Source organism: Phoenix dactylifera, unplaced genomic scaffold (assembly GCF_009389715.1).
Source record: "Phoenix dactylifera cultivar Barhee BC4 unplaced genomic scaffold, palm_55x_up_171113_PBpolish2nd_filt_p 000356F, whole genome shotgun sequence".
Classification (NCBI taxonomy): domain Eukaryota; kingdom Viridiplantae; phylum Streptophyta; class Magnoliopsida; order Arecales; family Arecaceae; genus Phoenix; species Phoenix dactylifera.
The window spans coordinates 165,027-237,115 of record NW_024067814.1 but is presented as its reverse complement, the minus strand read 5'-3'; the positions used below and the strand labels follow the sequence as shown (position 1 = coordinate 237,115).

At 40.0% G+C, this 72,089-nt stretch overlaps 1 protein-coding gene across 4 annotated transcripts; it reads right to left on the bottom strand.

Annotated features, from left to right (window-relative positions):
- Positions 1–16,479: 16,479 nt before the first annotated feature.
- LOC103697526 lies at positions 16,480–62,863 on the bottom strand. Of its 4 annotated transcripts, XM_039118474.1 has the most exons (7): positions 62,636–62,842; positions 62,437–62,493; positions 44,963–45,088; positions 17,459–17,534; positions 17,241–17,333; positions 17,033–17,146; positions 16,480–16,886 (listed from the first exon to the last, which is right to left on the bottom strand). In XM_039118474.1, exons 1-7 carry the CDS (start codon positions 62,743–62,745, stop codon positions 16,833–16,835), a joined length of 630 nt encoding a protein of 209 aa, XP_038974402.1. In that variant the 5' UTR covers positions 62,746–62,842; the 3' UTR covers positions 16,480–16,832. The 4 variants fall into 4 exon arrangements, with proteins under 4 accessions (XP_038974402.1, XP_038974403.1, XP_038974404.1 ...); XM_039118475.1 differs by lacking the exon at positions 62,437–62,493 and having other exon boundaries at positions 62,636–62,843; XM_039118476.1 differs by lacking the exon at positions 44,963–45,088 and having other exon boundaries at positions 62,636–62,841.
- Positions 62,864–72,089: the final 9,226 nt, after the last annotated feature.

The following is a 72,089-nucleotide window of genomic DNA, read 5'->3' as shown; positions in this document are numbered from 1 at the left end:
GTCTGAACTTAATAGGATACACAGATTCAGACTTTGCTGGTTGTAAACTTGATAGAAAAAGCACCAGCGGGTCATGTCAATTCCTAGGAGAAAACTTAATTTCATGGTTTAGCAAGAAACAAAACTCGGTTGCATTATCTACTACTGAAGCTGAATATGTAGCTGCCGGGAGTTGTTGTGCTCAAATCATGTGGATTAAACAACAACTTGAAGACTATGGCATTAAGCAAGACAAAATTCCCATTAATTGTGATAATACAAGTGCAATTAATCTAACCAAAAATCCAATTCAGCATTCAATAACTAAACATATTGAGATAAGACATCACTTCATAAGAGATCATGTTCTGAATGGTGATGTGACACTTCAATTTGTTTGCACTAATGATCAATTAGCTGATATCTTCACAAAACCTTTGAGTGAAGAGAGATTTAGTGTGCTTAGGAGAGGATTAGGAGTGATTGATCCATCCTAGTGATGTTCTCCACTAGTCCATTGATTTTGATGATTAGGTGGTGTTGAATTTAGAGTCTCTCATCGATGATTATCAAGTCAGATCATAAACTTAGTGCTTATCCCTTGTTTGGCATGAAAATAGCATGATTTTTAAGTGCGTGCCAGAGTTCGAGTCGACTCGGATACGTTTTAGAGTCGGCTCATAAGGAGGAGTCGACTCGCACATAGACGGGAGTCGACTCGAGGTCGATGACAGCATTAGGGGAGTCGACTCGCGCATATTTTGGAGTCGACTCGAGGTCGAGTCGACTCGCGACTCAGTGGAGTCGACTCGAGGTCGGGATCCGGGTTTTTTAACCCTAATCCAAGCATTTAATCAACACTTCTATTCACCGCCGCCACTATTCATAAATCCTAGAGCCGTCTCCTACGTCGTCTCCGACCGTCCTTAGGGCTTTTCCGTCGACCCTCTTCCGTCCCTTAGGGTTCATTCCTCTTCTCTAGGTCTAGAATGCCTCGGAAAACCGTTGTCCCAAGCCGGAAGAGGCCCCAACCCGCGACCGGTGCCGAGCGACGGTCCAAGGCTCGGAACGATCCCGTGAGGCCACAACCTCCGGCTCGTTCCCCGCCGAGGCCCGTTCCCTCGCGTCCGTGCGCCGGGAAGGCGGTCTCCACCGGGAGATATGTCAACTTTGACTATATCTCCCGGAAGGGCTTCACTATAGGAGAGAGGTTGCGGGCCCAGGGTTTAGAGTTCTTTTGTTCCTTAGATCTCCCCACATACCCTGGTCTAGTTAGGAAGTTTTATGGTACTGTGCATAGGGGCAATGGGGGTATAGAGGGAACCGTAGCAGGTGTTCCATTATTTATTTCAGAGGATTTCATAGCTCAAATCCTCCATCTTCCCCAAGTAGGGGTATCTCCTACACACCCCGAGGATAGGACTGAGGCCCTTACGGCCATTTTAAGGAGTCCACCCCAGTCCCCATTAGATGAGGTGTCCGCCAGCTCACTGTCAGTTGAGATGCGGCTCCTCCTGAGCATCATCTCTAGGACCCTTTTTCCTAAGACCGGCCGATTTGATTTTGTGTCTGAAAGGGACCTAGCCCTCATGTACCACATTCTCCAGGACACCCCTATCAACTTCCCCAAGATGATCTATAGATACCTATGTGAGCCACTAGATAGACCTAGGCTCACCCTTCCTTATGGGATGCTGTACACCCTGATCTTTAGGGAGTCCGAGATCCCTATTCCTGAGGGAAAACCCTCTCGCGCATTGCGATGGACAGATCGCATGGGTGAGGAAACCCTACACAGGATGGGGTTTCATAAGGTAGAGGGAACATGGGTTAGGAAACCATCTTCCTCCACACCTACTACCAGACATTCCCCCAGTCCTGACCCAGATTCAGATTATCCTACCTTTCCCTCCACCTCAGCTCCCACCACCTCAGCCGGACCCTCCTCCTCAGCTCCACCCACTCAGCAGATGGAGGTTCGAATTTCTCCTGAGCAGCTCCGGGAGTTGCGGCAGGAGATTGTCAGAGATCTTCGGGACGATCTTCTGAGGGAGCTCAGAGATCCACCCACTGCCCCCTCTTCTGCGTTGGTTCCCTCCCTATCAGCCGTGACCGAGATGACGGCTCATCTGAGAGAGGAGATCTTCAACGTCAGGAGCCTGATCCAAGCCCAGTTCTCCAACATGAGCGATGTCACAAGCAACACACGGAAGATGCGAGATGACATCCGACATGATATGAGCACTACTAGTCAGGGGGCCGAGCGCTTGGCGAATGTCCTGATCGCCAAGCTGGACACACTTCAGGAGACTCTGACCGAGCTCTCCACGACACACAGCAGGGCCACCTCGGCCATTATCACATAGTTAGGGCACGTCACCGATGCGGTCACCGTACTCATGGAACATCAGTCCAGACTGCCCAAGGGAGCCGCATCCTCCTCGAGGAAGCCCTAGCTTATTTTGTTTACTTTGACATGTATTTACTGCTTTACTTATTGTATTCACAAATGTACTTACATATACATCAATACAATGAGTAGACAAATTTCTTCAAAATTGTGCAAATTGATCTCCGCTTGCTTGTGTGTTCTGCTTACTTCCTTTTTGATGCAATGACAAAAAGGGGAAGAAATATATTTAATAGATATGTAAAAGGAAAAAGGAATCAATGAAAATCAATAAAAAGAAAAACTTTTAAAACACACAATAATTTGTTCTAAGTGGATTTGATACCTCGAGGCTCATTATCTCTCTGTTGGGGCTGCTAATGGAGTAATCTCCAGAATCTATTCGGGGGATATTCGGAGATTAGTTGAATCCTACTCAATTACAAATTAACAGATTTTCCCTCTAAAAACCAAAAATTTAAGTTCAAAAGCTTCAATGCATTAAAAGAAAATTCAGAGAATCAAAACAAAGTTGAATGCATATGTTGAGGGGGAGAATCTGAATTTTTAAGAGAGCAAAATCATTAAAGATATATAAGCCAAACAATTGATTGCATGACATGAAGGCTTATATAATTTCAAATGAAAGGGGGAGCTTTAACTCCAAAATTTATTGTATCACACCTTTCAAGTTTGGATAAATTAAATAACCAGACACTTGAATTCATTTATAGATTTTATTTCCGTGTTTGTTGTGCAATTCACTTTACATATACTCAATGTTTTGTCATCATCAAAAAGGGGAAGATTGTGGAGTGATTGATTAAAACCCTATTTGATTTTGATGAGCTCAAAGCATTTGAGTATATCTTATGATTACTAATGAATTCAATCTAGTGTTTCAGTGAAAATCTTATAAATTTATGGTTAAGTGCATCTGGTTTTGGTTCAAGATATTTTGGATAAGTTGAGAAGTCAAGATGAACCAAAGTCTGAGACTCGAGTCGACTCTGGGATATTACGAGTCGACTCCAAGCGTATCAGAAGCACTGGCACAGGCTCGAGTCGACTCCGGAACATTACGAGTCGACTCCGACTGAGAACAGACAGACAAGCAGAAACATACAACTCAAAACCTGTCAGCGAGTCGACTCCTGAAGAGCGCGAGTCATCTCCGATGCTAGCCGAGTCGACTTTAGAGCAGTATGAGTCGACTCCAGGGAGTTACAGACAAAAAGTCAGAGAGCAGTTTTCGGACCCTGAGAGCCGAGTCGACTCCTGAGGAACGCGAGTCGACTCCGATGGTTGGCAGGTCGACTCCAAAGAAAGCGAGAGTCGACTCTCAGTGTTATACAAGGCAAAAGTCAGAGACCAACTTTCGGGCACTGAGAGGCGAGTCGACTCCCGCAAAGCCCGAGTCGACTCCGAGACAGCACGACCCCAAAAAGACAGAAGACAGTATTGTTGTCTCTGAGACGCGAGTCGACTCTAAGATAGTTCGAGTCGACTCCAAGGCAGCGCTACTCCAAAAAGACAGAAGACTGCTTTTCGGATACTGAGAGCCGAGTCGACTCCGGAACAGTTCGAGTCGACTCCAAGACTGCACGAGCCAAAAGACAGAAGATCGGGAGTTCGGCCTCTGAGTGCCGAGTCGACTCCAAGAATTCACGAGTCGACTCGAGTGAGCCAAGTTGAAGAATACATCTATGGATTCCTTGGGATGAGCCGACTCCAAAAGTGCAAGGTCAGCTCCAGATTTTGGCGAGTCGACTCCGGGTTAAGTCGAGTCGACTCCCAGTCGAGAAGCTCACTTTAATTCAAATCCGGAACAGTTGCCGAGCCGACTCCAGAAAAGCATGAGTCGACTCCTGCTACAGCCGAGTCGACTCCAGATCGCGCGAGTCGACTCCGACCCCAACGGACACATTGTCAGGATGTGCAGAATGTGCAGAACGGCTAGTAAAGTGTGTCTAACGGCTAGTTTCCATGGGGAATGGCTTAAATAGCCACAGACGACTGTAGCAAAGCAGAGAAGTAACATTCCACTAAAAGAAAACAAGAATCCTTCATCTGCAAACTGATTTCAACGAAAAAGAAGGAAGAGGCCCATTAACTCCAGTCAACCAACTCTTCCCAGCATTAAAGAAGTCTCCTCCTGCCTTCAAGTCTTCCAGACATTCAAGAGGAGACCCAAAGTTCAAGAAGCCCTTCTCTACTTCATCTCAAACATGTTTGAGGGCTCTTAACTTTTCTCTTATATATATCGCTGTATATCTGCTTTTTAGAAGCTCTATTTTTTTGTTTGTCTTTGTTCTTTCCATTTGGTTCTTACTTGATTCAATCAGGGGATTGAATCAAGGGTATATAGGTTTGTTGGTGAGCCTAGGTTGAAACCAACGGTGTAAGGGTTCGATTGTGATCCCGGAAAAACAATCGGACGGTTCTAGTCGGTGAGCCTGGAAAAACCGACCGAGTTCGTTGTGACCTCGTAAAACAACAAGTTGGGTTGTGAGCTTGTAAAACAACCGGCTGTAATCCGAGGGGTTATAGTGAATTCCCAAGTGAGGCTTGGGGAGTGGACGTAGGAGCAAGGGTTAGCTCCGAACCACTATAAAATCATTGTGTTTGTGATTGCATTTGTCTCTCTCACTTTCATTTCGTTAACTGCACATAGCATCTAATTAATCAACTTGCAAAAAGGATTAATTAGTATCTCACAAACCATTTAATTGTAAATATTATTTTAAAACCCAATTCATCCCCCCTCTTGGGTTGTCTACCTGGGCAACAACATGGCTCAAGAAAATCAACTAAATACAATTCATCATGATCAAGCCAATGCTTTGACTACCCTAAGGAGTGGACGTGTAGTAGACAATATGATTGGGGAGGGAAACAATAAGGAAGGTAAAGAGGAGGAGAGAAATGTATCACATGAAAATCCAAAACCTTCTTCTTCCTCAGTTAGTCCACCTTCGGCCAAAACTCACATCCCAAAGGCTCCATTTCCTGAAGCTCTTAATTCACCCTCTCCCTTTGGCAAAAAGGAAACTTCACTAGAGGAGATAATGGAGGTTTTCAAACAAGTCAAAATCAACCTCCCGCTTCTTGATGCTATTAGACAAGTTCCCTCCTATGCCAAATTTCTCAAAGACCTTTGTACCCAAAAGCGAAAATCTAGGACACATGTGCCTAAAAAGGTCTTCCTAACTGAGCAAGTGAGTTCTATTCTCCAACACAACACTCCACCAAAATTCAAAGATCCTGGTGCTCCCACCATCTCCTGTGTCTTAGGAAATAATTTCATTGATCGAGCACTCTTAGATCTAGGGACAAGTGTCAATCTTTTACCTTACTCAGTTTATGAGAAACTTGGGTTAGGTGAGTTAAAACCAACCTCGGTATTCCTTCAGTTGGCTGATCGATCTGTAAAAATACCACGAGGAATAATTGAAGATGTTCTTATCAAGGTAGACAAATTCTATTTTCTAGTAGATTTTATCGTCCTTGATATGGAACATGAGCCTAATCCTAAGAAACAAATCCCCGTGATCCTTGGGCGCCCCTTTTTAGCTACAGCCAATGCGAGTATAAATTGTAGAACTGGGGTGATGAATATATCCTTTGGAAATATGAAGGTCAAGTTAAATATATTTCGTGCCTCTGATCAACCTGCAAAGGAAGTTGAGTGCTTCCTAATAGACAAAATGGACGATCTTGTAGAAGAAACCCTTTCCTATATTTTGGCAGATAACCCTCTGAAAACATACTTGGCCCATTTTGACTTTGATATAGACAAGGCCATAGAAGCAGTCAACTTCCTGCTTAACAATCAGTCTTCCACAAATTTTCTTCCTTGGAGAACCCCGCATGAACCCGGTATGATTTGATAAGGATGCACTGCGTCTGGCTGAAGACGTTAAACTTAGCGCTTGTTGGGAGGCAACCCAATTCTCGTAGGTTATTTTTGCATATTTTTTTGTCGCATTTTTTTTTTATTTTCTTAACAGGATCCCTCATATTACTGATGCAACTACGGTAAAATGCTTCTATCCTCCATATGCATCATATTTTCGTCCAAAATAAAAAATATATAAAACAATAAAAATAATAATATAATATTTAAAAAAAAATATTGAGGACAATGTCTGATCTAGGTTGGGGGGTATAGGATTCGAATTTTTGAAGGATTTTTTTGCATTTTCACATTTTTAAGTGAATTTCAAAAAAAAAAAACCTAATTTCTATGCCTTAGTGCTGAAATGATAATCACACAAAGTATATAAAATCTAAAAAGCCCAATGATTAGTCAGAAATAAGTCAATTTGAGTTCTTTTCATTAAAAATTCTTTTAGTAAGTTGTAAGATTATTTTTACTTTGGAATTTCACAACACACATGGCCTGCACTTCTAAGGGTTAGGTTCAACATTATGTTGTTAAGTCTGGTAGCAACCTTGAGTCCTGATGAATCATACTTATCTAATTCACTTTTATCTCAAAAAAATATATATATATATAAAAATAAAAATAAAATAAAAAAATAGTAAAAAAAAGAAAGAGTGAATTTAGTCAGGTACATCGAAAAGGGCTACCTATTGTTAAAGGTCAGCGGGCTTGTGATGATGAACCCGAGCATAGGTCCGTAGGGGAGTCTTGATGCCCAACACCTTATGCCATCTGGTGTGGGAGTGTTGACTGAATGCTCGTTACACGGAGGAATCATTACAAGAGTAAAAGTGCATAAAAAAAAATAAAGAAAGAGAAAATAATATTGACCTTGAAAAAGACGATAGTGTGAAAGCCGTCGTTGTAAAAATTCGGGTCAACTGGAATATTACAGATAAAGCCCATGAGGTATTAAAGTAAACATCCACAACTCTCGGAATCCTGCAAGATAGGATGATTTTGAATCAGTGATTAGGTTTTATCTGACCAATTCTTGGAAACTACCAGCTTTAGCAGTATTTTGGAGAATCTAAAGTCTTAGCTTGTGTATGGTCCAGATTTCACCGAGCACCCAAGTATAAAAAGTCTTACAACTCCCTAACGGAAACTTAATGACCTCAACTCTAATTGCATCTTGACCTAGGATTTGGGCTGACTTACTAATTAAAACTTTGTGTGCTTTTGAAATTATTGGCACTTATGCATTTGAAATTAGATTTTATAAAATAATAAAATAAATTCTTTCGACAGCAGTTTGTGGGTATCTGAGCCGGAAATCCTCACGAGACAAAACTCATCCACTAGGGCCACCTAGGGGTTTAAAGCCTTATTGCATACGGTAAATGCAATCGCGATTCCTGCGAAAGTGAGTTAGCTTTTATTTTGCTCGAGGACTAGCAAAATGTAGGTTGGGGGGTGTGATAAGTGCTAAATAATGCATAAATTAATATCTTATTCATAGCATTTATCATTATTTTAATTCACATATTTTGTAAATTCAACTAAAAATTTGTGTTACCTTCATCATTAGAAATAATTCAAGTTTGATTATTTTTATTGATTGAATCTAATGTACGCAGGTCAAGTCAAATTCATTAATTTCTGAACCCAAATCGCACGCACTCTGCAAATTAGATCCTCTCAGATTTCGATTCAGTCATTTATCCCGATTCCCCTGCATCACATCTTAGCCATTCGCATTCAATCTGTTCATGCATTCACCCATTAAAACAAGTTCTTTTTTTTCACGTGTGCATGAAACATCCCAGCCAACCTCCCGTGCCTTCCTAGCCGTAAGCACAGCCAAGATCTTTCTCATTGCACACCATCCACGTAAGTGTCCTTCCCAGCCCCCCTGCATTCAGGACATACATCTAGAATCAAATATGGACCGAATCTTCCCATCGTTAACTCCATCGATCACAAGCTTATCCCATGCAACCGTGGAACAGCAACATCGGCTTCTTCTGTGTGCTCTCCAAGTTCCAGAACAGCAAGTAGATTTTCTCCAAGGATCCGAATCAGATCTCCAACATTTTCGGATCACTTCACCGAGCTAATCCAACGGCTTCCTGTTCCAACGACTAGATCAGTTCAATCCATGCATCCTTATCTTTGAGGAGGAGAAAGAGATGGCTGCCTATATAAAGGAAGGATTTCTGATGAGAGGGGGCATTCCTCCTTCTTCCCTATCGAAGGATCAGCAAGCGGGGGCTTTGATTCCACAGTTCTTCTCAAGGTGACTTCCCACGGGAAGAAGAGGAAACAGGGGAGGGAGTGAGCCGAATCCCATGAGAGAATAAAAAATGAGAGAAAAGAATAGAGAGAGTGGGATGGAAGGAAAAGATTTTTATATGAAGATGGAAGCCTGCTGCTGTGCTGCTGCTGCCGTCTACTACTCCATGGAAGGCTGATCTCCTCACTAGGGCTGGATGCAGCCCTAACAAAGGGCCAAGGGTTTTATATTTTTGATTTCTATTCTTGGAGTTGTATAAACCTTATTTTGCTTCTAATGAATATTTTATTTCATCTCATATTTAATTTCTGTGATTTTAAATGTGAAGTTTATACAACTGTTCTTCATGATCACTAGGTAAATATAAGATAGTCCATGCTTAAGGAAGATGTGGTGTGCTACCGCATTAGACTAGGGTAGACATTTCATGCCAACTGAAGATGGATTATGCCTAAATTATTTTTGTGAATTTCTATTCGAATGCTTATTAGGCTTGTAGCCAATTTGCATGTTAATCCAAGAACGAAATAAATTATAAATAATCCTTGTTCCGATGTTAGTAGTGAATTCCTTGCCCTAGGTTTCCTCAAACTGATATCATTTTAATTGCATTTTCTTTATTAAATTTCTTAGTTTAATTTTCTTCACAAAACTCTTTCTTTTAAATATTTTTATTTTAAAGAAAAACAACTGTACCCCAATCCCTGTGGATCGATACCCGTAATCACTATCCTACCAGATACGTGCTATTGCGTGGTCTTTAAAGTTGACTGTCAGGCTCATGTCTGGAATATACTTTCTTAACATGAAAACATGAAAAATATTGTGAACTCCAGACAGTGAAGGTGGGAGTGCCAATTTGTATGCGACAGCTCCAACTCTTTCCAAAATTTCAAAGGGGCTCACATAGCGCGGACTGAGTTTCCTTATCGAAAATAATGGATACGGGTATACATTTATTACTGAAATATCTTCCAATCTTTGATCTGTCTAGTGTCAACTACTGTGGCGATATATGCCATACTCCCTTTTCATGAGTAGCCGCTTAATTTGCATAGCAGAGACAACTCGAGGAGAAGTATAAGCACCACTACCTATGAAGCTAAATTCAATGTCTCCAGGGATATAAAATTTTACCCGCTTTTTATCGCAGTTAATGGTAACAAAGTGTGACGCTAACCAGTCCATACCAAGAATTATGTCAAAATCATGCATATCTATATCTATCAAATCAGCAGGCAAGTCTCTACCTACTATCTGAACTGGACAAGTCTTGCTGACCTGATTACCAATCATCCCACTCCCGGCAGGGGTGGTAACATGCAAATCGTACTCTAACGGTACATAAGGTAGGTTATGTTTTCGCACAAATGTAGATGACACAAGAAATATGTAGCACCAGAATCAAACAATATGTAAGCATAAACAGAAGCAACCGATAGTGTTCCTGACACCACAGTGTTGGATGCCTGAGCATCCTGCTGAGTCAGGGCGTAAATACGACCCTGTGTGCATGGTCTCCCCTTGTCTGCTGCTCAGAAGAAGGCTGAGCCAACTGAACTGGAGCAGGAGAAGCTTGTACTTGTTGGGTCCCTATAGCTTGGGGCCTCTGATCTGATTGTGACACTTGCCGACTGCGAGGGCACTCTGCTATTTTATGACCCTGTTGGCCACATCTGAAACATGCGCCAGATAATCGTCTATAGAGTTCTGTCTTATGGGCACCTCCACATGCTTCACATTTGGACTGGTCTTGTTGAATAGTCTCTTCATAAGATCTCTGCTTTTCTGATTGCCCAGACCTATTACGAGATTTTGCTGTCCTACTAGAATTCTGTCCACTATGAGTATCATCATCTCTGCTCCTCTTCTTTTGTATTCTATCTTTTGATTCTTGTGTTTTCTTCCAGACAATTTCCATATTCTTGGCCCTATCTACTAGGTTATCATAGTTTGTTGAGTGCACCGCGGCCAAACCCCGACGTAAGTGAGGCTTCAATCCTTCTTCAAATCTCCTCATCTGGGACTCTGCATTTATGATGAGGGTGGGAGCAAACCGAGCTAACCTATCAAACTCTGCCTCATACTCGTCCACGGTCATAGTTCCTTAAGATAGATTTAGAAATTCCCTCTCTAGCTCCCTAAGGCGACTTGAAGGGAAATATTTAGAGTAGAAGGCTGTGCGAAACCTCTGCCAGGTTACTGGCTCATGTTCGTGTGCTAATGTGCGCTCCACTAATTTCCACCAATGATGGGCTCGGTCCTGAAGCATATAAATGGCAAATCTGACCTTCTCTTCATCAGTGCACTCCATTGCCCTGAAGGCTTTTTCCATTTCATCTATCCAATTTTAGCCTCCTGAGGACTAGTAGTGCCCTTAAAAGCCGAAGGAGCCATTCTTTTGAATTCTGCTATACTCCTTCTTTGCTTAGGAGGAGCAACATCCTGCTGGACTGGTTGCTGAGGTTGTTGCCTTTGTTGGCGTACTAGCCCGACGACCTCCTCGATCAGTTCGAGCACCCGAGTTTGATTTCCGGCGACAGTTTCTAGAGTCATCATTGATTGACCCTGGGGCCCTGAGCTTTGCAATGCCTCGTCTGCTTGGTTCGTAGGGACTCTTCCTCGAGAGCCCCCAACCATCTGATTCAGGCTACGAACACGGCGAGGCGGCATTCTGATTCAGTGAAAATATATAAATGTCATAAAATCATCCAAACAGAATAATACGAAATAGTTAGCAAAAACAAATAAACATTATCCCCTTCTTTAGTTCTTACCCATCTCTCAACCTTTCCGACGAATCCTAGGAATCCTAAAACTTAGGCTTAAATATGATTGTTTCTCTTATGATCTCTAGTGATCTTAAACCTAAGCTCTGATACTACCAAATCTGTCACGCCCCCAGCCCAAGGCGCGGCAGATGCCGCACGCCCGCACGACGGGCCGCACAGGCGTGCAAGGCATCAGATCATATCAAAGCAAATACAGATGTTTAAGGATGACATAAATTTTTAAATTTATTCAAAAATAGTCTTACAAAATTTCAGAATAACATATACCAACATAATTCAAATGTCCAAGCTAATCTAACTAAAGACCAATAACTGAAAGAATCGTCGAAAAATCTAACGCACTCTCCAATCCCGTGCGATCAAGCCTCTGGATCTGAAAAACAGAGAAAATAAGATAATGAGCTATACTAGCCCCGTAAGTAACAAAATACCCCAAAGTGGGGTCAGAGCATATCAGATGATAAATCAAAACACAAAATAATGACCGAAAATTCAAATCACAAGTAAGCATATTTTTCTTTCGAAACTTATTATCATTTTTACAAAAACTCTGATACCAGAATTCCAACATAAACAGGCTATGGCCACGTAACCCAGTGGCATGGGTTGCACAAGGTGCCAAATCCACTATTTTTATCCACCGATGGCAGCCGATGTTGCACAAAAGTGTCAAATCCACTATATTTATCCACCGATGGCAGCCGGTGTTGCACAAAAGTGCCAAATCCACTATATTTATCCACCGATGGCAGTCGGTGTCTAAATCCACTATTATAATCATCGGTGGCGCGGTGTCGAAACTGGTTCCTCACAGATTACAAGTCGATAGGTCCAACGTATAATCTCCATTGGCGGGGCCAGAACAGAATAGAACAGATCATAGCCATGTTGAGAATGCATATATATATAAACAGATTACATAAATTGCCCAGTCATAGTTTACGGATTTCAGAGCATAATTTTCAAATGAAATTTAACATGCCAGACCCATTTTACTAAATACAAAACATATTTCAAAATTTAATCCACTAATAATTATTTTACCAAATAATTTAGAAAAATGCACTTTGAAGCTTTAAGTTACTTACCTCTTTTCGCTTAACTCCTACTTCAGATAGACGGATCAGATTCACCTATTTAAATTTAATTAATTTCTTGTTAATTTTTAGAGCTAAACAAAATCCAGAAATAATACTACTGGGCACGGCCCAACAGGGCCCAGAGTTGGTCCATAATGAACATGGCCCGATAGGGCCCACATCGGACACGGCCCAATGGGCCCGCATAGACCCGGCCCAATAGGGCCCCCCAAGGTTGGCCTCTAATTGGTTCATTTATGAAATAAAAATTCATTTCAGGGACCAATATCTAATTACATAGCACCATTTCGTAATAAAAATCGAGAAAAAGGACCAAATAAATATAGATGAGGACCTTTATGTAACAAATCTTTCTTATAGAGATCAAATACAAATTGCAGAAGGCTCTTTTATGAAATAATATACTGTGCAGGGCTTCACTGCAAAATTCTATTTATTGGCCAAATGGGTTCGGGTTTCGGATTTCGGGTCTGAATTGGGTTTCGGGTCTGAACTGAGTTTCGGATTTCGGATTTCGGATTCGGGTTACGGGTTTCGGATTTTTGGATTTCGGATTTGGACTGGGCCCAAGGTAGGCCCACAAGGGTACGGCCCAAATAGGGCCCAACTAAGGTGAACCGGGCCCAAGTGGGGCCCACGGTGAGCAGGGCCCAATGGGCCCATCGTACTGCTCACGGCCCACCGTGGACCTTCTTCCTCACCGAACTCCCCCCATGGGCAGGGGAGGTGGGAACCGGGGGAAGGGAGAGGGCCGACTGGGTGGCCGGAGGCCATCCCTTGGGCGACGGTCAGTGTTAAGTGCACATATGTGCACATTTTAGCACTATTTTGAATCTAATTTTCTAAAGTTCTCCTGCATATAACTCTTAAAAAGATGTATTTCTTTATTTTGGTTTTCTTATTGTAATTGAAGGTCCTTCCGACCCAAGCCTACCTAAAATCCGGGTTATTCCCTATCTTTCCACTGCATCATCACGATTCGTCCCTATTGTTATGGATAGAAGTTCATCTAAACCAATTGCGATCAGGCATATTTCAGCTATGGATCCCTTCTCTTTGCACCACTCTCACTTCATCACAAAAGAAAAGACCTTTTTAACCTCAAATCTAATGAATAATAACTGAAATTACTATTCATTCCTGAAGTTACTATTCATTACTGAAATTACTGTTCATATGAACAGTGTTCCGTGAAGAAACTGTTCATATGAACAGTGTTACGAGAAAATACCATTCATATGAACAGTGTTCCATGAAAACAATGTTTTTCTTCTTCCTCCCGCGCTCCCAGAATTTTTCCAACGTCCCAACCGTCCGCATCTCCTCCCTTTCCGAGTGATCTCCACGTCCTTGGCCCCACGATGCAACTGGATCTCTTCCGTGATCAACATTCCCAGCGATCCCGCAGCGCTCTTCAGCCTCCCGCGTCCATCCCGTGATGCATTTTAGCCCTTCAGCATCCCGTGGCCTAAAGAAGGAAATCTACGTCCTCCTCCGTGTTGCACCAGCAGCAAATCCTCCCCATCTCCTCTTCTTCCGGTCACAGCAGCGGATTAGCAGGGGATTTTCAGCATCCTCCACAATCGGCCGTTCACCATCCAGGCCACGTGCGCATCCTCTCTTCTTCCGCTCGACCCAATGCATTCACAGCAGCAAATCCTCCCGCGTTCCCAGCCATTAGCACCCCATTCCTCTTCTCCAATGCATCCCAAGTGTCCGTTCCAGCACCCTGCGCATCCAGCCATCCGTCTGCATCCTAGCTCCTTCCGGATCGGCGTCCGTCCGCACTCCCAGCGATTTTCTAAATCCCTGCACTGCGCCCCATCCATTGCATTTCCAGCCGATCGGCTCTTCCGCATCCATCTCCAGCGCGCTCTCAGGGGATCTATCAGGGGGAGAGTTGGGTATAAGAAGAGAGGCCCTCGGTAGGGAGGGGGAAGCTCCCATTTGAAAAAAAAGAAAACAAAGCTATGCTTTGTTTTGAAAGAAGGAAACAAAAGAAAATGAAGAGAGAGAGAGAGAGAGTTCCACCGTGAGAAAAAAAATGCAATTGTTTTCTTCTTTCCCTTTTTTTAATTTTATTTGTAGAAGAAAAGAAGCATTAGGCTTCCGATCTCCATTTTTACTTTTGTAATCATTTTTTTATGCAATTTATCAATTTTCCTTTATGCAGTCCGTGTTATAGGTTTTGTTTAATTTCTGCTTTTTATGCAATCCAACAATTTTCTTTTATGCAATCCGTGTCTAAGTTTTAATTTAATAGTTTGCAATTTATTTTATGCATTCTGGAATTCTTATTTTAATTGCAAAAACTCTCTTTCTTTTCTTTGTTTATTTTTTAGAAAAATAGCTCTGCTTGGTTAGTGATTAATCGAATATCCTCAATGATTTTTTTTTTAAAAAAATAAACCTTAATGGAGTTTCTATTCTCTATTTGTGTACTCCAATCGCCTTCCTATGGATCGACCTCTTACAACCACTATTCATCGAATAGAGGATGGTAAGAGTAAATATAAAAATATTTCTTTGTTGGTTAAGACTTTGACAACGACATCCTTTTTAAGTCATCCTTAGGTCTACAAGAAAGCCGACGAACAAATTTTGGTCAGCCGGCTGCAGTGGCGGCCGGCGGTTGCGGCGGTGACTGACGGGGAGGAAGAGACTGAGAGTGGTCTCGGTTTGGGGCCAAAACAAAGGGAGAAAAGCCATGCTTGATTCGACTAGATCGAAGAACCAAAAGGGCAGAGGGCTTACCGACGAGTGGCGGAGAGGCAGATCCTTGCTACGGTTGCTCGATTCGGTGGACAAGCGGCGGCGGTAGCAGTGCTCGGAACCAAGAGGATGGATCTCGGAACAGGGAAAGACCGCGACAAGAATCCGAACAGCGCTCGGTCGGAAAGACACGCTGGTCACTTGAGAGGTAAGAACAGAGGAAGGAGAGGGAGGAGAGGGAGGAGAGGAAGAAGAGGGAGCTCGGCGGTGATCTGGAGGAGGGGAAAGGGCTTTATAGCCCTAGGGCAATGGCTCTCTGCCGCGTGAATTATGGCGGTCGAGCGAAATCCGTGGCCGGATTGGCCGCGGATTAGCTGGAGGGGGGTGCCGCGAGATGCCTGCGACGCCCTCTCCCCGATTGCCCCCGGAGGAGTCGGAGAGGATTGCGTTTGCGATCCTCTATTCCGGCTCTTCCCAAAAAGAACGGGGCTGAAGTCAGTTGGGGCTGCCGACTTCAGCCCGTATCTCATACCCTCCCCGATTCAATGGATTCTGAACTTCTACATCCACAAAATCTCCAGTTATCAAAGAAGTGAATCATGCAGAGATAGTTGACATCTGAGCTCCCCTAGCTCCGCATCTGTTAACCCCCTGCTCCTCTTGGGAATGCAGCTTAGCAATGGCATAGTCGGCCTCCTCCACCTTCCTAAAGATGTTCCCTACCTCCTCCTGATCCCACCACCGCTTAGTTATCTCCAACTTGTGGGACACCTTGTACATAGCTTCTCCCTGCATTGGCACCCTCGAAGCCTCCCGAATAATTTCCTATGATATGGGGTATGATAGCCAGAACTTCTCGAATCTAAATCGACAATGATAAGGAGATGGGGAAGAGGTACTCACCATTATTGGGCAATTATCCGACGCGATACGAGAGATGGTTCACCTGGTGGTCCAGAAAGCTTTAAATATTTGCCGACACGATAAGAGGTACTCATTTTCTTGAATGTTTTGTAAAATATTTGCCGGAAGATGTAGAAATTATCATTACAAATGCATCAGTTATTCAGCGTGAGCTTATGGATCTTAGGAAGGACCGGTTTCATATCATTCTGTCACCATGCACAACAAATGAGGTTGGCGAGTTACAGGAGGTCGGTACTGTGAATTCTGTACCGTTTCTATGGTTTCCAACTATCCCTTTATGACCTTTCATGGGATCCCTTGGAACAATGGGTTTTGTCTGAGGAGATACGTTGTTTATGAAACAAGTTTAATTTGCCACTTTGATGTTAAAGAGTAGGTGGCTGTTTGCATATGACACCTAGAGAGTTACGGAGACATTTTTAAAGAGTGATGTCACTGAGAGTTGAGGATTTAGATGCTGAATAATCTTTTGCTGCAAAAGGACGAGGAGGAAAATTAACAATGTTATGAGAAATTGGGAAATTATCTGATTCCTGCAGCACACTAATCTCCAGATTAGCATTTCTGCAGCAAAGTTCAGAACAGACGGCTCTTACATGTAACAACTGGGAAACATAAATAATGAAGGCAATGTCACAAAAATTAGACAGGATTGTTTGAGTGGCGAAGTCTCTGCTCAAATGTGGAAGAAGATGATGAATTCATGTTGTGAAAACTTGGAGCTTGATGTTTCCAATTTAACATGTATTTCTCAGAAGTCAGTCTCTGATGCCCATCCTTTTTTCTCGAGTTCCGATCGCAATGCCTGGCTTGGTCAGCATGGAACATTTCACAATTAAATTCATGATATACGAAGGAGTCACATGAAAAGGGTATTAGGCTAACTGGCCTGGAGAGACCATTTCAACAAATAAATTTGCAAAACATTAGATGGTGTATCATAGAGTGCACCTTTATTCTCTTTCTATTGATATCAAAATCAAAGTTCCCCAAACGAGATGCAGATCGATATTCCACGACAGTTCTACTGCCTGGTGGGAACCAGAACTCGACATCATCTACGAACTACACGAAAGAATTCATGGTTAGATTCTACATTAAACAGCTTTCGAAAGAGTTTGTGTGAGTGTTAATTAGACAATGAGAGTGGAACATGCACCCCCATTATAGGGCTCTCATACTCGACCCGAACGTAGTCTTCTTTTTTCTCCACTACATGGGCACTGAAGTTATCAGGCTTGATTGATTCAACCTTGTAAACACAAACGAAGCAGCTGAATAAGAGGTTAAATGGATCCTTGGAAGCATTTTAATGTTCCCAGTCAAAGTAGATGCATATATGCACACTTATTTTCAAGTCTATGGAAGAGTTCCTACCACTTGAAGAAGCTCGGCCATTGCTTCATCTCTGCTTGTTGTCTTCTTCTTGCGTCCATCTTGAGGGTTGTAGTTCCTGGGAGATAAGTAGTATTTCAAGATGTAAATTTTTTAAAATGACCAACTCTTCCATTGTTTTACGCCTTATGTCGCTGTGGACCCATTAGAATATTAAACTCACTATCCCACCTAGGAAGTTCTAATTCCTCCGTTGTACCTATCTTTCACTGTATCATTTGGGATTCAACCAACCCCACTTACATACCTTCATCTTTTCCTATCTCTTTCTTGCCCATAAATTAGACTCAAGTTTGATGGCTCCACTATAATTTAGCAAAGAATTCTATCATTTAGCTGCCACGAAGATATATGGTCCAGCGATTAAATAATTCTGTTTAATGAATACTGTAAACATCTCCGGTTCCCCCTCCACTTTAAGATTTGTAAATGCTACATTTCCTGCTCACCTATATCAATGGAAGAGGCTATTATTGGCAGGGAATGGAAGGTACTAATAGGCTCCAATGTGGAGCCAATTAATCATAGCAATCAAGTGGACCTCCTTTGCTTGGATCTTAGTGACAAGTTGGTCGAGCAGCTTGCTCGATATAGTTCCATGACTCAGTCCAATGCGTGAACTCCAAGCATTAAAACAATCCAAAAGAAGCATTAGACTCAATATAGACCATTTTGGCCACCACGAGTAGGGCTGAACAGGATGTAGGAGCACCAATCTCCTAGAGGATTAAAATGGATCAAAATTCCATCATTTGGGCTTCGAAACAGACTGGTCAAACAAAAAAAAAAATTTCTCGAAAGATTTTGATTAGATATGCCTTCCAATTTAAGAAGAATTAGGTAGAGCAATAGAAGATAAAGTTGATGCAAGAGCTAAGATCTCCTTATTAGAGAATTTTAGCTTTTTTATATTTATTTTTACTAAGTATGTCTATTTATGGAAAGCTAGTCTATTTGAACTAGAAGAAGAATCTGACCCAAATTGTGCTAGGGTGGACCTCACCATTATATATAGAGGCTGTGTATCTTTCTTTTTTAATCGAAAGATAAAAATCAATAAAAAAAGGACCTAAACCCTATTTTTGCTAATTCTTTCATTTATTCTCTAAATTTCTTTTAAGAGATTTGAGTTGAGCGAGTTCAAGAAAATCTTTTTTTTCTTCGATCGGATCAAGTTAGCATTGAAGAAACCCGATAACTGGCTAGACTAGTTAGAAATATATTTTACTATATATAGATACACTAGTGTCCATGTTGCCCAGAGATGGTCACCCAAGAGGGGGGTGAATTGGGTGTTTTAAAACTTTTTGTCTAATTAAAAATAAAACACACAAATGTATGAACTAGAGTAAAGATAGAGGTATGAGAACAGTCAATCGCAAACACAAGGTTTTATAGTGGTTCGGAGCTTCCACTGCTCCTACATCCACTCCCCAAAGCACCTTTGGGAATTTTCACTATAATCCAAGATTACAGTCCGGTAGTTTTGTGAGTGCACTACCCAACTCGTTGTTTTACTCCGGGCTAACAACGAACCCTACAATCCCCCAATTTCACCTAGGCTTGGGATGCCTTTCCCTTGTTCCAAGTCCCTTGAGTGGAACAAGCACAATAATGAAAAGTTTTACAAGGATTTAAAAGCTCTTAATGAAGCGAATATAGAAATGAGAAATATTAAAACCCGGAAGAACCCTTTTGGCCGTTGGAAGCTTGGGGAATGATGGTTCTTCCGATGTGGATCGCGTTGGCTTGAATGTGAGCTTTGAATGCCAAGTGGGAGTGAGTGGTTGAGCACGAATCAGTTGGAAAAACTTGAATGCACTTGATTTCTCCTCTTGAAAGCTCTAACTCCCTTGAACCTCTTTTTCTTTCTTCTCTCTTGAATGATCTTGTGTTGGGTTGGTGAGAAGATATAGGAAGGCACTCAAGAGCTCCCTTTTATAGACCAAAAAGCAAATATAGCCGTTAGACACAAAGATATGGAAGTTTGAAATTCAAACAAACCTGAAAAAGTGTGTCAGTCGCGTCCCAGGCGCTCCGGAGACGTCTCCGCTTCAACGCGAGACGTCTCAGCTGTATAAACTTTCTTTTGACGTTGTTTGGGGTCGACTCTGTGCTTTACGGGGACGACTCCGCAGAAGGTCTCTTTGACTTCTTGTTTTTCTGTTTTTCTGAGAGAGTCGGCTCGGCACTTTACGGGGACGTCTCGGGATGTTTACGCTTTTTGCATGGGGACGACTCCGCTGCCTCGGGGACGACTCTGCTGGTTTATCTCTGAAAAATATGTCCTCTGGAATTCTCTGAGAGAGTCGACTCCGCACTCTCTGGGGACGACTCGGAAAGTCTGCTTTTTACTTGCGGGGACGACTCCGCTTCCTGTGGAGACGACTCGCGCGCATCCCTTGAAATCGGCCTTTCTGCCGCCTCTGAGAGAGTCGACTCCGCAGTGTCGGGAGTCGACTCCGACCCTGCGAGACGCCTCGCCAGGTGCCCGGGACGTCTCCAGACGTGCCAATTCTTCCTGTCTGTGCCAGAGACGTCTCTGAGACGACCCGGAGATGTCTCGGCTGTCCCTGATCTGTTTTCTTCAACTCAAAAATTCTTCAATAAATTCTTGAAAAATATGTGTTGACCCCCTAATGGATTTTGATGAATACAAAACACTAGAGTAAAATTCCATTATATCTTAACAATTCGATTGAGGAATTCATGTGTTTTACTTAGAAAATTGTTAAGAAATGTCTAGGCAAGTTCCCACAATTTTTATGAATTTATTGAAGAATATTTTGAGCTAAAGAAAAAGTTCAGGGACAGCCGAGACGTCTCCTGATAGTTTCAGAGACGTCTCTGGCACAAACAGGAAGAACTGGCACACTTGGAGTCGTCCCCGGCACCTGCCGAGTCGTCCCCGCGTTAGCGGAGTCGACTCTCTCAGAAGCGGAGTCGACTCTCTCAGTGGCGGCAGAAAGACGTTTCTCAAGGGATATGCGCGAGACGTCCCCGCTGTACGCGGAGTCGTCCCCGCAAGCAAAAAGGAGACTCCCCGAGACGTCCCCAAGATGGCGGAGACGGCTCTCTCAGGGTTTTCCAGAGAATGGTTTTTGCGGTGATAAGGAAGCGGAGTCGACTCTGAGATAGCGGAGTCGTCCCCACTCAAAAAGCACAGACAAGGCGAGACGTCCCCGTAAAGTGCCGAGTCGACCCCAGATAAAGTAAAAAGTAAAATCCTGTAGGTGAGACGTCTCTCGCTGTAGCGGAGACGTCCCCGGAGCGCCTGGGACGCGACTGACAGCTTTTCAGGTTTGATTTGAATTTCAAATCTTCTCTACTTTATCTCTAACGGCTATATTTGCTTTTTGGGCTATAAAAGGGAGGTCTTAAGTGCTTCTCAACAACTCTTAACCAACCCAAAGCAAAATCATTCAAGAGAGAAGTTTGAAAGAAAAGCTCAAGGGAGTGAGTGCATCCAAGGAAGGAAATCAAGTACTTTCAAGTCTCCCAAGTGATTTCAAGCTCAACCACTCTCGCGCGCTCGGGAATCAAAGCTCACACTCAACCCTACGCGGTCTACCTTGGAAGAATCAACATCTCCCACGCTTCCAACGGCAAAAAGATTCTTCCGGGTTTCATTGTTCATAAGTGCTATATTTGCTTTCTAGAGCTTTTATATTCTTTTGTACACTCTTTTATCGTGGTGCTTGTTCAAGTCAAGGGACTTGGAACAAGGGAAAGGCGTCCCAAGCCTAAGAGAAATTGGGGGTTTAGGGTTTGTTGTGAGCCCGGTGTAAAACAACGAGTTGGGTAGTGAACTCGCAAAACTACCGTACTGTAATCTTGGATTATAGTGGAAATACCCAAAGGCGCTTTGGGGAGTGGATGTAGGAGCAGTGAAGGCTCCGAACCACTATAAAACCGTGTGCTTGTGGTTGTCTTCTCTTATCCCTTTATCCTTGCTTTAGTTTATATATTTGTGTGTTTTAATCTTAAATTAGTCAAAAAGTTTTTTAAAACACCCAATTCACCCCCCTCTTGGGTGACCATCTTTGGGCAACAAGTGGTATCAGAGCAGGTGCTCTTATATTTCTTGAAAGACCTAACCGTCTTAGCCAAAGATCTAGATGGGAACACCCTTTAACAATGTTCCTGCCGAGGGGCAAGCAACCAATAGACCTCCACTCTTCAATGGGACAAATTATACCTATTGGAAGACTAGAATGAAAATCTTCATTCAAGCACAAGACTATGCCTTGTGGAGGGTTATAGTCAAGGGACCACAAGAACCATCACACATAGTTAATGGCATTCGAGTTCCCAAACCTGAAGAGGATTGGGATGAGAATGATGATAGGATGGCTCAACTCAATTCTAGAGCCATGAACTCATTATTTTGTTCTTTAGATGCAAATGAGTTTAATAGAGTCTCCACATGTAGTTCCGCTAAGGAAATATGGAATAAGCTTGAAGTTACCCACGAGGGTACAAATCAAGTCAAGGAGTCCAAAGTGAACATTCTAGTTCACAAATATGAGTTGTTTAAGATGGAACCCAATGAAACCATCACATGCATGTTTACACGCTTTACGGATATAATTAATGGTTTAAAAAGCTTGGGTAAATCCTACACTAACCCGGAACTTGTGAGTAAAATTCTCAGGTCTTTGCCAAAAGCATGGGAAGCAAAGGTCACGGCGATCGTAGAAGCCAAAGACCTCAACACCTTGGGGCTAGAGCAACTCTTGGGCTCATTGATGACGCATGAGCTCACGATGAAGCAACATAAAGAAGAGTTGCCGAAGAAAAAGACAATCGCACTCAAGGCTACCTCAAGTGTGTGTGAAGAAGAGAGCAGTGGGAGTGAAGAAGAAAGCCAAGATGAGGACTTGGGGTTGATAGTTAGGAAGTTTAAGAAATTCATGAGAAGGAAGAAACCCTTCCCAAGAAAGAAATTTGGAGGTAGAAATGATTGGGAAAAAGAAAAGGAAAAAGAAAGAGATCCAATCATATGCTATGATTGCAAGAGACCGGGACACATTCGTTCCGAATGCCCTCAACAAAACAAGTATTTTGGAAAGAAGAAGAAGAAGGCATTGAAGGCAACATGGGATGATAGTGACACATCATCCTCCGAGGAAGAGAAGGAAGAGACCGCCAATTTATGCTTCATGGCGTTCGAGGACGACGAGGTATGTCAAAACCCAACCATAAATTTTACTTTAGAAGAATTGTATGAAGCTTTTCAAGAACTTATGGGTGATTATAGTATGTTAGGAGCAAAAAATAAAGAATTAAAAGCCTCCAATCAAAAACTAAAGGAAGACATTGAAAACCTATTAATTGAAAAGGAGAGCGTTAAAAATATTAATACTACTAACCTAGAAATTAAGAATTCAAAACTTAGTATTGAAAATGAAAAGGGAAAAACAGTAATTAAGGAATTAAATCTAAAATTAAAATCCCTATTCGATATTAATACCTCACTTGCACAAAATGTTGAATCTCTTAAAAAAGATAAGGAAGAACTAGTCAAAGAAAATTTGAATCTTAAGAATGAGGTACATAAGTACAAACCAATTGTTGAAAAATTCACACAAAGTTCTGAAAAATTAAATCTCATTCTTTCAAATCAAAGAGCCGTTTTTAATAAAGCCGGATTAGGTTATAAAACTAATAAACAACAAAAGTATCTAAAGAATTTCTTTGTAAAAGCGAAAGATGTAAAAACTGAAAAACCTACATGCTTTCATTGTGGAAAGACTGGACATAAAGTCTACTCTTGTATTCAAAGAAAAATCCAAACTAACAAGAGTACATTTGTGAAAGCCAAAAACATAACTAAAGTATGGGTGCCTAAGGGAACCAACCACACTAACCACGAAGGACCCAAGAAAACTTGGGTACCTAAGAGCTTCACATGATCATTTTGCAGGTATGCCTTGCAGCCGAAAATAAAAAGAGAATGTGGTATCTTGATAGCGGTTGCTCAAGGCATATGACCGGTGACAAGAGTCTCTTCGTCACCTTGGAATCAAAAGAAGGAGGAGTAGTCACATTTGGAGACAATGCTAAAGGCCGAATCATTGGTGTCGGTAAAATCTCCATATCATCCTCCTCATTTATTGATAATGTATTGTTAGTTAATGGACTGAAACATAATTTATTAAGTATAAGTCAATTTTGTGACAAGGGCTTTAAAGTATCATTTGAATCGTCACTATGCATAATTAGTAGTCCAATTGATAATGAGATCATACTCACAGGACATAGGCATGGAAATGTTTACATGGTAGATCTTGATGATCTCACCATGAAGGATGGCCAATGTCTTGTAGCCATGAATCCTAAAGTCAATGAGACTAGTTGGTTATGGCATCGTAGGTTAGGGCATGCTAGCATGGATTTAATTTCTAAATTGATTACAAAGGATCTAGTCAAAGGACTACCGAAAATAGACTTTGAAAAGAATAAAATTTGTGCGGCATGTCAATTAGGAAAACAAACAAGAAGTTCTTTTAAGTCTAAGAACATAGTCTCAACGTCAAAACCCTTAGAACTAATTCACATGGATTTGTTTGGACCCACTAGAACTGCTAGTCTAGGGGGTAAGAAATTTGGTCTTGTCATTGTTGATGATTTTTCACGTTTTACATGGGTTTCATTCCTTGCACACAAAGATGAGTCCTTTCCCGCTTTTATCAAGTTTCATAATAAAGTTTCAAATGAACTCAATCTTAAGCTAAAAGCAATTAGGAGTGATCATGGTACCGAGTTTGAAAATCAACACTTTGAAAAGTTTTGTGACGAAAATGGTATCAATCACAATTTCTCGGCACCTAGGACACCCCAACAAAATGGGGTGGTAGAAAGGAAGAATCGCACACTCGCAGATATGGCTCGTACCATGTTGTGCGAATCGGATCTACCAAAGTACTTTTGGGCTGAAGCAATAAGTACCTCATGTTATATCTTAAATCGTGCTTTAGTTAGATCTATCTTAAAGAAAACACCATATGAATTGATAAAAGGCAAAAAACCAAATATAAGTTATTTTCATGTTTTTGGTTGTCGATGTTTTATTTTGAACAATGGAAAGGACAATCTCAGTAAATTTAGTGCCAAATCAGATGAGGGGATCTTCTTAGGTTATTCCTCATCTAGTAGAGCATACAGGGTCTTCAACAAGAGAACTCTCGTTGTTGAAGAATCCATTCATGTTGTTTTTGATGAAACTAATGGAGATTCTTCTAGAAAAGAAGAAGATGTTGATGCAGGTATACTTGAAGACCGAATCAAGGAATTCTCCATACAAGACAAACAACATGAGGATGAGGTTAAGGAAGATACAAATCAGCAAGATGAAGAAGATCAACCTCCATCAAACAATCAAGATCTTCCTAAAGAATGGAGGTATGCACATGGTCATCCAAAGGATCTAATCCTTGGTGATCCTTCACAAGGTATAAGAACTAGATCTTCTCTAAGAAACACTAGTAATTATCTTGCTTTCGTTTCACAAATAGAGCCTAAATCACTAGAAGAAGCTGAAAAAGATGATAATTGGATGAACGCTATGCAAGAGGAATTAAACCAATTTGAAAGAAATGAAGTTTGGACTCTAATGAAAAGACCCCCAAATGTTTCAATTATAGGCACCAAGTGGGTGTATAGAAATAAACTAGATGAAGATGGAATAGTAATAAGAAACAAAGCTAGGCTAGTGGCCAAAGGATATAATCAGGAGGAAGGAATAGATTTTGATGAAACTTTTGCTCCTGTTGCTAGATTAGAAGCTATTAGATTACTTTTGGCATATGCATGCTTCATGGACTTTAAACTCTATCAAATGGATGTAAAAAGTGCATTTCTAAATGGTTATATAATGGAGGAAGTTTATGTAGGACAACCTCCAGGTTTTGAAAATCACTTACATCCAGATTATGTGTATAAATTGCATAAAGCATTGTATGGACTTAAGCAAGCTCCTAGGGCATGGTATGAAAGATTAAGTAATTTCCTAATTGAAAACAAATTTAAGAGAGGAAATGTAGACAAAACCCTCTTTATTAAAAGAAAAGGAAATGACTTATTGCTTGTACAAATTTATGTGGATGATATAATTTTTGGTGCTACTAATGATAGTCTTTGTCAAGAGTTTGCCAAGCTTATGCAGGGAGAATTTGAAATGAGCATGATGGGTGAGCTCAACTTCTTCCTTGGGCTGCAAATAAAACAATCAGAGGAAGGCATATTCATCAGTCAGTCCAAGTATATCAAAGAAATGTTGGAGAAATTCAAGATGAAGGATGCAAAAGAAATCAGCACACCCATGGGCTCAAGTTGCAAGCTTGATAAGGATGAAAAAGGTAAAAGTATAGACTGCAAATTGTACAGAGGTATGATAGGCTCTTTACTTTACCTTACTGCTAGTAGACCAGATATATTATTCAGTGTTTGTATGTGTGCTAGATACCAAGCATGTCCTAAGGAATCACACTTGCAAGCTGTTAAAAGAATATTTAGATATCTAGTAGGGACATCTAATGTAGGCTTATGGTACTCTAAACAGTCTGACATAAACTTAATTGCTTATTCCGATGCTGATTTTGCCGGGTGCAAACTCGACAGAAAAAGCACAAGTGGGACATGTCAATTCTTGGGTGCCAATTTGGTTTCTTGGTTTAGCAAAAAACAAAATTCAGTTGCCTTGTCCACAGCTGAAGCTGAGTACATTGCAGCTGGAAGCTGTTGTGCCCAAGTTCTTTGGATTAAGCAACAGCTTGAAGACTTCGGTATTAAAATGGACAATATACCAATTAAGTGTGACAATACAAGTGCAATCAACTTAACAAAAAATCCTGTTCAACACTCTAAGTCAAAGCATATAGAGATTAGGCATCATTTTATTAGGGATCATGTGATGAAAAATGATGTGATGATTGAATATGTATGTACTGAAAATCAATTAGCTGATATCTTTACAAAGCCCCTTTGTAAAGATAGATTCAATTTCTTAAGGAATGCGTTGAGCTTGTATGATCCTAGCAAATGAAGTGAACTTGTATTGCTTTACTTTGCTACTCGAACTAGTAACCCACCTCAAGGCAAACATATGTGAAAACATGAATTCATCTAAACTAAATGACGAACTGTTTGACTTTCCGGAGGATGGTTACCCTCCCTTGGACTCTTCATAGAGATATTTTCAGAGCCTATAACATGGGTATTCGAAATTTGGTCAAACATTCCTCATTTCAATCTTAATAATCTAAAAGTCATTATCAAATCATTATAGGATGTATTATTAAGGGGGAGGATCACAAACAAATTCACTCTGTGTCTATCAAAAGAAATCACGATTGATTAGGGTGATTAAACAAAAATCTGGAACTGCAGTCTGAAATTCTTTGTGCCGGAGACGTCTCTGGCAAGTCGCAGAGACGTCCCCCCAGGGGGAGACGTCTCGCCTTAGTGGCGGAGACGTCTCGGGGACCGAATGAGGGCTTTTTAAATAGGTCGAAATCGCTCGAGCCGACTCGAGCTTTCTCCCTCATTCCCGACCAAAACGGAAAGCCCTAGCCTCCACTTGCTCTCCACTTCAAAACCTAGCTTCCATTTGCCCTAAATCGCAAACCCTAGCATCCATGGCACCAAAGAAAGCTAGGACAACCCGTGGGAGGCGACCTAGAGTAGCGGGCGACGGCGAGGAACGGCGGGAAGAACCCTCCGCGCCTTCTCCTCCGGTTGCTCCGCCGACCACGACGATTTCCTGTGCAAATCGCACAGTCACGACTGGCAGGCACATCGATTTTTCCTTTCTAGATCATGAGGGGTTCTCTATTGGAGAGAGACTCCGAGCCCAAGGGTGGGAGCACCTTTGCACCCTCAAAATCTCGACCTACCCCGGCCTTGTTAGAGAAATGTTTAGTGATATGGCCTTAGGGGACTTAGGGTACACTGCATATGTCCGAGGGACATTGGTAGAAATTAATGAGGATGTCCTATCCACTGTCCTACAAATTCCTAAGGACGGTGAGGCACCGACCTCACATCCCCAAAGGGAAATAGCCCTAAACTTGATTCTAGGAAGAGAGGACTGCGGCCCTCTTGATGTTGTCTACTCCCAGGACCTAAATGCAGAAATGAGACTTCTTTTAAGCATTGTCAATCGGGTCCTATTCCCCAAAACCGGTCGCTTCGATTTTGTTTCGGAGCGTGATTTAGTCATAATGCACCATATCCTACTAGGGATCCCCCTAAACCTCCCTAGACTCATGCTAAATTACATTGCCCAATGTCATAGGTATTCTAGGTTTAGTATACCCTATGGCATGATCTTTACCTTAATATTTAAACACTTCAAGGTTCCCATTCCACCAAATGAACCTGCAAAGGCCCTAAGAAACACCGATTATTACAATGAGGGCTCAATGAGAAGAATGGAATTTCACAAGATAGATGGGTCGTGGGTCAAGGTTCCAAAAAGAAAAGCACAAACCATAGAGCCTGAAATCCCACATCATGAGCCTGACCATCACTCTCCTCCACCTAGCCACATGGACATCCCTGATATTCCCTCCAGCTCAGCTGGACCTTCCACATCCATGCCACAACCTCCTCCAGTCAGTGGGACCTTTAGCCATCCTTCCTATCAGAGGAGCAGATGCACACTTTAGCATCTGTTATTTGTCAGCAGATGAGGGAGGAGATGAGATCCATGATGACTGCAGAGCTGGCCCCCATCAGACAAGAGCTGAAGGAAATTAGAGCTCAAATTGAAGCCACAGAGCAGCAAATAGTTGGGGTAGGTGCCACCCAAACATTCAGATCGATAGAGCTCAAAGACAGCTTGAAGGCCATTTCCGAGAGTCTCAAAGAGTTGACAAAGCCAGATGGCAATGTGGGCACCCTAGTTGCCCAACTTAGAGGCAGAATTGAGATGGCAACCTTAGAGTTTGAAGCACTTGTGGCAGGTTTCCACAAGTCACAGGGAGATCACTTTAAGACTCTCATGGATTCTATCAATGGCTTCATAGATGCAGCCTGTAAGGCTTATGCACAAAGTACAATGCCCCATGAGCAACGACGCCGATGATGGATATCCTATAGGATCTTCTTTTTGTAAATCCTAGGCCATTGTGAAACACTTTTGTACTAGAAATCAATACTTGTTATGACTCTTCCTTTTGTACTTGAAATCAATACTCTTATGTACTAACTTCAAAGACTTACAATGACATATGAATGAATACAATTTCTTTTTAAAATCTTGTGTACATTGCCAATTCTGTGTATGTGTTTGATTGTGTGATACAAAGAAACAGGGGGAGCACATCTTGTGATAACTATGTTAAACTAAACGATGAGTATGAAATGAATTCCACAAACAAAGGGGGAGTAATATGAATGACTGAACTCATTGGACAGGGGGAGCACACCTTGAGTATCATTTGTCCCCTTCATTGTTGATGACAAAAAGGGGGAGTAGAATATTGTAAGGGGGAATAGAATATTGAAATATGAATATTGAAAGATATGGATATTGAAAGGGGGGTATAGAATGAATATTGAATATGGTTATTGAAGAATATTAATTTTAAGATAATTGCCCTTCTGGAAAAGAAAGGGGGAGTCAAAAAGAATCTAGTTTTTAAATTATCTTCAGCATCAATATATCATTCTAACTTGATTCAAATTCAGTTCATATGATAAAATCATTTAAGAACTATAAAGATCAATCCTATGCACAAGGAAATTTAAGTGATGCACATCGTATCTAGTTCAAATCAAAACATTATACTTGTATATCTGATCAATACTGTGTATATGTTTAAATTTCAAATTTTGCATATACTCAGTGTTTTGTCATCATCAAAAAGGGGGAGATTGTTGACCCCCTAATGGATTTTGATGAATACAAAACACTAGAGTAAAATTCCATTATATCTTAACAATTCGATTGAGGAATTCATGTGTTTTACTTAGAAAATTGTTAAGAAATGTCTAGGCAAGTTCCCACAATTTTTATGAATTTATTGAAGAATATTTTGAGCTAAAGAAAAAGTTCAGGGACAGCCGAGACGTCTCCTGATAGTTTCAGAGACGTCTCTGGCACAAACAGGAAGAACTGGCACACTTGGAGTCGTCCCCGGCACCTGCCGAGTCGTCCCCGCGTTAGCGGAGTCGACTCTCTCAGAAGCGGAGTCGACTCTCTCAGTGGCGGCAGAAAGACGTTTCTCAAGGGATATGCGCGAGACGTCCCCGCTGTACGCGGAGTCGTCCCCGCAAGCAAAAAGGAGACTCCCCGAGACGTCCCCAAGATGGCGGAGACGGCTCTCTCAGGGTTTTCCAGAGAATGGTTTTTGCGGTGATAAGGAAGCGGAGTCGACTCTGAGATAGCGGAGTCGTCCCCACTCAAAAAGCACAGACAAGGCGAGACGTCCCCGTAAAGTGCCGAGTCGACCCCAGATAAAGTAAAAAGTAAAATCCTGTAGGTGAGACGTCTCTCGCTGTAGCGGAGACGTCCCCGGAGCGCCTGGGACGCGACTGACAGCTTTTCAGGTTTGATTTGAATTTCAAATCTTCTCTACTTTATCTCTAACGGCTATATTTGCTTTTTGGGCTATAAAAGGGAGGTCTTAAGTGCTTCTCAACAACTCTTAACCAACCCAAAGCAAAATCATTCAAGAGAGAAGTTTGAAAGAAAAGCTCAAGGGAGTGAGTGCATCCAAGGAAGGAAATCAAGTACTTTCAAGTCTCCCAAGTGATTTCAAGCTCAACCACTCTCGCGCGCTCGGGAATCAAAGCTCACACTCAACCCTACGCGGTCTACCTTGGAAGAATCAACATCTCCCACGCTTCCAACGGCAAAAAGATTCTTCCGGGTTTCATTGTTCATAAGTGCTATATTTGCTTTCTAGAGCTTTTATATTCTTTTGTACACTCTTTTATCGTGGTGCTTGTTCAAGTCAAGGGACTTGGAACAAGGGAAAGGCGTCCCAAGCCTAAGAGAAATTGGGGGTTTAGGGTTTGTTGTGAGCCCGGTGTAAAACAACGAGTTGGGTAGTGAACTCGCAAAACTACCGTACTGTAATCTTGGATTATAGTGGAAATACCCAAAGGCGCTTTGGGGAGTGGATGTAGGAGCAGTGAAGGCTCCGAACCACTATAAAACCGTGTGCTTGTGGTTGTCTTCTCTTATCCCTTTATCCTTGCTTTAGTTTATATATTTGTGTGTTTTAATCTTAAATTAGTCAAAAAGTTTTTTAAAACACCCAATTCACCCCCCTCTTGGGTGACCATCTTTGGGCAACAATATGGAAACTTGCCTAGACATTTCTTAACAATATTCTTAGTTAATCACCTGAAATCCTCAAGTAAATTGTTAAGATAAATTAAACTCTAGTGTTTTGTATTCATCAAAATCCATTAGGGGGTCAACAATCTCCCCCTTTTTGATGATGACAAAACACTGAGTATATGCAAAATTCGAAATTTAAACATATACACAGTATTTGATCAGATGTACAAGTATTGTGTTTTGGTTAGAGCTAGATACAGTGTGCATAATTCAAAATAGTCAATTTTCAGTTTTTTTTCCCTTATGCATAAGTATTGGTCTTAGTAGCTCTTGAGCAATTTTGGTATATCAACTGAATTTGAATCAAGTTAAAATGTAAATTAATAAAGTATTGATGCTAAAGACAATTGAAGGCTAAGTACTTTTTGACTCCCCCTTTCTTTTCCAGAAGGGCAATTATCTTACAGCCAATATTCTTCAATTTTGTCTTTTCTAATTCAACTTTTAAGTATGAGTGTAAATTTTGCATTCCATATTTAGGTTCTACTCCATATACTTCATATACTCCATATATAGGTTCTATATATCTACTCCCCCTTTTTGTCATCAACAATGAAGGGGACAAATTATTCTTAGGTACTTAAAACACAATTTCTAGTGGAATTCAGCATGGTACCATGATTCACTTAAGGATATTCAAGTTATGCTCCCGCTGTCCAAGTTAGGTCTATTAATGAATGCAGCATTCATTTCACTCCCCCTTTGTTTTGGAATTCATTTCAGACCTTTTTTTTTGTTTAAAATAGTTATTACAAGATGTGCTCCCCCTGTTTTATATGCATTGATAAGTTGTGTCAAGTTTGAACACTTAAGGTATGTTATGAGATTTTTATGGCGCATCACAGAATCACATACACAAAGTTTCAAAGGAATTGTATGACATTCATATATCATTGCAATCATTTGAAGTCATTACAAAGTTAAGAGAGGAAATCATTACAAGTATTGATTCCTAATACAAAAGAAGTTTCAAAATGAGCCTAGGGTTTTACAAAACAGATGAACCCTAGATTTTTTACAAAATGTCCCTCATCGGCGACGTTGTTCAATAGCCCTAGCAGCTGCCTCTATAAATGCATTTATTGAGTCCAGTAGAGTTTTGAACTGATCTCCTTGAGATTGATGGAAGGCTGCTACTAGTGCTTCAAACTCGAGACTTGCCCTTTCAATTTTTCCTTTAAGTTGGACAGCCACGGTGCCCAAATTGCCTCCAGGGCTCGTCAACTCTTGAAGACCATCTGATATGATCTTCAATTTCTCCTGTAGCTCAATTGATCGTATAGTTTGGAGGGTACCCACATGAACCAACTCTGATGCTGTAGCTTCTACCTGAGTTTTGATCTCCTTCAATTCTTGTAGAAGCCCTTCATGTGAGGTACGAAGAGGAGCCAACTCAGCAGTGATCAACGATCTCATCTCCTCTCTCATCTGCTGGCATATCACAGATGCTAGAGTGTGCATCTGTTCATCTGACAGGGAGAAGGATCCACTGACTGGAGGAAGAGGAGGCATGGATGTGGAAGATCCAGCTGAGCTGGAGGGTACATCAGGAAAGCCCATATGGCTGTGGAGGAGAGTGGTGGTCTGGCTCCTGATGTGGGATCTCAGGCTCTAGGATTTGAGATTTTCTTTTTGGGACCTTAACCCATGATCCATCTACCTTGTGAAACTCTATTCTATGCATTGTACTTTCATTGCAGTAGTCGGTGTTTCTTAAGGGTTTTGCAGGCTCATTTTCAGGAATGGAAACTTTGAAGTGTTTGAATAGTAAAGTGAAAATCATCCCATATGGTATGCTAAACCTAGAATACCTATGACATATAGAGATGTAGTTTAACATAAGTCTAGGGAGGTTTAGGGGGATCCCTAGTAAGATGTGGTGCATGATAACTAAATCTCGCTCCGAAACGAAATCGAAGCGGCCGGTTTTTGGGAATAGGACCTGGTTAACAATGCTCAAGAGTAATCTCATCTCGGCATTGAGGTCTTGGGAGTTAACCACATCAAGAGGGCCGCAGTCCTCTCGTCCTAAAACTAAGTTTAGGGCAATTTCCCTTTGAGGGTGTGAGGTCGGAGCCTCACCATATTTAGGAATTTGTAATACACTAGATAGAACATCCTCATTAATCTCTATCAATGTCCCTCGGACATATCCAGTGTACCCCGAGTCCCCTAAGGCCATGTTGCTAAACATTTCCCTAACTAGGCCGGGATAGGTTGATGTATTTAGGGTACAAAGGTATTCCCAACCTTGGGCTCGGAGTCTCTCTCCAATAGAGAACCCCTCATTTGCTAGAAACTGAAAGTCGATGTACCTACCAGTGGTTACTGTGCGATTTGCACAGGAAAGGGTCGTGGTTGGCGGAGCAACCGGAGGAGATGGCGCGGAAGGCTCTTCCCTCCGTTCCTCGCCGTCGGTCGCTACCCTAGGACGCCTCCCACCCGTTCTCCTAGCTCTCTTAGGTGCCATGAATCGAAAACCCTAGGGAAATGGGGAGATTTTGGTTCGGTTTGAGGTGGAGAGCAAACGGAGGCTAGGGTTTTTTGTTTTTGTCGGGGACAAAAGAAGATAGCTCGGGTCGGCTCGAGCTGTTTCACCTATTTTAAAAACTCTCGTTCGGTCCCCGAGACGTCTCCACGACTAGCACGAGACGTCTCGCCGGGGGGACGTCTCTGTGATTTGCTAGAGACGTCTCCGGCACTGAAAATTTTCTGAATGATTTCTATCTTTTCCCAATTTATTTTATTTAACCACACTAATCAACATGATTTCTTTTGGTGAATATAGAGTGAGTTTGTTTGTGATCCTGCCCTTTAATAATACACCCTATAAAAGTTTGATAATAATTTTTGAATTATTAATATTGAAATGAGGAATGTTTGACCAAATTTCGAATACCTATGAAATAGGCTCTGAAAATATCTCTATGAAGAGTCCAAGAGAGGGTAACCATCCTCCAGAAAGTCAAACAATTCGTCATTTAACTTAGATAGATTTATGCTTTCACTTAATAGATGCTAGGTTTGCTATTTCTGACCTTGTGGTGGATTACTAGCTTGAGTAGCAAAGCATTGCATTACAAGTTCAATTTATTTGCTAGGATCAAATAAGCACAAAGCATTCCTTAAGAAGTTGAACCTATCTTTACAAAGGGGCTTTGTAAAGATATCGGCCAATTGATTTTCAGTACATACATACTCAATCATCACATCATTTTTCAGCACATGATCTCTTATAAAGTGATGCCTAATTTCTATGTGTTTTGATTTAGAGTGTTGGACAGGATTCTTTGTTAAATTAATTGCACTTGTATTATCACATCTAACTGGTATGTTGTCCATTTTGATACCGAAGTCTTCGAGTTGTTGCTTAATCCAAAGCACTTGGGCACAACAGCTCCCAGCTGCAATGTATTTAGCCTCAGCTGTGGATAAGGCCACTGAATTCTGTTTCTTGCTAAACTAAGAAACTAAATTAGCACCCAAGAATTGACATGTGCCACTTGTGCTTTTTCTGTCGAGTTTGCACCCGGCAAAGTCAGCATCGGAATAAGCAATTAAATTTATGTCAGATTGCTTAGAATACCATAAGCCTACATTAGATGTCCCTACTAGATATCTGAAAATTCTTTTAACAGCTTGCAAGTGTGATTCCTTAGGACATGCTTGGTATCTAGCACACATGCAAACACTGAATAATATATCTGGCCTACTAGCAGTAAGGTAAAGTAAAGAGCCTATCATACCTCTGTACAATTTGCAGTCTATACTTTTACCTTTTTCATATTTGTCAAGCTTGCAACTTGAGCCCATGGGTGTGTTGATTTCCTTTGCATCCTTTATCTTGAATTTTTCCAACATTTTCTTGATATATTTGGACTGACTGATGAAGATGCCTTCCTCTGATTGTTTTATTTGTAGCCCAAGGAAGAAGTTGAGCTCACCCATCATGCTCATTTCAAATTCTCTCTGCATAAGCTTGGCAAACTCTTGACAAAGACTATCATTAGTAGCACCAAAAATTATATCATCCACATAAATTTGCACAAGCAATAAGTCATTCCCTTTTCTTTTAATGAAGAGGATTTTGTCTACATTTCCTCTCTTAAATTTATTTTCAATTAGAAAATTACTTAATCTTTCATACCATGCCCTAGGGGCTTGCTTAAGTTCATACAATGCTTTATGCAATTTATAAACGTAATCTGGATGTAAGTGGTTTTCAAAACCTGGAGGTTGTCCTACATAAACTTCCTCCATTATATAACCATTTAAAAAGGCACTTTTTACATCCATTTGATAGAGTTTAAAATCCATGAAGTATGCATATGCCAAAAGTAGTCTAATAGCTTCTAACCTAGCAACAGGAGCAAAAGTTTCATCAAAATCTATTACTTCCTCCTGATTATAGCCTTTGGCAACTAGTCTAGCTTTGTTTCTTATAACTATTCCATCTTCATCTAGTTTATTTCTATATACCCACTTGGTGCCTATAATTGAAACATTAGGGGGTCTTTTCATTAGAGTCCAAACTTGATTTCTTTCAAATTGATTTAATTCCTCTTGCATAGCATTTATCCAATTTTCATCCTTTTCGGCTTCCTCTAGTGATTTAGGCTCTATTTATGAAACGAAAGCAAGATAATTACTAGTATTTCTTAGAGAGGATCTTGTCCTTACCCCTTGTGAAGGATCACCAAGGATTAGATCCCTTGGGTGACCATGTGCATACCTCCATTCCTTAGGAAGATCTTGATTTCTTGCTTGGGGTTGATCTTCTTCATCTTGCTGAATTGTATCTTCTTTGACTTCATCTTCAAGTTGTTTGTCTTGTATGGAGAACTCCTTCATTCTGTCTTCAAGTATACCTGCATCACTATCTTCTTCTTTTCTAGAAGAATCTCCATTAGCTTCATCAAAAACAACATGAATGGATTCTTCAACAACGAGAGTTCTCTTGTTGAAGACCCTGTATGCTCTACTGGATGAGGAATAACCTAAGAAGATCCCCTCATCTGATCTAGCACTAAATTTACTTAGATTGTCCTTCCCATTGTTTAAAATAAAGCAGCGACAACCGAAAACATGAAAATAGCTTATACTGGGCTTCTTATTTTTTATTAACTCATAAGGCATTTTTTTTAAGATAGATCTAACTAAAGCACGGTTTAAAATATGACAAGCAGTATTTATTGCTTCAGCCCAAAAGTACTTTGGTAGATCCGATTCGCACAACATGGTACGAGCCATGTCTGCTAGTGTGCGATTCTTCCTTTCTACCACCCCATTTTGTTGGGGTGTCCTGGGTGCCGAGAAATTGTGATTGATACCGTTTTCTTCACAAAACTTTTCAAAATGCTGATTTTCAAACTCGGTACCATGATCACTCCTAATTGCTTTTAGTTTAAGATTGAGTTCATTCGAAACCTTATTATGAAACTTGATAAAAGCGGGAAAGGACTCATCTTTATGTGCAAGAAATGAAACCCATGTAAAACGTGAAAAATCATCAACAATTACAAGACCAAATTTCTTACCCCCTAGACTAGCAGTTCTAGTGGGTCCAAACAAATCCATGTGAATTAGTTCTAGGGGTTTTGATGTTGAGACTATGTTCTTAGACTTGAAAGAACTTCTTGTTTGTTTCCCTAATTGACATGCAGCACAAATTTTGTTCTTTTCAAAGTCTATTTTTGGTAGTCCTTTGACTAGATCTTTTGTAATCAATTTAGAAATTAAATCCATGCTAGCATGTCCTAACCTACGATGCCATAACCAACTAGTCTCATTGACTTTGGGATCCATGGCTACAAGACATTGGCCATCCTTCATGGTGAGATCATCAAGGTCTACCATGTAAACATTTCCATGCCTATGTCCTGTAAGTATGATCTCATTGTCAACTGGACTACTAATTATGCATAGTGAAGATTCAAATGACACTTTAAAGCCCTTGTCACAAAATTGACTTTTACTCAATAAATTATGTTTTAGTCCATTAACTAACAATACATTGTCAATAAATGAGGAGGGTGATATGGAGATTTTACCAACACCAATGATTTGACCTTTAGCATTGTCTCCAAATGTGACTACTCCTCCTTCTTTTGATTTCAAGGTGACGAAGAGACTCTTGTCACCGGTCATATGCCTTGAGCAACCACTATCAAGATACCACATTCTCTTTTTATTCCCGGCTGCAAGGCATACCTGCGAAATAATCATGTGAAGCTCTTAGGTACCCAAGTTTTCTTGGGTCCTTCTTGGTTAGTGTAGTTTGTTCCCTTGGGCACCCATACTTTAGTTGTGTTTTTACCTTTTACAAATGTACTCTTGTTAGTTTGAATCTTTCTTTGAATACAAGAATAGGCTTTATGTCCACTTTTTCCACAATGAAAGCATGTAGGTTTTTCAGTTTTGACATCTTTTGCTTTCACAAAAAAATTCTTTAGGTACTTTTGTTGTTTGCCAGTTTTATATCCTAATCCGACTTTATTAAAAATAGCTCTTTGATTTGATAGAATAAGATTTAATTTTTCAGAGCTTTGTGTAAATTTCTCCACAATTGGTTTGTACTTATGTACCTCATTTTTAAGAACCAAATTTTCTTTAGCCAATTCTTCCTTATCATTTTTAAGGGTTTCAACATTTTGTGCAAATGAGGCATTACAATTGAGTAAGGATTTTACTTTTAGATTCAATTCCTTAATTAGTGTTTTTGCCGTTTCATTTTCAATGCTAAGTTTTGAATTTTTATTTTTTAGGTCAATGGTGTTAACATTTTTAACGCTCTCCTTCTCAATCAATAGGTTTTTAATATCATCCTTTAGTCTTTGATTGGAGGCTTTTAATTCTTTATTCTTTGCTCCTAGCATACTACAATCACTCATGAGTTCTTGAAAAGCTTCATATAACTCTTCTAATGTAAAATTTGTAGTTGAGCTTTGACATACATCATCGTCTTCGAATGCCATGAAGCACAAGTTGGCGGTCTCTTCCTTCTCTTCCTCGGAGGAGGATGTGTCACTATCATCCCACGTTGCTTTCAACGCCTTCTTCTTCTTCTTTCCAAAGTGCTTCTTCTGTTGAGGGCATTCGGAACGGATGTGTCCCGGTCTTTTGCAATCATAACATATGATTGGGTCTCTTTCCTTTTCTTTTTCCTTTTCCCAATCATTTCTCCCTCCAAACTTCTTTCTTGGGAAGGGTTTCTTTCTTCTCATGAATTTCTTAAACTTTCTTACTATTAAACCCAAATCCTCATCTTCGCTTTCTTCTTCACTCTCACTACTTTCTTCTTCACACACACTCGAAGTAGCCTTGAGTACGATTGTCTTCTTCTTTGGCAAATCTTCTTCATGTTGCTTCATTGTGAGCTCATGCGTCATCAATGAGCCCAAAAGTTGTTCAAGCCCCAGTGTGTTGAGGTCTTTGGCTTCTACGATCGCCGTGACCTTCGCTTTCCATGCTTTTGGCAAAGACCTGAGAATTTTACTCACAAGTTCTGGGTTAGTGTAAGATTTACCTAAATTCTTTAGACCATTTATTATGTCCGTGAAGCGTGTGAACATGCATGAAATGGTTTCATTGGGTTCCATCTTAAATAACTCATATTTGTGAACTAGAATGTTCACTTTAGACTCTTTGACTTGATTTGTACCCTCGTGGGTAACTTCAAGCCTATCCCATATTTTCTTGGCGGAATTACAGGTGGAAACTCTATTGAACTCATTCACATCTAGAGCACAGAATAATGAGTTCATGGCTCTAGCGTTGAATTGAACCATCCTATTATCATTCTCATCCCAATCCTCCTCAGGTTTGGAAACTTGAATGCCATTAACCATGTGAGATGGTTCGTGTGGTCCCTTGATTATAACCCTCCACAAGGCATAATCTTGTGCTTGAATAAAAATCCTCATTCTAGTCTTCCAATAGGTATAATTTGTCCCATTGAAGAGTGGAGGTCTATTGGTTGCTTGCCCCTCGGCAGGAACATTGTTAAAGGGTGTTGCCATCTAGATCTTTGGCTAAGACGGTTAGGTCTTTCAAGAAATACACAGAGCACCCGCTCTGATACCACTTGTTGCCCAGAGATGGTCACCCAAGAGGGGGGTGAATTGGGTGTTTTAAAACTTTTTCTCTAATTAAAAATAAAACACACAAATGTATGAACTAGAGTAAAGATAGAGGTATGAGAACAGTCAATGGCAAACACAAGGTTTTATAGTGGTTCGGAGCTTCCACTGCTCCTACATCCACTCCCCAAAGCACCTTTGGGAATTTCCACTATAATCCAAGATTACAGTCCGGTAGTTTTGCGAGTGCACTACCCAACTCGTTGTTTTACTCCGGGCTAACAACGAACCCTACAATCCCCCAATTTCACCTAGGCTTGGGATGCCTTTTCCTTGTTCCAAGTCCCTTGACTGGAACAAGCACAATAATGAAAAGTTTTACAAGGATTTAAAAGCTCTTAATGAAGCGAATATAGAAATGAGAAATATTAAAACCCGGAAGAACCCTTTTGGCCGTTGGAAGCTTGGGGAATGATGGTTCTTCCGATGTGGATCGCGTTGGCTTGAATGTGAGCTTTGAATGCCAAGTGGGAGTGAGTGGTTGAGCACGAAATCAGTTGGAAAAAACTTGAATGCACTTGATTTCTCCTCTTGAAAGCTCTAACTCCCTTGAACCTCTTTTTCTTTCTTCTCTCTTGAATGATCTTGTGTTGGGTTGGTGAGAAGATATAGGAAGGCACTCAAGAGCTCCCTTTTATAGATCGAAAAGCAAATATAGCCGTTAGACACAAAGATATGGAAGTTTGAAATTCAAACAAACCTGAAAAAGTGTGTCAGTCGCGTCCCAGGCGCTCCGGAGACGTCTCCGCTTCAACGCGAGACGTCTCGGCTGTATAAACTTTCTTTTGACGTTGTTTGGGGTCGACTCTGCGCTTTACGGGGACGACTCCGCAGAAGGTCTCTTTGACTTCTTGTTTTTCTGTTTTTCTGAGAGAGTCGGCTCGGCACTTTACGGGGATGTCTCAGGATGTTTACGCTTTTTGCATGGGGACGACTCCGCTGCCTCGGGGACGACTCTGCTGGTTTATCTCTGAAAAATATGTCCTCTGGAATTCTCTGAGAGAGTCGACTCCGCACTCTCTGGGGACGACTCGGGAAGTCTGCTTTTTACTTGCGGGGACGACTCCGCTTCCTGTGGAGGCGACTCGCGCGCATCCCTTGAAATCGGCCTTTCTGCCGCCTCTGAGAGAGTCGACTCCGCAGTGTCGGGAGTCGACTCCGACCCTGCGAGACGCCTCACCAGGTGCCGGGGACGTCTCCAGACGTGCCAATTCTTCCTGTCTGTGCCAGAGACGTCTCTGAGACGACCCGGAGACGTCTCGGCTGTCCCTGATCTGTTTTCTTCAACTCAAAAATTCTTCAATAAATTCTTGAAAAATATGGAAACTTGCCTAGATATTTCTTAACAATATTCTTAGTTAATCACCTGAAATCCTCAAGTAAATTGTTAAGATAAATTAAACTCTAGTGTTTTGTATTCATCAAAATCCATTAGGGGGTCAACAGTCCAGAAGGTAAATTTCGCCCATCTTAAGCTTTCTAACCATGCTCTTATTTGATAGAATTTGTATACGAGGAACAATGACGTCTCTAACTTGATATGAATCCAATTCAAAGATTTAATCAAAAACCAATTCTACCCAATTGGCCACGAGAAGGATCGGCGGAACAAGTGGCAGTATCTATGATAGAAGCATGATCAATCAGTCTAGGATTATATCACCTAGTTCCACAAGCAATTTATCTCACTTAGGATCTTTATTAATAATAATCATGCAATCTTTATGAAGTACATTGGAGGTCTCTATGAGAGAATCCGAAAGGAGCCGAAATTCTTCAAAATTAAAGATATCATCGAAGCTAGCATGAAGCCATGAGGATTAAGGAGAAAAAGCAACATAGGGACGGCAAGAAAGGTGATAAGTTTAGGAAAGATGGTTGAAAATTATATTAGAAAATGGAGTAGAGTAGGAAGCATATCAACATGACTCAAAAAAAATTACTACGACCATTGTAATATTAGTGGATATACTAAGAAAAGTGTTGGAAGTTTCACCCAAGTTGTAGTCGAAGAGGAAGAAGTCAAAGGATTGTAAGAAGAAAGGTAAGGCGGCCCTTAATGTAACAGAGGTTGAGGAGCTACCGGAGCTTGAGCAAACAGATTCAAAATTGAGCCTAAGACCTCACTAAAAAAGGCTAGCCAAAATATATTATTTGGATTCCTTATCCATATATAAATACCTAAGATCTACCTAGTATATAGCCAATATGGGACAAGCACATGTCCACATGGGTCCTCCATACTTCCTCTATTTAAGATTTGGCATACTTGTCAGGCTAAGGGTTCAAATATATGTATATCTAATCACAAGTACCATAATTAGCCTATAGTCAACTTCAAAGGGGTCGTGCTGCAGCATCTCCTAGTCCATATGGACTATGGGTTGCATTTGCTCGGATACCATTTGTAACAATGTGGGACCATCTTTAAAAAAGCTAGTTGAAAGGTATTATTTAAATTCTTTAGCCCTGTATAAGTACCCAAAATCTGTCTAGTGCATAACCAATATGGGACTAAACATACATCGACATGGGTCTTCACTTGATGAAATCTGTGACAATAACTAAGGTAGATCTAGAGATGCGAGAGGAACTCTTCCACTTGAAGATTTAGATGAAATGGAGCATCACCAAAGTTATTATAGAACTTGAAAGCTAGAAGAGTCTTATCTCTGAAAGTCTATTCGGATGCTAGGGTTGCAGACCAAGCCTCATCATATCCCTCCCTTTTCGGATGGATTTTAGAAAGATGTCGAGTTGAAAATCATCAAGCAGTGTACCTTTAGATTCACAATAATTGAGAAGAATATTGATGAGGTAACATGCGAAGTAGTTTTTTTGGATGCATGCCCAATCATTCTTGGGAACCCTTGCTTTGATCCAATCTTTTATAGGCAGCAAAGGAAGTATCATCTCGCCAAGAATGGGAAAGTGTTTATGATCCATGCTTTGAAAACATAGGGAAACATACATCTCATGATTGCTGTCCATGCGAAGCGACTTGTTAAAACCTATAATAAGTTTGTGATGGTCATATGAGAAGCAGGTTCACTTATGAGAGGCTAAGCTCTCGCCTCTTTGTTCCACAGGTCGATCGATCAAGATCGAAATAGAGGGAAGTCACCATTGTCCTCGTCAAGGAGAAAGGATGGCAAGAAGCATCCCTGCCATGAAGTCTAAATAGAGAAGTGGGATGGGTAGTTCGCTAATATCGAGAAGCAAAGAAGAGCAAGACCAGAAACTATCTCCGAGCAAGCCAAGTAGTTCAGCTGTGAGATGGAGAAGCAAGTATTTTTCTATCTTCAATTTTAATTTCGTAGAAGTAAAATCACCTAACATGGAGAATCCTAATCTAGAAGGATCACTAGACTTGTTGTGGACCACTTTGGCCACTGCGAGTAGGGTTGGATAAGGTTTATAAGTGAGATCCGTCACATTGGAAAGCTGAATCGCACGCAGAATTTTTGGAGGCTATAACTTAGTCTTTTTTCTTAAGTCGGATAATTTTTTGACATCTATGACATAATGTCAATCCTCTAGTTGGTTTGGACGGATATTTCTTTGTTTAGGGTCTGAAAAATGAGTTGTTCAAACCGATTTTTTTTTTTTTTTAGGAAAGACTTTCACTGCTTGTATCTTTCAATCTAAGAAGAATTAGATAGAACAATAGAAGACAAAGCTGATATAGAAGCTGAGATTTACGTTCCGTAAAATTTTAGCTTTTTCATATTTATTTCTATTAGTTATATTTGTTTATCGAAAGCTAGTCTTATTTAAATTAGGAGAGAATTCTGGACCGAATTATGTAAGAATGGATCTCACCATTATAATTAGAGGCTATGTACACTACAAAAAAAAGGATCTTTTCCGGCGCATTTTTCAACCTTTACCGACGCTTATAAGCATCGGTAAAGACCCGACCGTCGCTATTCAAAGCGTCGCCGAAGCGTCGACGATACCTGAGTGGGAAAAATTTTTCTCGACGCGGCTGGGAAACGTTGCAAAAGGTCGGTTTTTAGCGACGCTTTTTAGCAACGCTTAAAAGCGTCGGCGTTAGCCCTACGTTTTTTAAAAAAAAATATTTTTCATCGGGGACTTGCTGTCCCCGATGGTTCTTGGCTTAAGCTTCAGGGTGGGCCGCTAGAGCTTCATAGCAGGAGATTACTGGGAATTGCAAATCAAGATCGACAGCAGATGTCACCAACAAAACCCGCGATTGAAGATACAGCTTGATTCTAATTACTGGGAATTGCAAATACCTTGGTGTATTCAAATTTCACCCGACGTCGTATTCACTAGCGTTGCATCCCTTGGCCCCGATGGTGACCAGGAGAAGCTTCATGGCAACCTCATCTTCCACAGAGTTCTCCCCGGTCAGGAACTCCAGCTCGGCGTCGCTGATCTACTCTCTGACCTCTGCGGGTGATGGCCAAAGGGGCAGCCGGAGATTGGGGTCGTAGGAGAGCAGAGCACCAGCTTCCTTGGCCACCTCCATCGCCCTCAGATGCGCTGATTTGCAGGGTTCCAGAATCAAGAAAATGAAAAACAAAAAAACAATACCGGAAGAACTAGAAAAATTAAAAAATCAGAACATACTCTTCTCTCCCGATCTCCTTCTCCAGATGCCTCCGAGCCCTTCGAACGTTCCTTGGGGCCTGATCCAATTTCTTCTCTGCCACGAGCTGCGGCCTGGGCCTCCGATGAGCGGAGGGTGAGAGGAGGAGGAGTTCTTGGAGGGAGATGGGGCTGCAAGGGTGGATGGAGAGGTGAGGGGGAGATGAAACTTACGAGATGGACGGGGGCCTCCATCTACCTGCATCCATGGCCGCTCATCTCGTCGGACCACAGCCCGCCCGCCGTCACCGCCATATCCTCAGCTCGGAGGGGGTAGAACACCTTTCTCGATGGCCACCGTCGTCCTCGAAGCTCGGAGGGGGAGGGGGATCCGAAGCAGAGGGGTAGCCAACTTGGATCGGGGAGGAAGGAGGGGGGGATGGCGGCTGGGTGAAAGGGTTAGGGTTTGTGAAAAAAGGCAGAGGATCGGGGAGGAAAAAGGAGGGATCCGGGAGGAAGGAGGGGGGGTGGGGGATGGCGGCTGGGTGAAAAGGGTTAGGGTTTGTGAAAAAAGGCAGAGGATCGGGGAGAAAAAAGGAGGGATCCGGGAGGAAGGAGGGGGGGTGGGGGATGGCGGCTGGGTGAAAGGGTTAGGGTTTGTGAAAAAAGGCAGAGGATCGGGGAGGAAAAAGGAGGGATCCGGGAGGAAGGAGGGGGGGGGGGTGGGGGATGGCGGCTGGGTGAAAGGGTTAGGGTTTGTGAAAAAAGGCAGAGGATCGGGGAGGAAAAAGGAAAGATCCGCGCGTTGGGTGCGGTTTGGTCTCCGACGACGCTTTAAAGCGTCGTCGTATTCAAATTTCACCCGACGCTACATAAAAGCGTCGTCCTATTTTGGCGGCCTGTCGAAATTGGCCGACGCTTTTACTTAGCGTCGGCGGGGAAGAGTCGGCAAAACCCCATTTTCTTGTAGTGGTACCTTAGTTTTTAAATTGAAGGATGTGGATATGAAAGAAAAGGAGACTTAAAACCCTACTTTTACCAATTTTTTTATTTTTTTTAAATATCTTTTGAGAGATTTGACATAAATGGGTTGAGAGAAATATTCTTTCGTTACATCAAGCCTTTATTTTGGGGATTGATTAATGATTAAGTTTAACCTGAATAATCTCTAGCTTAGAAAAAAAAAAAAAAAAGAAACTGGAAACCATAGCTCGCGTTAATCGTTACTTTTTCTAGCAGCCCACAAGGTGAGAACAGTTATGTGTGAACTAGAATTCTTCATCATCATGTTTGTGCTAAGCTGGTAGAGCCAATAGTGGTCACCTTTGCAGTACGGCAAGGGGTTCAGCAATATATTGACACTCCTTCAGCAGTCACTCATCTCTCAAAATTTTCGTCTTTAAGGTAGTAAGAGTAGATAATTAGTAAACGGAAGCTTACCATGGAGGGACATAGTGCTTGAGATCATTCTTCTCCTCTGAAGTAGATATGCAATTATTCGTTACAGGACACAATGCCAGAGATGGTGGACTCTTTTGAACACCGAGATAGTTAGGTTTGGTTCCACTATTCACCTCGAACGAAAAAATACACAAATTCTCTTGTCAAAATATAATAGAATAACTGTACTGTTTAATATAAACTCCATCATTCTATGACATTTTTTCTTCTTTCTTTTCCTGATGCAAATTGTTATTAGCACTGAAACATTTACAGTCCAAGGAAAACAAGGATAGTGCTCCATAGAATGCAACTTAGACTGTTGCTTCTGTGCTAGAAGTATTCGTAACCATGTTTTTACTGCGAAATATTAAAACTGTATGCATTTTTTCAAAGTACAAAAATTGATATCAAAGCCTAGCCTTATGGGTAAGCTTGCTGATACTAGATGGAAATGCTGATAACCATGTATCTTATATGTTCTCTAGAACCTGCTTGGATTCTGGATCAAGTTGTCCATCAGATGCCTCCGCTTAGAGCAGGAAGGTGCAGGAACGCAAGGAGACAAACTAGGAAGTTCACAGAACCATGAGATTCTAGAGGATTCTGGTAGTTAAAATCGTTGCAATGAGAGATGCGGCCTCCTCATATTTCTCATGCTTATCCCTTCCTACCCTTTTTATACTTAACACCAAATCTACCTAATTTGAGAAAAAAAACTACCTATATTGAATATCTTAAATGAACAGGGCGATTAGGCCCTGCAAACAATGAGAAAATTTAACACGTCCACTAAACAGACAGAAGTATCAATAAATAAGATACAAGTATGTGTACTATTGGATCGGTGATTAAAAGCATGAATAAATAAATAATCTGTTAATGTAATGTTATAATGGCTGTTACAATAAAAGCATCGGTGGGGAGGTGTATTGCATACATTAATAAAGGATTATTAAAATATAGTCATTATTTAAATTTTATTCCATTATAAAAGCCACCAACCCATAGAAACAGCGGCACATGTTCATTATTTGCATATGTGCAATGAAAAAGATGGTGTATTTTCTCAATTCAAATATCATGTAACCTAAACGAGTTTTTTATTTAGTCAATAATTAAAAGTATGTTTTATTTAATCAAGAGTGATTTGAGGAAATATTAATGGTTTTTTTTTTGTTGTTGATCATCATTTTTTTGGAATAACAAATAATAGCCATGATGGCAGCTATTTATTTTCAATTTAATTAGTCTTAATTTGAATACTTTTCAACAAGTAACAGTTATTGTAGTGATTAAAACCATAATTTTAATAAGAGATAATGATGACGAGAAAATCCTATAGTTAAGTAGGCTAAGGCCTTTCATGAGTACCTTTGCTAGACTCTCAAAATTTAGGATTAACCCCTCCTAATCCAAAAAAAAGATGTTTTATTCATTCATGGTTAGGTTACATGATATAACAGTTTATTTTACTAATGGTACGCTCGTACGTTGGCTAAATTTTGTGTTTGAGGCACAGATGTCCCATCAAGTTGCTCCAAGTAATAGGTTTCTAGATGACTAACCTCCATTACCTTGTATGGTCCTTCCTAATTTGTGTGAGCTTGCCCTATTCTCCTGGCTGCACCATCTCAACTTTCCTAAGCACTAAGTCCCCGGGTCAGAAGAATTTGGTTTTCACTCAGGAGTTATAATATCGAGCTACTTAGCACTAATATTATGCAGTCATCCAGATTCGAGCTCATTCTTTTATCTCTTCAAGCAAGTCCAAATTGGCTTGGAGATTCCCTGGGTTTCTCTACTCGTCGATGAGTCCAGCCGATAGGATGGTAGACTGTTCTCCAACAAAATCATCACTTCCATGCCAAACACGAGGCTGAAGGGTATCTCTCCTGTTGGGGTTCAGTATGTGGTCTGGTATGCCCAAAAGATGTTGTGCAACTCATCCTCCTAAAGTCCTGTGCTCAGTCTAGCCTCGTCTCTAATCCCTATAGTATCGTTTGCCTTGTTATATCATTTTGTTGGTCACCTCGGCGTTCTCGTTGGTCTAAGGATGGCTGCCAAGGTCAGCTGATGGTCTATATAAAGCTCAACGCAAAAATGCTTAAAACGAGCATTGCCGAACTACCTATCATTGTCAGTGACAATCACCTGCGGACGCTCGAACCAACCTATAATCACCTTCCAAACAAAATCTTGGGCATTTCTCTCTAAGATCCGAGCTAACAGCTCGGCCTCAACCTACTTAGTGAAGTATTCGATGGCTACTATTTGACATTTTCTTTGCTCGGTTGCTTATGAGAAAGGTCCAAGGATATCCATCCACCACTGAGCAAAATGTTATAAAATGTCGATCGGCTTAAGCAGGGCCGCCAGTTGTCATTGGACATTTGCAAGTCGCTGACATTGGTCGTACCTTCTCACGAAGTCAGCCGCATCTTTCAAAATGGTTTTCCAATAGCAGCCTTATCGTAGAAGTTTGTATGCTAGTACCCTTCCCCCCAAGTGGTTGCCCAAGATTCTTTCCAGGACCTTCCGAAAGGCATAGTTTGCCTCAAATGTCAGAGATATCTGAGGTAGGGTGAATGACCACCTGTATAATTTTTCCTCTAGGAGGACATAGCAAGTCACCTAGTATCTAAGCCTCCAAGCTTCCTTTCTATCCTCAAAAAGCTTTTCATCCTAAAAGTAGTCAACGAGGGGATCTATCCAGCTCGGTTCGAAGTTGGTTTGCATGATCGAGCTTGGCTCCTCCTCAATGCTAGGCTTCTTAAGCACTTCAGGGTAGACTGTCTTCTTCAACTCAATGCAATCCAAGTGGCTAGCTTTGGGAGTAGGTTGTTCTTGAAAATCTCTATCCTCAAAATTCGTTGAACTTCGAATTTACTAAAGGTTGAGGAGATGTCCTTCACTTTTTGAAGATACTTGGCCATTGTGGGACTTGTCCGACAATGGGTTCAGAGTCATTGAAGGCCTTCAAGTATTGGACTTCAAGCTCCTTGGTTAGTTTAAGGCCAGTGATGAGGGAATTATAATTGGCTTCGTTGTTAAATGCTTTGAAGCCAAGCAGCAGAGCATACTCTATGATAACTCCTTCTAGGCTAGTGAGGATCAGCTTGGCTCCTCTTTCTCTTAAGCTGGAAGACCTATCAACTTGAAGTATCCAGAAGTCCTCCAGCTCATCCTCCTCTTGCTACTCTCAAGCTTCTATTTTTGCAGGGATGGTGCACCCCAAGAGAAATACTGCCAATACTTAGTCCTTAATAACTAGTCATCCACTTGGTTAGTGTGAATCTTTTCTGGTTGGCCTCAATCCCACGCTATGTCACCATAAGTCCAAGGAACTTCCCTGAGGTGACCTTGAAGGCACATATATTTAGATTGAGCTTCATATGAGATCTCCTCAAGGTTGCAAATACTTCCTCAAGGTCAGCCTGAAAGTGAATCCTAGGTTCTTCGGTGTTTAGCATGCTGAATTTTTTTTTTTTTTTTTTTGAAAACCATGGCTGAACCTGATCGGGTTGCCTACGTACCCCTTCATAAGGGGATCAAGCCATACGTAGTTCTTTTTAAGTTTTAAAACGCAGCGGAAAAACCGAATCAAACAATTTAATTCATGCATGCTTACAAGATCAAATCTAGAAATCAGCACCTTAAGAACATATAGGATTATGCCGGAATCGTTTAAACAATTATGCTAAAACTTTTATGCATGATTAACTATCAGATCTGAAACTTAAGAACTCTATTCCAATTAATCTCCGAATATCCATCGAATGGATTCTGGAGATATCTCCGTGAGGAGCCCCAAAAGAGGGTAAAACCTCGGGAAATTGGACCTAGACCTTGACACCATAATAAATGATTAATGCTAGATTAATACCTTTTATGATGGATGAAAGTTGTGAATCTGATTCTTGACTTCGCAGCCACGCACATGAATGGCCTCTACGAGAAGTACACACGAAGTCCTGAAGGATCTTCTTCCGCAACAGTGCTAACAGCTGCAGAACACTTGAAAGCTGAAATCTGTCCGCCGGGATTCAATCAACTCTTGATCAATCGTCTTGAAGCAGATAGAGATGAGGTTTGTAAGAAAAGTAGAGGACTCAGATCTGATCTTGAATCTTCGAGATATTCACCCTGAAAACCCTATCTAAAATGGAGAAGAAGAGGAGGAGGAGGCGGGTGAGGAAGAAGGCTGCAATGGATGTATTTTTGGTGCCCATGTTTGACCCCTTTTAATGGCCTCCGAATTTTCATTCAAAATTCAAAATTTATTTTCAGAAAACCTCTTTTAGTTGGCACATGCAAAGGAATAGGAACAACCCAAATCAGATCTCAACCAAATCTGATTTAAATTCAAATTTTAAACACATGTGCAAGAGGGAAGGAATTTGAAATCCATGCGGCAAGGTAAAACACTTCAAAATTTCAAAATCACCTCTTGAAATTCGAATTTAATCCATTCAAAAACTCAGACGCCACCTTGGCTGATGGTTTGAGTGATTAAAATCATTTAACACATTGCTTAATGTTTGAATTTAAATTCAAATAACAAACAATGTCGCCATGTGTCAAGCAATGGGTCCATGTGCCATGCAATAAATTTGTTTATTTAAAATTCATGAAATCCAATTCCATGTCACCAATAATTGCCACATCATCTGAGCCTAATCCCCTTGGGTTGCACCTAATTAAATTTGGTCAAACCCAAATTAAAACAAAGCAATTTGGTTGAACCCAATCTAATCAGGTCAGACCCTGATTGAGCTCAAATTGAATCCAATTCAATTTTGGCTCATGCAAACTCAATCAAATTGAATTATTACTTTGTGTTGGACCTAATTCAATTAGGTCAATCCCCAATTAAGAACAAATTAATTTAAAATTAATTTGATCAGCTTAAGTCCTTTTTGGTTCTGACCTAATCCAATCAGGTCAAAACCCTGATTGAGCCCAAACTTGAATCCAATTCAATTTGGCTCATCCTTAGCACAATTACTCAATCAAATTGAGTTTATTAGTAATTTAATTACTAATTAATCCTTCAATAATTACTTTAATTATTTTATAAGATAATTTGCTAATCAAATTGACCAAATTATCCCTGAATGATTTTTAATCATTCATCAGCTTTCTTGATCAATCAGGAATCTTCTATGCGTGTGACCTCATAGGCTCGAACCTAAGCCGGTAGTATAGGAACAATTTTCTATACTAATCGATGTGACCATCTAGCAATGGTACCCGACGTCCGGATAGGTCGAATATATGCGAAGCAAATATTCTGGAACCCTGAACTATGGTTACTGTATAATTCAATCCCTTTGACTCCTAATGCCAGGATGACTTAGAGCTCACTGTCAACCCTATAATTAGTACATCCATTATGTGATTAACTTTAGATATCCCGTGACTCTTTACTGGGATTACCCTGGCCAAGGTTTTGCTAAATTAATCACAAGACATTATCTCCTATTTTCAGGAGGGGTCAATTCCATCTTGACTCACAACTGACTACGCAAGTACTTGACTGCACCCAGTGACCTTCCGTCACTGAATTAGAAATTCAGGTAGTCCGGTACCAAAGTACAGTGAGTTGTTTGCTAGTCACAGGTTGCGGTCTCAGGTCAGAGGGCCAAACTTATACCCATATCCACTCGGAACATCTCTCGACAGTAGAGCGTTCCGGAATTGGTCACGTTTAGTGAAATGTACTTCTACACTTCACTTGTGTGGCATACCAGTGTCTCCACATTCCTTGGTTAAGAGGACAACCAACGTATATGTCACACAACGACCTAATTTCGATAATGTTGTCGTCCTAGTAACAACATATCATTTCGTCGCAAACAAGTTTAAGGACTCAAAGATAAATCCTCCTTTATCATAACATAAGTCCTAAGGACTTCATCATATAAGAGATCATTTGAAGATGAAATGATGAATAATGCCAAATAACACTTTATTAATTTGTCAATTTATTTACAAAATTCAATCATCAACATGCTGACGATTGACATTTAGGATACAAATTCCAACAACTCCCACTTAGCCTAATGCCAATCGGCACAGTATCTAATACCCATCTTCGACTTGTGTTCGTCGAACTCTTTGATGCCGAGGACTTTGGTAAATGGGTCAGCCAGATTTTCTTTTGTGTCAATCTTCTGAAGATCAATATCACCTTGATCGATGATCTCTCGAACCAGGTGGTAGCGACGTAGAATATGCTTGGTCCGCTGATATGCTTTGGGTTCTCTTGCTTGAGCTATGGCCCCAGTATTGTCACAAAATACAGGCACTGGACCATCAATGGAGGGTGTCACTCCAAGCTCGGTGATGAACTTCCGCAACCATACAGCTTCCTTGGCGGCATCAGATGCTGCGATATATTCTGCTTCACATGTAGAATCTGCCACTGTATGCTGCTTGGAACTCTTCCAGCAGATGGCCCCACCCTTAAGAGTGAAGATATATCCTGACACGCTCTTGCTATCATCTTGATCTGACTAAAAACTTGAATCAGTATATCCCTCAAGTTTTAAGTCAGAATCACCATAGACAAGCCACTGATCTTTAGTATTTCTCAAATACTTAAGGATGGTTTTTACAACCTTCCAGTGGTTGCTACCTGGATCAGACTGGTATCTGCTCACTACTCCTAGTGAGTATGCCACGTCTGGTCTAGTACATGTCATGGCATACATTATAGATTCCACTGCCGAAGCATATGGAATTCTATCCATACTCTCTCTTTCTTGAGGGGTTGTCGGACAATCCCTTTTAGAGAGGTTAATTCCATGGCCCATCGGAAGATAGCCTTTCTTGGAATTAATCATACTGAACCTCTTCAGTATAGTATCAATGTATATGGATTGGGATAATCCAAGCAATCTTCTAGATCTATCTCTATAAATCTTCATCCCTAGGATGTAAGATGCTTCTCCCAAATCCTTCATAGCAAATTGAGATGATAGCCAAACCTTTATTCCTTGTAATGCAGGAATGTCATTCCCGATTAAAAGAATGTCATCCACATACAAAATAAGGAATATAATAACTGAACCATTTGCCCATTTATAAATGCAAGGTTCCTCTTCATTCTTAATGAAGCCATATGTTTTGATTACCTTATCAAAACGTATATTCCAACTCCGTGAAGCTTGCTTTAATCCATAAATGGATTTTTGAAGCTTGCACACTTTAGACTCATCTGCAGATGTAAAACCTTTAGGTTGTATCATATACACTTTCTCTTATAAATCTCCATTTAGAAATGCGGTCTTTACATCCATTTGCCAGATTTCATAGTCTAAATGTGCTGCTATCGCAAGCACAATCCGAATGGACTTAAGCATTGCCACAGAAGAAAACGTCTCGTCATAGTCAATACCATAACGTTGACGATAACCCTTGGCAACCAGACGGGCTTTATAGGTCTCTACCTTTCCGTCTGCGCCCCGTTTCCTTTTGAATATCCACTTACACCCTATGGATTTAATTCCTTCGGCTGGGTCAACTAATGTCCAAACATCATTGACCTTCATGGATTCCATTTCGGATTGCATGGCTCCAAGCCATTTATCAGAGTCATACCTCTGCATTGCATCCATATATGTGATCGGATCCTCATCGTTTTCATCAAGTTCGATAGGATCCCCATTCCGGACCAAGAAACCGTAGTATCTGTCCGGCTGACGTGGTACTTAACCCGATCGCCTTAATGGTGCATCTAATATGGGTTCTGGATCTGATCTAATCAAATCCGACTCAACTGGTTCAGTAGATGGTGTCGGATCTTCTACATGTTGAACTTCTCTAAGCTCACCATTAGAGCTATTTGTTCCTTCACCAAGGAATTCCTTTTCTAAGAAAATTGCTCTATTGCTTACGAACAACTTTTGTTCTTCAGCAAAGTAGAAGTAATATCCTTTAGTTTCTTTAGGGTAACCAACAAAGAAACATTTGTCAGACTTGGGTTCAAGTTTGTCTGTCTTCAAACGTTTGACGTACGCCGGACACCCCCAAATCCTAAGGTGAGAGAGCATCGGCTTACGTCCAGTCCACATCTCATGTGGTGTTTTATTTACAGACTTACTTGGAACCTTATTTAGAATATAGCAGGCTGACTCAAGAGCATATCCCCAAAAGGATATGGGCATATTAGCAAACCCCATCATGGATCGAACCATGTCTAACAGAGTTCGATTTCTCCTTTCTGACACACCATTATATTGTGGTGTACCAGGAGGAGTCCATTGGGAGAGAATCCCATTTTCTCCTAGATATGTCAAAAATTCACTGGAGAGGTATTCACTTCCTCGATCTGATCGAAGAGTTTTAATACTCTTTCCAGTTTGTTTTTCTACTTCATTACGATATAATTTGAACATTTCAAATGATTCAGATTTATGTCTCATTAAATAGACATAACCATACCTAGAAAGGTCGTCTGTAAACGTAATGAAATATGAATACCCACCTCTAGCATCTGTGCTCATTGGCCCACATACATCAGAATGTACAAGGGTCAATAAATCACTGGCTCGTTCACCTTTTCCGGTAAAAGGTGATTTGGTCATTTTACCAAGAAGACATGATTCACAGGTTGTCAATGATTCACAATCATTAACATCAAGGATTCCCTCTTTACTTAACCTGTTCATCCTATTCTTGTTAATATGACCTAGCCTATGATGCCAAAGGTAGACATCCGTGACATTATCTATTCTAGGGCGCTTATTGGATTTATACATTACATGAACAGGCTGTGACAAAATGTAAATGCCATTACTCAGAATTCCATTCATTACAACAACACCATTCCAAATGACATTGCAATAATCCTTTTTTATTGATATTTCATAACCATTTTTGGCCAAAAGGCCTACAGAAATGATATTCAATAGAAAACTTGGACAATAGTGACAATCACTAAGGACATTTACATGAGAGCTGAATTCAAGTTTAAGAATTCCTAAAGCTAGAACTGGAACTGGTCTTCCATCTCCAACATTCAGGAACCTTTCTCCTTCTTCAAACCTCTTACTGACTTGTAGCCCCTGCAACGAATTGCAAATATTAAAAGGACTACCGGTATCCAATACCCAGTTCGAATTATCACAAATAGAAAAATTGCAAGGTATTATCATATAAGTACCTTGATTGGCAACTGATTGCCCACTTTTCTTAGGCCGGTTCGGATCGAGGGATGCAATGTAAAGAGGACAGTTCCTCTTCCAATGTCCTTGCTTCTTGCAGAAGAAGCACTCCGCCTTGCTTTGATCAGCCTTTTTATTCTTTTTCTGACTAGGCTGAGCATGGTGCACCTGTTTCTTTTGGATTTTATTTTTCTTTTTCCCTTTCTTAAAGGAGCGACCCTTGGATGAACCTCCCACTAAATTCACCGTCTTCTTAAGAAGTTGGTGATCATTCTCAAATGTCTGTAGTAACCCCAACAATTGGTGATAATTCACTACAGGTTTCGTCATACGAAAATGAGTGAGAAAAGGACGGTATGATCCAGGCAATGAGTTTAGTATGGCATCCTTCCCCAATTGATCATGAAGGGAAAAGCCAAGAGAGCTTAGACGCTCGATCAACTCAATCATGTACAGTACATGATCAGTTACCGAGGTCCCATCTTTCATTCGGGCGCTGAAGATGGCACAACTAGTTTTGTGCCTCTCAACGTCGTCAGGAACGCCGAATGATTCATTCAACACTTGAATGATATCTTCCGGCTGCGTATTCTCAAAATGCCTACTAAACTCATCACTCATTGCTGCCAACATGATGCATCGAACAGTGATCCGGTCACTGAGCCACTTCTGATAAGTGTCTCTGGCCGATCTTGATGCATTAGCAGCGGGCTGCTCAGGTGCTTGATCCGTTATCACATAAAGGATCCTCTCATGCTCTAGCACTATTTTCAGTTTCCTATGCCAATTATTGAAATTTGGACCAGTCAACTTGTCATTGTCCAACAATGAGCGAAGTGATAAATTAGTGGCCATTTCTGCATAAAAAGAAAATTTGGCTATTAGTATATGAATTGACTAAACACAGTAGACTTGGACTTTAGTCTAAAGATATTCTCACTATTTTATACAAATTGGTAGCCTCTATCTCTAATTCGAAAAATTACTCCTAATTCTTTAGTGGGCACTAGAACCCAATAGATCCCATATAGGCCCGAGTGTGGCTCGGCCAACCCATATGCACCTATTGGTAAGTTCTTAAACAATTGCTTCACCAAGCAACTTCTAGTGATGATTTTGCCCTAGGTTTTCCGGCAGGCGTGTGGCGCCTCCACCGAATAACCTAGTCAGATCCAACCATTAAATGATAGGGTTAAGTCTAATCAACTAATAGACGACCAAGCCCGAGTGTAGCTCGGCTCACCTGACCGCCTATTGAAGGTACACTTAACTCATCATATATTGAATGACAATTCCAATGCTTGATAAGTACCAGGCGTGTGGCGCCTCCAATAATTATCAAAACATTGGACCCATTATCACCCAACTTAATGGGAGGCTATGACCTAGTTATCTCCATAACCATTTCATTTTAAGGACCTAATAATTTTAGAGGATTTCATAATTAGGATAGATGAGAAGATCCGGTTAGTCTAATTTCTCCCACTGACTTCACCAAATCAGATTAGACTCAAACCGGTTAAGGAGACACCTAAATCAGTCATACTGATTTTTCTTAAGGCATGGGCTAACTCGAATCATTAAGTGATTCAATCAAAATGTGATTGACCATGTCGGCCAGGTAAGTGAGATCGGTGGAAGGGATATGCCATTAACTCGACAAAGACGAATCAGTGCGAGTAGCTCCCAATTAAAAACCACCGGTCAAAACTGCCAAACTTACCTTTGACACCGACTGGTTAATCAATTTCGATTTGATTACTCAAATGACTCGGGCTACACCTCTGAGCCTAAATCAAGTTCCATCTTGGTCTAATCAAAGACATGGAATTGATCAATCTACAACTATTGTATTTAATCTAGAGTTTCCTTGACCTAATCTAGTTACTACTTAATTAGATTTGATCAATTAACTCTAATTAGACCATGTTTGATTCTAACCTTAGGTCTAACCCAATCCTAAGAACTTGATTCAAGCTAACCCATATGCCCAAAGAATTTTGCAATGTCAATTAATTGAGTTACAATTCTATTTCATAACACTTAATTCTCAATTAAGTTTAGACTTATGAAAGTTTTGATCATTGCATATTTCTTTTTAATTACATATTAATTACAATCCTTCAGTTCTTAAAACACATTTTCAGATCTGAGTTTTTGTAATTAATCACATGTAATCAGATTTAATTCATGTTTAAGTCATTATGTTTTATGTTCATGCATCACATATACATAACAACATGAATTAATACAAACAACATACATCTTATGTATTTGTTTTTTCACTTTTATTTTCAGATCTGATTTGTTCATTAAAATCAGAGATCATATGAATCATAAACTTTATTTAGATCTAATCTAAACAATATTATGATTTCAGATTTATTCATGTTACTAATCCTAACACAAACATGCATCATATGCATCCAAAATTTCAGATCTACTTAATCATGCATAATCAGCAATTAAATCAATCATAAAAAGCACTTTAGATCTAATCTAAATATGTTAATGATTTCAGATTTAATTGCAAGAATTAAAACATAAAAGTTTAAACATAAACCTGGCTCTGATACCACTGAAAGTGAATCCTAGGTTCTTCAGTGTTTAGCATGCTGATTTTTTTTTTTTTTTTTTGAAAACCATGGCTGAACCTGATCGGGTTGCCTACGTACCCCTTCATAAGGGAGATCAAGCCATACGTAGTTCTTTTTAAGTTTTAAAACGCAGCGGAAAAACCGAATCAAATAATTTAATTCATGCATGCTTACAAGATCAAATCTAGAAATCAGCACCTTAAGAACATATAGGATTATGCCGGAATCGTTTAAACAATTATGCTAAAACTTTTATGCATGATTAACTATTAGATCTGAAACTTAAGAACTCTATTCCAATTAATCTCCGAATATCCATCGAATGGATTCTGGAGATATCTCCGTGAGGAGCCCCAAAAGAGGGTAAAACCTCGGAGAATTGGACCTAGACCTTGACACCATAATAAATGATTAATGCTAGATTAATACCTTTTATGATGGATGAAAGTTGTGAATCTGATTCTTGACTTCACAGCCACGCACATGAATGGCCTCTACGAGAAGTACACACGAAGTCCTGAAGGATCTTCTTCCGCAACAGTGCTAGCAGCTGCAGAACACTTGAAAGCTGAAATCTGCCCGCCGGGATTCAATCAACTCTTGATCAATCGTCTTGAAGCAGATAGAGATGAGGTTTGTAAGGAAAGTAGAGGACTCAGATCTGATCTTGAATCTTCTAGATATTCACCCTGAAAACCCTATCTAAAATGGAGAAGAAGAGGAGGAGGAGGCGGGTGAGGAAGAAGGCTGCAATGGATGTGTTTTTGGTGCCCATGTTTGACCCTTTTTAATGGCCTCCCAATTTTCATTCAAAATTCGAAATTTATTTTCAGAAAATCTCTTTTAGTTGGCACATGCAAAGGAATAGGAACAACCCAAATCAGATCTCAACCAAATCTGATTTAAATTCAAATTTTAAACACATGTGCAAGAGGGAAGGAATTTGAAATCCATGCGGCAAGGTAAAACACTTCAAAATTTCGAAATCACCTCTTGAAATTCGAATTTAATCCATTCAAAAACTCAGACGCCACCTTGGCTGATGGTTTGAGTGATTAAAATCATTTAACACATTGCTTAATGTTTGAATTTAAATTCAAATAACAAACAATGTCGCCATGTGTCAAGCAATGGGTCCATGTGCCATGCAATAATTTTGGTTTATTTAAAATTCATGAAATCCAATTCCATGTCACCAATAATTGCCACATCATCTGAACCTAATCCGCTTGGGTTGCACCTAATCAAATTTGGTCAAACCCGAATTAAAACAAAGCAATTTGGTTGAACCCAATCTAATCAGGTCAGACCCTGATTGAGCTCAAATTGAATCCAATTCAATTTTGGCTCATGCAAACTCAATCAAATTGAATTATTACTTTGTGTTGGACCTAATTCAATTTGGTGAATCCCCAATTAAGAACAAATTAATTTAAAATTAATTTGATCAGCTTAAGTCCTTTTTGGTTCTGACCTAATCCAATCAGGTCAAAACCCTGATTGAGCCCAAACTTGAATCCAATTCAATTTGGCTCATCCTTAGCACAATTACTCAATCAAATTAAGTTTATTAGTAATTTAATTACTAATTAATCCTTCAATAATTACTTTAATTATTTTATAAGATAATTTGCCAATCAAATTGACCAAATTATCCCTAAATGATTCTTAATCATTCATCAGCTTTCTTGATCAATCAGGAATCTTCTATGCGTGTGACCTCATAGGTTCGAACCTAAGCCGGTAGTATAGGAACAATTTTCTACACTAATCGATGTGACCATCTAGCAATGGTACCCGACGTCCGGATAGGTCGAATATCTGCGAAGCAAATATTCTGGAACCCTGAACTATGGTTACTGTATAATTCAATCCCTTTGACTCCTAATGCCAGGATGACTTAGAGCTCACTGTCAACCCTATAATTAGTACATCCATTATGTGATTAACTTTAGATATCCCGTGACTCCTTACTGGGATTACCCTGGCCAAGGTTTTGCTAAATTAATCACAAGACATTATCTCCTGTTTTCAGGAGGGGTCAATTCCATCTTGACTCACAACTGACTACGCAAGTACTTGACTGCACCCAGTGACCTTCCGTCACTGAATTAGAAATTCAGGTAGTCCGGTACCAAAGTACAGTGAGTTGCTTGCTAGTCACAGGTTGCGGTCTCAGGTCAGAGGGCCAAACTTATACCCATATCCACTCGGAACATCTCTCGACAGTAGATCGTTCCGGAATTGGTCACGTTTAGTGAAATGTACTTCTACACTTCACTTGTGTGGCATACCAGTGTCTCCACACTCCTTGGTTAAGAGGACAACCAACGTATATGTCACACAACGACCTAATCTCGATAATGTTGTCGTCCTAGTAACAACATATCATTTCGTCGCAAACAAGTTTAAGGACTCAAAGATAAATCCTCCTTTATCATAACATAAGTCCTAAGGACTTCATCATATAAGAGTTCATTTGAAGATGAAATGATGAATAATGCCAAATAACACTTTATTAATTTGTCAATTCATTTACAAAATTCAATCATCAACATGCTGACGATTGACATTTAGGATACAAATTCCAACACAGCCATGTGCAATTCGACCTCTACGCTCTTCTATGGGCTTCTATCTTTGAAGCGTTGCGATATGGCACTGTCGAGCCAGTGCTTGGTCACTGTAGACTTATTTCATGCCCTATCTAGTTCAGAACCTTGTCAGCAGATGGTAGGTCGATACTATGGCTTGTAGGGTATTCAAACTAGGACAATCTAAAATGGTGTTGCATACCAAGGGGACTTTCATGACCCAAAAAATCTAGCATCATGGTAGCTTATCTTGGTGCTCGGCCAACGGGGAAATAGATGGTACCTTCTACAGGGACTAGGTCTCCTGAGAATCCATCAGAGGAGAATTAATCCTCCTTAGTTGGTTAAAAAGCAAATTCATCTTACAAAAAACTTCATAAAACAATATGTCCGCCGAGCTTCCATTTTTCACTAAAATTGTTTTTACATCATAATTTATAATAGTCAAGAAAACAACAATGGCATCATTATGGAGGGTCTACATGCCTTCGAAGTTGACATCCAAGAAGGAGATCACTTCATCCATCCTCTGCCTCTTTGGAGTTGAGTCTCCTGCTTGGACGGCCCGTGCATAACTTCTCTATGAAGACAAACTTGTTTTCCTAGCTGTAGTCCACCTAAGATAGTGTTAAAGACTCTTGTAGTAGGTCAGTTGTCAATTTCCTACTCAGGGGTAGGCTGCTCCCATCCAGTATCATTCCGATCTTGTAAGTTATTTATATAGTAGCTGAGGTATCCTCACTAGATGAGAGCCTTGATCTCATTCTTGAGTAGTAGGCACTCCTTGATGTCATCCTAGTAGTCCTAGTGAAATTTGAAGAACTTGTTCCTGTCCCTCCTGGCCGCTGTCAGCTTCATCTTCCAAGTTCATTTCATGTAGCCTCGGTTCTCGATTTCCATCAAGATCTAAGCTCGAGAGGTGTTAAGAGGCATGTACCTCTCAAATTTCTAAGGCACGCTCTTCGATCAGTGGAAACTTTCGATGTCTTTGTTGGGCTTCCTTCTCTACTCTTCTTTCTCCTCTCGAGCTCATTTGTTCTTCTTCCTTTTGCCGAACTTATCCCTGGCTGACTCTCATTGAGCATCTATAGCTTTTTGTGCATTAATGTACTTCTCAGCTTAGGCTAGAAGCTCAGCAAAATCATTCAGAAGCCTCCTCTCCATGGACGAGAGGAACTATGATTAGCTCAATCCGCACTTCGGGGTGGTCTCGCAACCGAATGATTCAAGTCGTGGATCACCTAGAGTTGCCGCATTGAAATGGCTGACATAGTCCCTTAGGGACACTTTTTCCTAATGCTTAAATAGGCTTTCTGATCCTCTCCTCTGCCTCCTGTTGCTAATGAAGTGAGCTACGAACAACCGGCTGCATTGCTCGAGAGAGTGGATGGAGTTTAGCTGAAGCTCGATGTACCATACTTTGAGCTGCTCTTCAATGGGTGGTTAGGAAAGCTTGGCACAACACCACATCAGTGGTCCTTTAGAGCATCATGAGAGCCTTGAAGCTCTCCAAATAATCCATGGGGTCCAAAGTTCCATCATACATCTCCAGCTATGGTATCTTGAATCGAGGCAAGAGATGCTCCTCCATAACCCTCACTGAGAAGGGGAGCTCGATCGTGAGGTCGACGTCATTCTCAAGCTTGACATTGTGGCTCCTCAAGGCCTCAAGGCGACGATCCATCTTCTCGATCTTCCGATGGAAGTCGGCCTTCCTCCTAGAGACCCTCTAAGATCTGTGAGGGGATGAATGGCCCTGTGTCGATCCTTCTTGAGACCATGGGCTCAATGATCGATGCCTCTTGTCTCATCCTAGATTCTGAGGATGAGAGTGATGACTCTGTTGAGCCAGTCCTAGGCTCTGAGGATGAAAACAATGGCTTGGCTGAGCTCGTCTCACGCTTCGTGGATGGGAGCGGTGGTTCAATTGTGTCGGGTCCACATGGTCGCTCGACGTGCAAGCTTGCTGCTGGTTAGCAATTATCTATTGTAGGTTTTGGACGACTATTGTTAGTTTCTGAATCTATTGCATGAGGAGATAAAACTGCTCAGTAGTTACCTTCGGTGCCGACTGTAGCTCCTATGAAGGCAGAGCCCTCTGTGGGCTCTATTAAGAATTGTTAGACTCCAGGTGTACATTTTGCTGAGCAGTTGTAGGTGTTGCTGGTGCTCTTTTCGACTTCATGGCTACAAGTCATTTGCTGATTGGTCAAACCTCCAAAAGTGCGATCACAACCCTTCCTTTAGTGCCAATCTATTGTCTCTGAAATCCGACTCGAGCTTGGTGTTGAGCAGGCTACAAGGATGGAGAGCTCGGCGGGTTGACTGTTCAGGTCAATAGGGTCGACCTGAGGTCACTATTAGTCTTCAAGTTGCTGTGGAAGAGCTTGATGATGTAAATTGTGCTCAGTTCAGTGCTCCTATGCCTGATTTTACCTAAAATGGAAAAACAAGAAAGTCCACTAGCTGGAGAGTGTCCAGCAGGGGAACCTTCGATGCTTAAGTCAGACGTTGATCTCAGAAAACAGAGGAGGCTTAACATAGTGAAATGGCAGCTTGGTTGTAGGATCAAAAAGAACTTACCTAGAAGGCCCTCGGATGTGTTTTATATAGATGAGGGCTGGCAGCCGTCTTCGAGTAAATCGAGCATGTGTTTTGGTCGTTATAGTAACAGCTCACACATCATGCCCGAAGATCACACCCACATGTTCCACATGCGTGGATACTTCATATATTGCGCGGTAAGAAAACCGTTCATAATCTTGGACCAAATTGTCACCAGTCGGTGGAGGTGCAGGACTCTCTGTGCACCTTTTAGGTCAGTTATGCCACGAGCTCTCAATGGTCAGCCTGCAGCTATGTGGCGAGCTTTTATTGGCTTACTATGTGAGCTATGGTTGGTTCTAAGATGTAGCAGAAATTATATTGGATCATAAAAAACTTAAAAAGAAATATAACCGTTGCCCATATCTCTACTCAACCGCAGACAAAAGATGCTGGAGAGTAGATAAATGATTAGGGAGGCTTTGGTCATTTCCTAGAAGATAGCCCATGGAAGGCTGTGGAGAGGTTTAGAGAAGGGAAGCGGCAAAAGGGCACGGGGGAGTGAGTACCTGAAGTGGAAGATGGCTGCCAAAGTTGCCATTTCGCTGCTCCTCAGCACCACCTCCCTTACATTAGTTTATTTGTATACCCCAAACAAAACCAAAAACAAACTTCTATTTCAAACTAGGAATAAGATAAGCTTTGTAGACAAGAGATTTACTGCTTCACAGAGAACAAAACACCTGAAGGAACTCAAAGGTGACGTACCTTCTACTAATTTGAGGCTCCGGTGAGTCTTTCTGACGGCAAATGGGTCTGGAAATTGGGCGAGATGAGGGATTAGAGGTAGGAACTTGACCCATTAGCATCGACGCCATGAGAGGAACCCGAAGTTCCCCACCCACTTATCTCTTCTGCCCCATCTTATCTTTTGGTGCCGATAGACTGGTATTGCAGGTGACTCGTGGCTACATATTCTCTGAAAAGAAAGAAAAAAAGGAAACGACAAGCGCCACTTCAATTACAATCAACATACAAAAAATAGAAAAAAGCTTCTCTCTCCTAAAAGCTGCCCAAAAAGAGCCACCGAGGGGAGAGCTGACGTTTTGATTCCAAATTATCCTGAAAAAATAGAGTTTACACCCATTTTGAAGGTCTTGGAATAAATATAGCAGCATTCAAAGAAATAAGTTCTAATTATTTTAAAAAATTTACATATTTTCTGATAAATATGGTTTATTGCATGTTTTGTTGACAAGTAGAATGGGAATGGAAGTGGGACCGAACACTAGGTTGAGAAATTGAACCATAGTCATTTATATTAACAAAATAGATTTTACCAATTAGATCACTCAGCTCCCTCTATGATTTATTATATATTTATTTTTTAAAAAACACTATTTACATATATCATGCTAGTTTTGTAATATTGCCCCTCCAACTGGGTTCTTTTTGTTTTGGATGTTGGTGAATAATAATTTTAAGTGTAAAATGGGTTTATTGCCTTTGGGTATGAATAACCATGACAAACAAATACAAAAGACAGCTCTTTGCATACAAATTTTATAAAGATTAAAAAAATTTCAGCAATACGATGCAGAAGAATAATAGAGTTTCAGTAATATCATGTGAAAGAATAATCGAGTCATATAATGCCATTAACAAAAAAATTAACACGAGAAGTTGATGCAAGCAGGGAGGGTTCCTGCATGAGTTTTAGAACAACGTGATGGAAGAAAAAGCAAAAGACTAATATTAAACTAGAACGGTTCAGAATTAAGAGTTAGGCTACAATAAACAAGAAGTAAAGAAAAATTAAAGGCAATTTTAAAGCTATAGAGGAACTAAAAAAGGATAACTAATTGCATTTTTATCTCACTATCAAGAGAGCTTCATTGTCATCTAGATTCCATAACGCTTTGTCAAAGTGCACCACAACCAAGAGCTTCAAAAATTGGCCCGTGTCACTATCCCAAATCCATCACGGTTGCTCCAGAATATATTAGAGCTTGCATGGAATCCATCTTGTTAAAAGAGAAACACCAAAGTATACTCAAGAAAATAAGATACTTCATTTTCTATGATTGAGTATATGGATGTTTGCCTTTTCTATACCATCCAAAAGTGCCAAGAAATTTGTTGCTTGACAAAATGAGTAACAAGTTCAATGATAAAAGGTAGATAGGTGCGCGGACATACCATCGATACTAGAGTAGCCAAAAAAGAGATAATCAAAGGAAGAATACGAGAGTAGCATAGATCCAGATACCTTAATCTTCCAGAGCTTTCACTACCGTCATACCACCGTTTCAAAAAAATAGATCTGGATAGGGATAGAATGTAGCCTAAACTATGGTAGTGGAGCTCTAAGTTAATGCTATTCCAAAGTTAAAATCCTACTAATAAATAATGTACATGATAAAGTAAGCTAAGATAAAATAAATTAGAATTCTTATATGCTGAATGTCAAAGAATTTTACAGAGTATAATTCCACTTAGTTATACTAAATAACAAACTATAAGTAACTGCCCACTTTGATGGTTACGACTCATGTTTGGCCTCCATTCTTCTTTAACAATTCTAGTAACTGATGCCAGCTATCTTTCCACCACCCATATTCATCAGAACAGTTACTCTGTACCAACTATTAAACTGATAATTGCACTTTGTCGTCCTTGACTTGTTATTAACCTCCATTTGACCTATTCAGATATGGTTTGTGTTGGTCTTCCCTCTTTAATCGGCCTATAGCATTATCTTCCGCGCTTGGAAGTGCCTTTAAGACCAATTCAATCGGCTCTTCTTATATAACATTCGTTCATCTTGATCTATTTCTTTTATTAGCCATCTGGGCAACTAATAGATTTAGGCCTTGGCTCAAAGTTTAGAAGCTCTATCCGATTCTACTTCAAAGCCGCAATATGTATAGTGATCCTCGAGTGTTAGGATGCAGCGTAAAAAATGAAGATATTTATAGTGATGGTTCCTAAAACCTATAGAATATGTATTTTTACATGGAGAAATTATTTTCAAAATAAAAATGATAATAAAAAAAATGTTTTAAGTCTAATAAGACTTTTTAACATAATTAACACAAGTTTTTAGAAGAGGAAAGTAAAAAATATTACTAAAAATCTTAAAAAAGGTCATCTTTAATTTATAATTATTGTGAGATGGTTTAAAAATAAAAATGATAACAAAAAGTGTTTTTAATTCTAATAAAACTATTTTTAACACAATTAATAAGTTTCCAGTAATAGAAAAGTGAAAAAAAAATACAAGAAATCTAAAACAAGAATTATCCTGAATTTATCACTGCCACGACAAGGTATTTTTGTAATGATCTATAACTTCATCAGAAACGTGCATAATAGGTTTTCAAACAAAATGGATCATAACATCCTTGTTCAAACTCCAATTGAGGTAATTTAGAATGCATTAAAAAGATGACCTAAACTGGACATAAAAATGTGTATTTGTCATGGTAATATTGATGTGGACTGGGCTGCAACTTTATCTAATATCGACTTAGTTTACTAAACTTAAGCTCATAGACACTTGTGAGTCAAGTGACACCTCATATCATTATTTTGTACCATCTTTTAGATCTGTTAGAAGGTCGCTCAGGGATCTTATAATAGCAAAAAATTTGGATTTGATCTTTGATCTTTTCTAGCATAGTTTTTGGTGCCTCCACAATATCTCCAACCTTCTATTTCATCCCATTTTTAAGAGGGTCCAGGATCACATAAACCTAGGGTTCTACATTTACAACTTGCCTCAAGACAATGCTACAGCATGATAAAATGAGAGGTATATGTGACTGGGACTGTTGTAGAACGAGTTCTAGTTTGAGTAAAGCCGTTATGGAGGCTATTAGGCTTCTTGATTTGATAGGGGCTCTTGTTTAGGAACCCTAGTTGGCCACTTCAAGATCGATGCATTATTTGAAATGCTGGATAGAGTAATGACCCTAATTGGCAGCTAGGTGTGGGCCTCTTGCTTCAAGGATAGAGTAGATATTGTACTGCAATTAGATTTAGCTGTGAAAGCAGGTTTGCGAATGGATTGAGTTGCGAGTTCACGATGTTAGCTGCCTATGAGTGGAAGACAAGCTAGGGTTAGACTGCTACAATAAACCCAATAGGATCAAAATAAGCTCTCTATCCACCCCGGATAGGGAACAAGAATTCTTAGGCACTCACTGAGCAATATAATGAACAATCAAAGAGCAACTAGGAATTAGAAAGCATCTAGAATTTTGAAAACAAATAAAACTGAAGAAAATTTCTCTTTTTTTTTTTACAATAATTAGGAATCCTAAAGCAAGAAAGAGTTTGAATAAACTAGGATTTGGAAAACAATTTGGATTTCAAATGCAAAAAAAATCTTGATTTTTTACAAATTTAATTAGAAATAGAATTTCTAAAGTAATTAGAAATCAAATTATAAAATAACTAAAACAGCTAAATAGGAATAACTTACTCTGATATTAGGCCAACAAAGGTAGGGAGGGTGCTTGCATGAGTTTCAAAGTGACACCATGGAAGAAGAAAACAAAATTTGATATTAAATTAAATTAGGAAAAAATAGAAACAAATATGTTAAAGTAAACACTGAACAAAAACTAGAAAAAAAGGAAAAACTAAAAGCTAACCAGAAGCCATAGTGTAACTAGAAAGGATACCTACTAGCAATCTTATCTCCATACCGAAACGAATTTCATTATCAACCATAATCCATCAAGGTTCTTCGAAATGTGCCATGATGAAGAACCCCACCAATTTGTTGGCATCATTATTCCTAGAATCTATTAGAGTTGCTCTAAAATCCACTAGAGCTTGCATAGAATCTGCTACAGAAAAACACAAAAAATACACTTAAGAAAAAAAATGGTCCATTGATTGTGATTTGAGTACATAGGGGGTATTTATAGTGACAGGATCCTACGATCCATAGAATGTCCAACTCTACATGGACAGAATTATTCTAAGTCATAATAAAAGGTGATAACAGGAAAATACTTTTAAGTCTGGCAGAATCCTAACACAATCAACAAGTGCTTTTAGAAGAGAAAATAAAGAAAAAAATAACAAAAAAATGAATATTACCATCCTTAATTTGTCTTGGCTGCGAGATGGCATTTTCATAAGTATCTCAAATTTTGTCAGCAATGTGCCAACACAACATGTCTTTAATCAAATGTCCATAACTTCCTCATTGTAACTCCCATTGAGGTGATTCATGATACATTGGAAAGCTAACCTAATGACAAACTTATTGAAGGTGTCTTTTCCTATATTAACTATAGTAGCAATCATCTTTACGGCTGATATACACTAGACCACAACTTGACCTATTATTGACTTAGCTTGACAACTCAAGCTCATTGCATATTTGTGACTCAAATATCACCTCATATTATCCTTTTGAATAATATTGGATGGGTCTGGAGATTGCCTAGGGCTTTTGTAAAAGTGAAGGTTTTGGATTTGATATTTGATCTTGTTAGCACAATTTTCGATGCATCCATGACATCTTTAGTATTAGTGGTTTCTGACCTCTTATCTCATCTCTTTGAAGCCTTTGATAATAAAATTCATGTAACCATAGAATAGTGCATTTTTGATGATCCATGAGAGGCAATGCTACAAAAGTAGGATAAAATGGGAGGTATATGTATAGTTGGACTTCACACTTTATATTAATTTATTAGTAAAAGATTTAATAAGTTAAAAACAATAGATTTTTCAAATTGACGATCCACATAGTTGATCATAATTTATATTACTAAAATGCATGAAAACAAAAATTAATTGCATATTTTATGAGATGAAGCAAAGTTTGGCCAAAATCAAGTGAGGGGAGGATTCAAGCCCAGGTCACTGAAATCCAACACTTAATGACTTTACCAACTGAGTCACTTAGAACTCTCAACATTGAGAGATATAATACCTTTCATTTGAAAAATTCTTGAAATATCTCGATTTTTATCTTGGTCCAATGATTCTCTGAACTATTCTTCATGAAAAAATGGATACAAAAATTTTCAGTTATTCTCAAATATAAATAAAATTTACAATTTATTCATAACTTTTCATGACTAATTCAAGAAATTTTTGTGTGTTATAAACCAATGGTATCAAATATTGTTGTTAGTGGATCTTGTGCTATCATTTGTTTATTCTTCTTGCCTCTTCTATACTTATTTTTAAGTAAAAAAATAATTAAATATTTTAGAAAGCTTGCATTTATTATATTTATTTGAACTTCTCATAAGTTTGCCGGAATTTTGTTGAATTTCTCCAAATTACTACTGAATTTAGAATGTGATGATATATGCAAATAGTGATTTTCAATAGCCATATTTTCATAAGTGTATATGTAAAGCACCTAATCATTTACCAATCTCTTGATTTAGGAAGATCATTTTACATGCTATAGAATAATTTGGCCATTTTAGGTAGGTCTAAAGGGTCTAAGATCAATTTGATTACTTCGGATAAATGTGGATAAGGTTTTGAAGAAAAATCCATTATGTCTAGGATCCAGTTATGAAGCCTTAACTTTTGAGGCAATAACTTTCTCAAACATTATCTCTTTTTAACACCCGGCGCACCTAAATAAAGCACTTGCTGAGTATTCTAAGTACCGGACTAAATTTAAGGGATTCGTTGCACCCTTTTGTCATTGGGATTCGGTGATATTTGGGTCTCAAGTCTATCAATGTTTAATACTTTGACCAGGTATATCTTACATTCTGAGAGAAATTAAGCAATGTGGCTGAAGACAAACTTGATGTGAGTTACCGATACCTAAATTTTCAATGAGTCTCATTGCAATATAATTTCTTTATTATTTTAGAAAAGCTTTTAACTCTTTTGACTAGGAAAGGAATCCAACTTACATTTAGGAAGCGAACCTCAGGAGTATAAATAGTGACTTTGTATGACTATTTATTATAAACTAATGAAAGCAAAAAAGCTTTAAACATCACTTTCAGAGCTCTATTATTTTTTAATTATTTCTCTCTGAGTTAAGCATATTGAAAGAATTAGTTCCTTTCCTCTCTGATTTGATCATCTTCTCATTCTCTTCTTTCCTCTTGGTAATCAAGCAAGTATTCCCATCGGCAGGACCACCGCAGACTGCCGCGAGGGGGCAGTTTCTTCAGTGGTATGCCACCTGAATTTAAGAACCCATGATTCATGCATTAAGAATTGTGAACACAAATCTTGGGGATCAATGTGCTACAATCTTGTTCATGACCGCACAAAGAAGGTTTGTCCAAGTTGTGGGCGTGAATTGGATCAATTAATTGAAGTGCATTTGAAATTTCGGTGGATGTTTGATACAGTAGACAGCACCAGATGAGACTAGAAGAATTTGGTTTTGACAGCAACTGAAACCAACCAGTCTGGTGTGGGAACCCAACTTGCGTGTTGATTTAAATGACATTGTAAAATATTCAAGTATACAAACATGGTTTTATTGGCTATATAACTAATTCATTATAACCAACCTTACACAAGATGGGTTCAATCACATTCTAGTGTTCATTGAACCTTAACCGTAACACAAGGTGAAAGTTGACTTGAGAAGCTAACTCTAATCACAACATATCTAACGAAATCCGAATTTCGCATCCTTTGATTGCCCAAAGGAAAAAAGAAAAACAGCAATGATCCTGTCCCAATGGGGAACAAATCGGTAGCAGTACATGGATTCCATGCAGTGTATTTAGTGCACTTATCTTGAAAGAACAAATAGAGACACTCAAGATAAAAGCAGGCTGCTCCAATAAATGGACAACTAATTCCCAGTATGTTAGAATGCTCGAAAATGAGAAGAGAAAATGGAACAAGCAAGCAATAATATAGATTTGATTCCCAACTTAGCTATCCTCTTAAGCTGGCAGCAGCTTCAGATTGCAGTATACGGGCAAGTTTAATATAAGGATATTGATTCTGATTTTGCCTCATTTGTTGCTTCTGCTGTGTATTTTGCAGCAGACTTAATATGAGGACATTGCTTCACAAGCTATTGGGATTGGACTACCTCCAAAAGTAGGTACCTGCAGGTTTTTTGTTCAAAAATACAGGCAAGTTATAAAGCCCCTAAAAACATTGTAGGACATTAATGGGGACAATTGGGTTGCAACTCCCAAATTGCCAAGTGAAAGAAATGGAAGTCAGTCGAGGCCTTCTTAATTGCTGATTCTTGAAATCGATATGGATGCTGTTACATGAAGCAGGTGAACCAGCAGGTCTTTAATCCAGCAGGTCTAAAAATTTGTAGGTGAACCAATGGAGGAGTCTCTGTATATCTATATATGGTTGCATAGATGTTTTCTTCAAATGAATTAGCTTGTGTACAGAGAATGCTGCTCAAATTGATTAGCTTATCATTGATAGAAGAAGAGATGCGATTAAAGTCTTACGCTGCCAAAGTCTTGGGTCATTCTTTTCCAAGTCTTCCGACTTGGTTTGGGTTATATTCCCCCATATGTGAGACAAAATATTACCACTTACAACTTTAACCAGAATCGGACCCGATCCGCCCCTAACCCGGACCCGACCAGGAGCTGATCCGGACTAGACCCAATACGGACCCAAATTTTTTAGGTCAAGTTCGGGTTATACATGGATCCGATTCGATCTGAATAATCCGTTGGGTTAAAAATTGTAGCCGTAGATCCGGCCCAATTTGATTCGATTTTTAATTGAGTCGGAACTGGATCTAAAATTAAAATCCAAACAAAAATTGGGACTGCCAGAGTTTCTTAAGATCGGACCCGATGCATTTACACCGTCACATTAAGTGAAGGGAGCCACCATTCTGTACTCTAAGTACAGGATTGCACTGCTAAAACAGCCCAAAACAAGTGGGTCAGCTGTGCTGTCTCATCAACTCTCAAGCCCCATCTAGCCTTTACATGTCTAATCTCGTTTCTTTTGGCATTAAATAAAGGCCTCACCATCGCGTAAACGGCTCAAAACAAGTGGGTCAGCAATCCCTCTTTTTAGCCAATTATTGGCATGTGAGGGGCCACTCGATGCGAATTTCTTATAGGAATGGAAAAAAAAAAAAAATTGCCACGCAAACCGACCTCGCCCGCAACAAATATTATTAAACAAACATAACATATCATGGAAAATACAAGAAACTTTTTCCCCTCAACATCTGATTACCAATATTAAAACGACAACTTTTTAAAATCAGAAAAGTTAGTTTCTTTTTCCTAGAATATCAGTTTCATGCATGCTTGATGTTCCCTCAAAATTGGGGGAACAAAAATGAGGAGAAAAACTGACTTTAGTGAGCGACGTGCCCCAACAAATAACAACAGACATAATAAATAAAATAAATAAAGAAAAAACAAGCAACCACAAATTAAAATAGAATATATAATGTAATAAACACTACTCTAGCCTACTCTACTAAGTCTGAATACCAAATAAGTCGGAATCAACTGTATAAATTCTTTTTCTTTTATTTTATTTTATTTAATATCATAGTATTAAAAAAATATTTATATCTTATCTCAACAATTTAGTTGAAGGCTATAAATAAATATTATATAAATAAAAATAGATGAAGAAAAATTATCTATTCAATCTCGATCTTCTATTCCTCTGTTGCTTAGCTCGCTGTCAACGGTGTCTGAATGCAACCGGATGGTTCAAGAGATCGGCTCTGAAGTCAAGCGGGTGAGGATCTTTACCGACTTCCAAGGCTTCACCCGGTGGAGGAGCATCGGGTCCGATGGGGGGTGGAGGCGCTTGGCCTTTGGAATTGTCGCCCACCCCTCCAATTGGAATAAAAAATATAAGAGAAGAGGGAGTAAAATTAGAGAATTGTCATTGTTTTTCCACCGGTTGTTAATTTTTTTCCTTCTAGGTTGCTGGAAGATTAGGATCTAATTGGTGCGTGTTTTGGTGACCATGGTGGATGGAGCAAGGAACAACAAATTAAGAAGGCCATATAAAGGGAAGAAAGAGGTTGAATTGATATACATCGGCTGCATTAGGCATTTATATTCATGCTATTAATTCAAAAGAATTATGAAACTTGATCTAAACTACTTTGGTCCATTTGGCAGAGCTTTTGGAGGACCAGAAAGTACTTTCTCGTTCTCCAAAAGTATTTTTAGATAGAATAGGAATGTTTGGTAAAAAAATTGAGAAGCTGCTTTAACTTTGCTAGAAAGTTAAAACAGCT

Coding starts and splice junctions, on each gene's coding strand:
- LOC103697526 (XM_039118474.1), bottom strand. CDS start 62,745: ATGGCGTCGATGCTAATGGGTCAAGTTCCTACCTCTAATCCCTCATCT. Junction 62,494..62,635: donor GAGCCTCAAATTAGTAGAAG/GTACGTCACCTT, acceptor AACTAATGTAAG/GGAGGTGGTGCTGAGGAGCA. Junction 17,334..17,458: donor TGGCCGAGCTTCTTCAAGTG/GTAGGAACTCTT, acceptor TGTGTTTACAAG/GTTGAATCAATCAAGCCTGA.